The sequence below is a fragment of the Gymnoscopelus braueri genome (genome assembly GCF_963280865.1).
Source record: "Gymnoscopelus braueri genome assembly, chromosome: 18".
Lineage (NCBI taxonomy): Eukaryota > Metazoa > Chordata > Actinopteri > Myctophiformes > Myctophidae > Gymnoscopelus > Gymnoscopelus braueri.
Window position 1 is genome coordinate 39,376,134 of NC_137618.1, and position 56,573 is coordinate 39,432,706.

The 56,573-nt window shown below is 43.0% G+C and overlaps 3 protein-coding genes across 5 annotated transcripts; 2 read left to right on the forward strand and 1 right to left on the reverse strand.

Moving 5' to 3' along the window:
• Nucleotides 1–12,041: 12,041 nt before the first annotated feature.
• On the reverse strand, nucleotides 12,042–27,176 carry septin10 (septin 10). Of its 3 annotated transcripts, none has more exons than XR_013934921.1 (11): nucleotides 27,035–27,176; nucleotides 24,934–25,048; nucleotides 24,350–24,545; nucleotides 21,003–21,189; nucleotides 18,037–18,198; nucleotides 17,249–17,345; nucleotides 16,594–16,762; nucleotides 16,361–16,493; nucleotides 14,798–14,976; nucleotides 13,658–14,295; nucleotides 12,042–13,614 (listed from the first exon to the last, which is right to left on the reverse strand). XR_013934921.1 is itself a non-coding variant. In XM_080456498.1 (10 exons), exons 1-10 carry the CDS (start codon nucleotides 27,062–27,064, stop codon nucleotides 14,280–14,282), a joined length of 1,284 nt encoding a protein of 427 aa, XP_080312624.1. In that variant the 5' UTR covers nucleotides 27,065–27,176; the 3' UTR covers nucleotides 12,042–14,279. The 3 variants fall into 3 exon arrangements, 1 of the variants encoding a protein (XP_080312624.1); XR_013934922.1 differs by adding an exon at nucleotides 14,414–14,477 and having other exon boundaries at nucleotides 12,042–14,295; XM_080456498.1 differs by having other exon boundaries at nucleotides 12,042–14,295.
• A 1,599-nt stretch (nucleotides 27,177–28,775) lies between these two features.
• Nucleotides 28,776–33,477, forward strand: sowahca (sosondowah ankyrin repeat domain family Ca; the record flags this gene model as incomplete). Its single annotated transcript, XM_080412430.1, has 3 exons — nucleotides 28,776–29,627; nucleotides 30,185–30,589; nucleotides 32,900–33,477. 3 exons carry the CDS (start codon nucleotides 28,776–28,778, stop codon nucleotides 33,353–33,355), a joined length of 1,713 nt encoding a protein of 570 aa, XP_080268556.1. The 3' UTR covers nucleotides 33,356–33,477.
• A 5,984-nt stretch (nucleotides 33,478–39,461) lies between these two features.
• akap17a (A kinase (PRKA) anchor protein 17A) lies at nucleotides 39,462–55,581 on the forward strand. The gene is made up of 9 exons (XM_080457145.1): nucleotides 39,462–39,583; nucleotides 41,179–41,526; nucleotides 42,589–42,807; nucleotides 43,349–43,561; nucleotides 46,712–46,860; nucleotides 47,674–47,914; nucleotides 50,090–50,374; nucleotides 51,030–51,245; nucleotides 51,386–55,581. The coding sequence occupies exons 2-9, from the start codon at nucleotides 41,200–41,202 to the stop codon at nucleotides 51,836–51,838; spliced, it is 2,103 nt and encodes a 700-aa protein (XP_080313271.1). The 5' UTR covers nucleotides 39,462–39,583; nucleotides 41,179–41,199; the 3' UTR covers nucleotides 51,839–55,581.
• Nucleotides 55,582–56,573: the final 992 nt, after the last annotated feature.

The window sequence follows — 56,573 nt, forward strand, 5'->3', positions numbered from 1 at the left end:
GCAGGCATTGTCCACTCCTTTTGTTTTTGTAATCTTTTTTCTAAGGCCCAAAGCAGGAAGCCATAGGCGACTCCTGCTGCCATCTTTGGCCTTAGATGTGTCGGCCATATGTCCTATGGATACTTGCGTGTTTGAGTGTGAGCGTCTGTATGTGCGTGTGTGTGTGTGTGGGGGGGTGTTCTTGGGGTGGGGTGGGGGGGGGGGGGGGGTTGACCTCTGTATGTAGCTCTACCGAGATGACTTTATGAAAAGAAGAATAGAAATACAATGTTTTTTTTGGCACGGCGTGGATGGATGGATGCCTGTGGTCAGGACCGAGGTGGCTTCTAGTTCGAACGGTACTGGCCCGGAAAAGAGAAACAGAAATTATATATATAATTATATATTGTGCAGAATATTTATAGGCCTTTTGTGCCGTCGGAGTCATTGCTCTGTGCGCTGGGGCGACATCCAGCGCCGTCTCTCTCTCTCTCTCTCTCTCTCTCTCTCTCTCTCTCTCTCTCTCTCTCTCTCTCTCTCTCTCTCTCTCTACCATGTGATCATTATACATCGTCTTGTACTGATGACCCGTGGTTGGTTTGGTTGTTTTGTTGTTTTGTTTCTGTTGTTATTTTTTTCATGTCAAGTGCATTTTTCGCAATAAATGCCTTTTGTTTTAAAAAACAAAGCTTCAACCTGGTCTCTGTGTGTGTGTGTGTGTGTGTGTGTCTCTTGCTGCTATAGAGATGTGAGGAGAAGGGGTGTTTTATTGTCTTCCAGAGAAGCACATTTTATCGGTAGAGTAGATGTTTAATGGCTATGGGGATGTTCGAGGAAAAAAATGCTGATGCTGGCTTCTCTGCTCCCTCTGCACCGTTCCTCTCATTACCACCACCTTTCTCTGTACCTCCCCCTCACTCCTCCGCCCGTTCTCTCATCCTCCCTCCCTCTCAAGCCTAATTTATATCCACTTTGCAGCGTCAATTGGCCGAAAACTACAAAAAATCTTTCTAAGGAGTGCGACACAACACGAGGAGTTGTGAGCTTGTAGATCTGCTGTCTTCGGTGCACGGCAAACTAAGTATAAATACTGCTTGAATCAGGCATTAGCCAACATTATTACAATCGCTGAATTCAGTGGTGTGTAATCCTTGTTAATGACCGATGAGCTCTATAACAGACCGCTGTCTAATCAAAGGCTCAGAGCACCTGCTCATATCAATCTGCGCTGCTTGATTTTATGCTGTATCCAACATGACAGCCATGTAAACAACTAAACATTGCTCTCAAGAATGTTTTTGAAAACATTTGAAGCGAGAAATAGACAATGCAGTAACCAAAAATGTATTCTATTTCATCAACTACACTTCCTTGTTTTCCGAGGCGACCGTGTCTGCCCAGCGCAACACTTATGGAATACTTTCAGTACCCTAAGCAAGGAAATTCTTCGTTTTGTTGCTACTTTTGGTTCAATTTATGTATTTATTAACACATCCACTGCCAAGGGCTAATCTCATAATGTACTCACCAGTGCCAAGGTGTTTTTGTTGTTTTTTTGTTTTTTTCATGTCGCCATAGATCTTGTTAAAATCCTTAAGATTGAGCGCTACACAGTCTGTTTACATCCGCGAGATCTCCCTGTATCTCCCAGTGAAAACCACGTGTCAAACGGGGCATCCATGTTTGAGTTAGAGCGGATTACGTTAAACAGTGAAATGCGAGGAGAAAAAACTACAGGAAGAGAATTGAGTTTCAGTTTCGTCTGTAGAATGGGAGCGGGCGTGATCGTGAAAACCGGATCCCAAATAATTCTATTTCCTGTCATCAAACCGGAAACGGAAGTGGATCAAAAAAATTCCGAAAGTGCACCCGGACCGCGCATGCGCGAAAAGACCGCAGCCCGTAGGGCTACGGTCTCGGCGCTTAACAGTTGGATTTAACGGCCCGTAGGACTACGGTCTTGGCAGTTAATGTGTTAAGCTGTGTAATAAGCGGGATAATTGATGGGTCGCCGGTCATTATTGAGAAATAAATCCCTTCAGGGTGATCAGTGGGTGACTAATCACCCTGTCGAGATTTATTTCTCAATAATGACCAGCGACCCGTCAATTATCCCTTGCTTAGATTTCTGAACTTCCCTGAACTTACCTCCTCACCTCTTTTAACCACTTCAACCCCTTTTTTCATCCTACGCCAAATCCCTTCACCTTCACCAAAAATAGCAGATCTACAGGCTCACAACGCTTTGTGAGCCTGTCGATCGGCAATGTTTGGCGAACGTTTCCCCCAGAATAGTACTTGCTATAGGGTTCAAGTACAGTTAGTTTTTTGAAACTTTGAGCCAAATATCCTTCTCTCCCAACATCCATCTGTCCTTCCCTCCTCCCGCGTCTTGCCTGCCTTTCTCTCCCCGTCTCGGCCTTCCTGTGTTCCAACGGCGGTGCAGGGGTGGACTATAGGCGCGTAATTGGTAAATTCAGAGCGTGCCCCCCCCTACGTTCCCCTAAATGACAACCTCATCTCTCTGGCAGCCGCGGCCTGTCACAGCGGAGGGATCACAGCGCAGCCCTGCCTGCCTGCCTGCCTGTCACCAATAATCACCTCCATTTGCATTTAGAGTGACTGGCGAAAGGTTCGGCAGAGGATGCTCCAGCGCGCGTGTGTTTGTGTGTGTGTGTGTGTTATTTTGTGTGTGTGGGAATGCATAGCTTGCACAGCAGTTATCTCGGATACGAGTGTACACAGGAAAAACTCAGCGTCACTGCACAAATTCTAATCAATATAAGGGCAAGCAGCAATTTAGATATCCCCAGATCCTGCAGTGGTGAGATACGGCCTGTTTCTCCCCAGAAAACCGTGAGAAGTCACTCGTCCATCCCGATGCCACCCACTTGGATGCCACACACACACAACACACAACACACACACACACACACACACACACACACACACACACACACACACACACACACACACACACACACACACACACACACACGCACCACACACACACACACACACACACACACACACACACACACACACACACACACACACACACACACACACACACACACACACACACACACCTACACACACACACGGTTCCTCTGCACTGCTTTTTTTTTTAAATACACACAGATAGCACATTTACTCTTGACCCCTGTTTAATACCCCGACACACACAAATGCTTGTAAAAACGCACACGCACCCTTTCACTATCTCACCTCTTTCCCTGGTGCAGAGGCTCCTCTCGGGGCAGGCTGCCCTGGGCAGCCTTGCAGTGGAAAAGCTCTGGATGGCTCTTAACATTTTAACAGTCAGTAGTATTTTTTTTGGGGGTCCGATGCCAACATTGGACTGTCAGAATCCAGGAGATTTTGGGGTGTGTGCGTGGTTTGGGGAAGTAATTAGTCAACATTTTGCACAGTCCAACGCTCTAGAATGTGTTTTTAGAGGATAATATTAAAAATCACTGAAGTTCAAACCCCCTAGAGTTTCTCTTAGAGGTACAATGTTACCATCATTTGATAGTCAATGAACTGTAGCCTCACCTCATTACTTAAAAGTGAATATCTCTGTATGATTGCATACACGGTTTGGGGGTCCTCCTCCCGATTTCTTTTTAACATAGTAGATGTAATTTCCTGTGTTCTGGTGAATTTTGGGAGTTTGATACCAAATCCAGGCGAAATCCAGGAGAAATGACAATCCAGGAGTCCAGAAGGAGATGTGGTGGATAAATCCAGGAGACTCCTGCAGGATCCAGTAGGGTTGGCAGCCCTGTGACCGATGCCGACCTCAGTTTTGGAGAGTCGTAGACCACCGTTTACCGATGTTTTGAATGATATTTTTTCTCATAAATTTGAAAAACAGATTTGATTAAATGTTCTAAAAAAAAAATGAATTTTCAGAAATTGACGATCTACAACCTCACAACGTGACAATTTTTTTGGCTTCTTCTTTTTTTACTTCTAAAAAGGTACACATCGGCTGCATAACTGTCATCAAAAAAGTCTAATAATGGCCAGAATATAGGCCATTATTTGATCATCAACAGTCAACAATCCTATCGCTGCTGCTGCCCACTGGAGGGAATCGATCAGCATTCAACATCACCTGGACTCACGCCAAGACCTGTGTGCCTTTTTGACAGGCTGCCAGCTCTCTCTCTCTCTCTCTCTCTCTCTCTCTCTCTCTCTCTCTCTCTCTCTCTCTCTCTCTCTCTCAGCCATCCATCCTCAGAGTCAAATGAAGGACACACAGCTTGGTCTCCCTGGGCGGGGTTTTCACTGCAGGAAACAATGCTTCAGAAACACAAGGTGGTCACCAGGTGATCAAATTAAGACGAACCATGGGGAGAGGAGGCATTAGCCACAATTTATCTACAATAAAGATATTTTGGGCAATCTATCACCTATATGTGTGTATATATATATGTTTTACTCTGTTTCAACCTGTCATGGATCAATCTATGGCCTAGTGTTTCAACCTGTCATGGATCTGTCCATGACAGGTCAGTTTGTTTGTTGTGACAGCCCGGTCACGGGGATGTCAGGCCCTGTCACAGCCCTGTCTGAAAGCCCTGTGACAAGGCCAGTAACATGATACCATGTTTTAAAAACCCAGAAGAACCCAGAGAGGCATATTTTGGCTGGCATGTGACTTTTTTTGTAGACTATTATGTTTTATTTCATATACCCCACACGTACATTCTGAATTTAATGCAAACAAAGTAGTTGAACTACTTTTACTATGTAGCTGTAGTTGTACAAACTCTTCCTGGGGTACAAAAATGTACTGTAGTTTGTTCAAACAATTTACAAGCTACGGTTTAAAAGTAGCTTCTCTCCAACACTGATAATAACTATATTGGATTCCACAGATTCTTTTTTCTATTTCCTGAAAAGTAACGGTGTCGGTTTTGTACAGAAGAGGTTTCAGCCCGGCAGCGACAACATCATAAACTATGGTCGTTTTTGATGAATTCGTATTTTCTCTGCTATGGAAATGTCGACTATAATACTTTTCCATTTCTATGATGTGAAGTGTAAGTATAAAAATTCACTTTTTTGTCTGATAAAGCAGAAGGATCTGTGCCAACAGTCAGCAAAAAGTCCAACCGTTGTTGGATGCCTAAATTGTAATCAAACATTTTGACTTTGGCTCCGTGTGTCAAGCATACTAGAGCGTCACACAAAAGTAGCAAAAGTAGCAGATACATCAGGAAACTCCATATTTAGGCCTATAGTTTCAGCCTAAGCTTCCTCTCCAATGAGGGTGTCTGTCCCCTTTTCAATGCTCTAGACCACTGTTTCCCAAACCATTTAGCTCAAGACCCAAAGAAAAAATTGACATAGTGAAAATAGCAGATCTACAAGCTCAACACGTCACTTTGCGCCGCGTTGTGAGCTTGTAGATCTGCTATTTTCACTACTTCTTAAACATTTATTTATTTATTTACGTAAAGCATTTGATTTATTTTCATTTATGCAATACTTTTGAAATATGTTAGAAATAGTTTCAAATTGATGAACAGTTGTTTTTAATAGTCGTTTTTAATTGATGAAAAGTTTTATTATTATTATATTTTTAAATGTAGGAATAAAAAAGGGGGATATTTACTCGCGATGGGATCGAACCCCTAACCTTGTGGTCCAAAGGCAAGTGCTCTACTGACTGTGTTCATGACCTATACCCAGGTCAAACACACTGATAGTTTTATCCCGATTCGTCCTAGGGTGTGGGCATGATTAAAAGACAGACCATAACATATGTCAAAAAGTATGTTGTCAATACATACGTACTTTTAAGATGGAAGTAACAGGGCTTGAACTGCATTCTGAGCGTCTTCAGCCAGGTACCGAACACACTGAGACAGGACTATAGGCCTATTTTGTTTTCCAATGGTGTTTCAAGTTTTCCTTGGGAAATTGGCTCTAAAATGTAGATTAGCCTGGAACATTTAACCTGAGCCCCAAGTGTGAAGTGTTAAATCCTCTGAGCCACTGAGAAAGAAGAGACAACCTATTAAATAGGTTGTCTCTTGGAGAACAAATTTAGTTCTCCAAGAGCTTTTCAGGCTTTCCCCCGGGACACTGGCTATCAAAACATACCTCTAAGTTAGTTATATCAGTGCTTCTACAAATAACCCTGAGGATCTTCGGCCAAGTGCTGAATGCACAGAGCCTCTGAGACCGAGACAACCTCGACTTGTTCTCCAAAAGTTTTTCAATCTTTCCCCGCCTCGGATATTGGCTTTCAAGACTCAGGTTAAGCGTATGGGTTAACAACATATGGCCTTCAGCAAAATTCTGAACCCAGGGAGCCAGTGAGACCAAGGACAACTTCCTCGACTTGTTCTCAAATAGCTTTTCAATCTTGCCTCCGGGAGATTGGCTGTCAAAAAGTATGAGCTCTGGCCGTTTTTTACTCTGTCTTGTGTTGGTCTATGTATGCTTTTCGAAACCACAAGCCGTAAGCCAAAAACCTTGGTGTAGTCATGGACTCTGACCTGAATTTTAACAGCCACTTTAACACAATTACAAAGTCAGTCTACTATCACCGACCGTAAAAATCTGTCACGGATTAAAGGATTTATGTCTCAACAGGATTTAGAAAAACATGTCCATGCATTCATCTTCAGTAGACTTGACTATTGTGTCTTTGTAGTTCTCCCTAAAAAGAATTTTGATCAGACGACTGCAGTTCAAAATGCTGCTGCTTGAGTCCTTACTAATACCAAGAAAGTGGAGCATATCACTGCGGTTTTCAAATCTTTACACTCTACACACAATAATCGATTTCAAAATACTACCGTTGGTTTATAAAGCTTTGGATGGTTTAGGACCAAAATACATTTGTGATCTTGTGTGATATCATGAAACATCCAAGCCTCTCAGGTCATCTGGGACCGGCCTACTTTCTGTCCCTAGAATCAGAGCTAACAGAGAACGGAGAAATAGCGTTCAGTTTTTATACACCACATATCTGGAACAAACTGCCAGAAAATTGCAGGTCTGCTACAACTGTCACTTCTTTTAAATCACAGCTTCTGATACTGCTGCCTTTTATTGAGATTCTAGAATTCTTCTTCTGCACTGTAATTTTACTCTTAGTTTTCTGTTTTATTTTTTTACTTCTTTTGTTTTTACTGTATTCAAATGTCCTTTTATATTGTGTTGCTCTGTGTCCTGTTTCAGATTAGGGACATTCTAAATTTACATTATCTGTCCTGGAACTGTTACAGTGAATACAACAGTGAATTACAAATCGTGAAAAATGGCCTGTCCTCAGCCAAAATGGACCTACAGTACGTATCGTTCAGTAAAGTCAGTCCTGTCATAAGTTAGCTCTGTCTTGTCCTGTCACACAGGATATTATAAAATGGATTGTTTGATAATCTATTGATGAATTAATCTGTTGAACTGTGTAGATAAGGTTTATGTCTATTATGTTTTTGTAAAAATGTAAACATGGTTTATTGTTTTTCACAAGTAAAGTGCCTGGTGTTTTTTTTGTGCTTACCCACTACATATGATTGAAAAGTTGATTATATTTCTTATAGGAATTATATAACCATGTTAGATACAATCAGAAATGTATATTTCTATCACAGAAACTCATACACGATACATGTACACATTTGTGTGTGACAGGGCCTGACATTTAAGGGGGGACGTGTGTAAAATGTGTTGGTTTCATAGATGGCCTCATAATGTATTTTTCATAGTTCAACGTGTCCTCCATATAACTAGAAATTTAAAAAAAAAAAAATTTAGAAGTGGAAATGCACATTTGTGGTAGAATGTCCCCTTAAGAAGATACAGTAGCTGTTTAACTTTTTGTCCCTTACTGAATTCAATTGTCACTTTTATAATGTGTTTCCTTTGCTTAATGTTTTATGTAAAGTAAATTGAATTGCCTTATTGAAATGTGCAATACAAATAAACTTCCCATGCCTTGATGTTGTCTTTCAAAGGCCAACTTTTACATTGGCTTTAGCTGTGGGACTTACATAATAAAATGCCAAATTATGTTCAGAAAATGTTTGACCTCTTGTATTCAACTTATTATTTTTTTAAAGATATTTTGGGGGGCTTTTCTGCCTTTATTTTCAGAGGAAAGTAGGCTGACAGGAAATGGGGAGAAAGATGGGGGGGTGACACCAGTAAAAGTCGTGGAGAACGGGAGTCGGACACGCGACACGTTGCTAAACTGGATTAGTAAACATGCGTTATGCGCCTGGACCACTAGGCCAGCATACAACCCTAAATTTGACTTTTTGAACTAATACTAAACACTGTGGGTTTGTCACAGCAAACCCACACTTTTAACTATTACTTGTCAACTAATATTCTGTATTTAACGGTCATCGTTTCTGTTTTCTTTACCTTCCCTACATTTTCAAAGTATTGTGATTGTTAGATGGAAGTTTACCCCCAGGACATTTTTAACAGAGTGGATGTAATTTCCAGTATTCTGGTGGATTTTGGGAGTTTGACACATTTATCAGGCTTTACTTACATAAGATCCATTAAAAAGTTAAAAGTAGCAATAAAAGAGCCATATTTAATAATAACATTTTGCTGGTGACGTCGTATCGACGTTGTAAAAGACGTGTCTTTTCAACAGATGCACACACAATACAGCGCCCATACGCCGTGTATACGCTGTCCATACGACGTCCGAGTCAGACCTCAGTCAGCAGCTGTTTTGCAAAAAATACCTTGAAACGACGTCGACTCGCGTCTGACTCGGACGTCGTATGGACGGCGTATGCACGGCGTTTGGGCGTTATTGTATGTGTGCCCAGTGGGTAGAGAGACATCTGTTGAAAAGACACGTCTTTGTGCAACTTCAATTATGGATTTTTGATTGCATTTTAAGTTTTAGTTGGCTTTTCCCAACCCCGTAGCCTAAGTGAACGGTGAACACTAGTGATATTGTAAGTTTATTAAGTGGAATTCATAATTGTCAATTATTGTTTCCCCCTTCCTATAAATGTAAGGCAAGTTTTAGATTCATCACGCACAAACCTTACATTTCCCCACCAACACAGAAAGAATGCTATCAGTAATTTATCTACATAATGTATATACACAATCAAAATATGCTATGAATAATTATGTTGTCAGATGTCCCTGCCTGGTTGACAGTCATGAGCTGTGGATATTTGAACTAGGGGGGCTATATTGTCTGACGTCACGTGCACGCGCACGTGCACGCATGTGCACATAGCCAATCAGCTCAGTGCTAGTTGAAATACTGTATTCAACATGTGATTTTTAATGTAATTATATCTTATTATTTAGTTGCATTGTTAATTTGTTGTTTTTATTTTTGTTTCAATTAATTAATTATTTTATTTTCCTTTTAGTTTTATATAAAAGCCCTTTACATAGACTCACCCACACATAAGTACTTAAAATAATCAGACAACTTGTCTTTGTCTTGTCTCAGAGAACTGTTCTAAGCGATCCCCTTCACACTCTGCAGTGCAGAGACTGTTGTCTCTCATTGTGAGAGGAATGTACACATTCAATTCAAGTCCATGGCTTTTTTCGAGTAGCCTAATGTTATGCAAAGCAGCCAGGTAGACGCTATTGAGAACGGCTCGCCGGAGTCGCCGCTGACGGCGCGAACCTTGAGAGGCTATTGTTTAAACTTTAAGGTGTTAAGACCGCAGCTGACGGTGCGTGCTCGCGCGTGCATGTGGAGCTCCCAGCCCCCCAGCCAGCGCCAGAACTAAGGGGTCGCCGACCCCCCATAGTACCCCCTACAGCTCATCCCTGCTGGTTGACATTCTTATTTTTTTAACTCTATGGTTGACAAAATCATTTTAGGCAGCTTTACTTTATGTTCTTTATGGTAGTTATAGTTAATGGTAGTTAATAGCAATCATAGCAAGTGTGTGATGCTATTTTAACACATTTTGCTGGGGACCCCCCCAAGGACCCATGGGGGTCCCCAGACCCCACTTTGAGAACAAATGCTTAACGCTTTTTGAAAGTCCTGGAAAAAAAAACAAGACTCGTGCAACAAAAATCGGCAAGACACATCATCTCCGGTTTACTTCCCGTATCTGCATAGTCTCACGTTTTTAGGAGACCTGAAGCAGGTTGGCGTCCGCCCACTTCACGCAGATAGCTACGCGAGATGCGAGACTATGCAGATACGGGAAGTAAACTGGAGATGGTTTGTCTTGCCAAATTATGTTGTGCGAGCAGGGGCGGACTAACCCTTCGTGGTGCCCGGTGCTTGGACCCGGTTCGGTGCCCGCCGGGACAGTTTTGTCAACGGGGGGGGGGGCCAGGTTGGTGCCCTGTGCACCTCAAGTATCGTTGGATAAGCCACCACTGTGCACGAGTCTTGTTTTTTTTTTGTCGATCTGCTGTTTTTGCTATTTTTGAATGTTTATGCTGTATAGTAACAGATTTGGCCATAATGAGGTTTCCGCCGACAGACAATATATTAATATTTATATTTAACGTGCAAAATTGCTGCTATACGAAAACATATTGTTACTGCACTGTTTCTTATTTTTATTTTCATTTGTAATAAAATGTCACTGACAAGGTATTCTTCATTTTACGTATGGTCCAGTATATTATTAATTCATATCAGTGGGGCAAGGCAGCCTACTGTAAGTCTTAAACAAAATATATAAAACATAACCCTAACCCTCAACAGTGGGATAAAATCAATATGGTAACGTCTTATGCAAATGAGCCATGCGGTCGAATGTAAACAAATGGCTAGTGCAGTCTGGATCTGTCATGACCGTCATGGATGAACTTCAACCTGGTGTTTGCACTTTCTCCATTTTTGACCCGTTCATTCATCTACATAAACGTTCGGATTTCAAATATAAAGTTTTTGACCCTGGCGACTGGCGAGGGTGGGAGTTGAATCTGTTACTTGGCGTTGTAAGGCAGATACTTCAATGTTCTCCAGCTTTAGCTCAGTCGGAAGAGCTCTTGACTTCAGACCATAAGATCTTGGGGTCGAATCCCAGCACAGGAGTCTCGGCATCTGAGCAATCTAACTCCAACGGGTCTATTATCTTTTTTCGCCTTTATCATAAAGGTTGCTGGATAATATATAGAGGATGAAATGCATAATTTGTTAAATAATATAAAGGTAATATCAAATACATTGTAAAAAATGAGAGACATGACGCTTTATTAGCAAGACAGTCTTTTATTATATTATTCCTCATTTTGCTGGTTTCCCCAGAAACCTATTTACTGTTACAGAGTAGAAGTGCGTTAGAATCTCTGCTGATGATGTGGCCATATCTGAATGGTTAAAGAGCCTGCCTGACAAGCCATAAATAACAGGTTCAATCCCAGGCCTCAGCAAAGTGTCCCTGAACAAGACACTTAAAAGAGTTGTTCATCCAATATATACTTATTTTCTATCAATTACACACTCCATGAAGCCTTGAAGCCATGAAGTTTACCTGTAGACTACAGGTAAACACATTTGAACATGAAGTTGATCAAAGTGACAGCTTCTGTAACCTAAACATTGTCTGTGTATAGGAAATAATTGGCAGAATTCAGAACACATGTGCTGCTTTGGTAGAGGTCGGTGCATTACTCATCTACTAGATTCATTTTGTTGTTCTTTTATGTATTACAAAGGGTCTACTAGATGTTTCATCCATACTAACACGTTCAATCAGTGCTGTACAGTGCCCTCTTCTGTTGGAAGGACAACACTGCAACCCAAGGGCAATAGACTCAGGGTTCCGTGCACCATAACAGGATATTGCCTTGAAATGTTTTTTACTCAGATAAACATTACAGGCTGTGATGTATAGTGTAAACATCACACGTTTACCACAGGACCTGCCATTACAAACATGCACCAGACTGAAAGGATCACCTAACGTTTAGCTGCGACATTGAAAGCCCATCTGTTCAGAATAAAATCAAATATAACTTCTGGTTCTGATTCTGTAAATCAATAAACAAATCCTTCCCTTGTTTTCCTAACCACTCAATGGCATTCAGCAGAGCATCCTTTAATGGTAAATAAAGAGACAGGCAGAACATACCGTGTCAAAAATACAAAGGTTTATTTAGATATTTGGAAGGAAAAAAAGGCTCCCACATAACACTGTTTATTCATTAAATATAAGCAGATATAAAACGTGTCATAGAAAAGCATTAGAAATCTAAAAACTAGGTGTTTCCCTGGGAGTAAACTTGTAGTGTTTACGTGTGTTGTTGGTAGTGTCAGTCACACAGGTTAAGGCACATACACATTTTGAAGCACTAGTGTTTTAAATAGGGGGGGCTCTGCATTGGGACCCGAAGTTAGAGTAGGCTGTGAGTGTGTGGAGTGTATGTTGATAAAGCATCGGTTCTAAACATCGGGTTCGGGGACCACCAGGAGGTCCAAATGGACCCTTACGGGTCTGTAACAGAGTAACATTTTTACACAAATTAACAGAGAATTTTGCCACTGTAAAAATACATGGTTGTACAATGGTTGTTCACACACAGACCCGTAAGTGTCAGTGGATTAAAGTCACCCTTTATTGGAAACTTGGATCACAGTATGGCTCTCCTCATCCATACTGTGAATCACACAGGGGATATTACTATAGGGAAGTTTTTGGTATGGATGAAATAGTCCTGAGCAACGAGGCAGGTGGAGACGTCAAGACCTCCGACAGGTCAAGATCTAGCACGGCTCCAACAGCGACACACGCGACTCCAAAAGTGACGATGCGATTTAAAATGCAGTCATAAAAGCATCCTGATCCCACAAGACTGCCTGGCTTCCTTCAATTCATGAGCGCTTTAGTTTGCGGTGGAAAGGTTGAAAAACGAGTAAGCAGGTAAAAACAATACGTCGTCACTGTCGGACAGAAACCTAGTATCTCCGTATTTATTAAATAAATTAATACTATTTATTGGTGATCCTTTAAGCACTTAAAACACTATTTTATAATACTTTGTCGTACGAGTGTCACACGAAAATAACCAATCTATAAATAGATTCTTTATATGATGTTGACATACTCAAAATAGGGACGCCAGGTTGAAAGTCTGTCTGTGGTTGTTATATTTAACCAATGAAAAGTATTAACAGGAGCTTGTGACTAAATACTGTAATTACACTGGATCCATTGGAATTTCCATTTCCTGAAAAGTAAGAGTTTCGAACATACAATGTTTCCGCCCGACAGCAATAACATAAAATATTCTGTACTGTAGTCTTATTGCGCCTCCTGGTAAACATGTAGAGAATAGCAGTGATACGGAGCCGTCTAGGTGACGTGGAATAGACAGGTGTGTCTCGTTAAATAACATAGTAACGGGTATTGGGAACCAATACTGGAGGATCAATGAGAGCAGCCCTTACACAGGGATAGGGATACTGGAGGACTGATCAGCTTCAAACCAGGGATCAATTTACGTACGTTTCTCGTGTTGACGATTAGAGCTAATGATACAATATACCCAATGTCACAGTGAAGCTGAGGTCAAGCGAGGGGGAAACGATTACTGGTCAGAATGTGTTACGTTTAGTGTGGGTAGGTTCCTCCCCATCCTGCTTTACAGTATGGACTTTTCACTGACATTGGTACTGCTGGTACATTTGGTTCACAACATCATCTCTAAGTTAGTGGTTCTCAACCTTTTCTGGATCAGGGCCCACTTGAAAATCTCAAAAAGGCGTTCGCGTTTTTCGACTGCCGTTGTTAAGTGGTCGGATGTTAAACAGTATCACAATGAAAACTCACTATAGGTTTTTAAGTACAAATACTATGACCAAATACCATGACCATTTGTTTGACATAATACCGTATATAGTGTTTTGTATGTAGTGTTTTGTCAATTATTTGGGGGCCCACATGTTGAAAACCACTGATCTTAGTGGAAATGACTTGGCGATGGTGGTGCTTTGCTTATAATTATCCTAAAATTTACACCTGTAAACCTGTACAACATTCATTCATTCATTCATCAAGGTGCCTTTCAGTCTCAGCAACAATAAATGGGAGGTATTACAGGGGGGGAGGGAACAAACAAACAGTTTCATATAAAACATTAATGGATAAATATAAAACATATATCACAAAAAAGGGCTATAAATCCCACAAAGACGATGTTTTAAAAAAAATACAAAGGAAAAAAGGAGACGCCATAAAAACAAAAAAAACAACTTCGAACTTTGGCATGCACGCATGCGTACTGTACACACTACAGGTGTGTGAAACTTCTTCCTGGTTTGGGTTGTCTGAAGACTGACCAGGGGGGCTGCCTGGAGCACAAGACCTTCACAAGAACCCCGAACTGAAAAATGACAAAAACAGAAGACAGAAACGACAAAGAGGTTTAAAACTAGAACACAAAATAATCTAATCCTTATGGCAAACATTAACAAACACTTATTTTACAATTGTAAGCTCACATTTTAGGAGCTTTTTGGGTCGATCTTTGATGTAGGCAAAAAAAGGTCACAGATTTATCTTGACCTTTAAAGAGATATAAAAGGGAATGCAAATTAGGGAAAAAGATTCAGGTTGGGGTTAGGTTTAGGATTAGACATTTAGAAGTGAGGTTTAGGGATTAGAGATAAAGAGTTATGCCTGATTTACACGTAGTTATGCGCTGGTGTCGTGCACCGGAAAATAGCCGATCTACAAGCACACCGTGTCACAGTGCGACGTGTTGTGGGCTTGTAGATTTGCTATTTTTCAGCTTTAGCCTTACGTTTTTTTGTTTTTTTTTAAATGGCATTCATAAAATTGAAGTCCTAGAAATACAAACGTGTGTAAGTGTGTGTGTGTCGTACTTCTTGCGGTCCTTGTCCTTCTTGCCGTTGGCGGTGAGGCTCTGGGCCTGCAGCAGCTGGGCGGCAGCGCGTCTCTTGTTGAAGGAGCTCTGGTCCTCATCCAGCAGCCTCTTCTTCTCCTCCAGGGCCCCCTTCTGCTCTGCATGCAGCCTCTTCAGCTGCTCAAAGCGGTTCTGCAGCTGCACACACACAAAGATTGAAAAGATGTAAGGGCATGATACCACACACACACACAGACATATCTTCACTGTCTGTTACTTTTCAGTAAATGGAAAAAAGAACCAATGTTCCAATGTAGTTATTTTAGCAACGCGTCGCATTGGCTATTTTCACTACTTTTGTTCGACACCCTTGCACGGCTAACTAGGGCATTAATCTAAGAAAAACATACAAAGTTGAAATATGGATATACAGTACAAGGTTTCTGCCTGACAGTGACAATATGCAGCCTGCTTGTCCACAGACGCCAAGCATGTTATTTTGATAGTATGTTTCCTAGACAAATGTTGGGTTTGATGATGTTTTTCCTTGAACAACCCTTACTGGTTAGTCTTGGGAAGGGCTGCGGACAATCGCGTCTCCTCCCATACACATAACCAGTCACTTCTTTACACCTGACAGTGAGGAATTTTACTTCATGCATAACACGTGTGGAGGAGCACTCTCAGTTCCATTTCCTGCCGAACATGCTAATGCATGACAGAGATTGCCCTCCCTGTCCGGCTTGCCATCAGTGAACACAGCCAATTGTGTTTGCTGGGCGTGCCCGGCCAAGCCGGATGCACCAGAGCAGTGGTTCTCAAAATGGGGTCCAGGGACACTCCGGGTTCCTTGACGGGGTTCCAAATGGACCCTTACAAGTCTAACTCTGAGAGTTATGGGGGTCTTTGCAAAAGAAGAGAACCACAGCACCAGAGGATATGAAGCACTATGGTGGTGGGCAGGAACTTTACCCTTGCGCCATCCGTGGGGAGATTTCTTAATGGAGCAGCAATGCTTCCCGCCCCCATTGTCGTACATCCACACACTCAAACCACTTGCCGCTTCCCTGCACATGCTAAAAGGGATTTTTTTCTCACCTTCAGTGCTCCAGGGATACATAAGCAATGGATTTTGAGATAGAGGTATGGACAGAGATTAGCGAGAACAAAACACATTTTGATTAGGATTCTAAGGGAGAGCAGCTGATGACGTTTCAGACTGGCTAAGGGCATTGACGAGAGATATCGAAGGCTTTCAAAGCCTACTTTTCAAAGCAATTGTCAAAAGCTATTGTTCAAGGTTAAGCTAGATCTCAAATGCTGGAAGGACTTGTGTCCATCACTGATAGGACAAAGAATCAATGTAATTCAGATAAAGGACATTCTCCCAAATTTAACTTTGTTTCAATGTCTGCCCTTAACCAACCCTATATACTTAGTTGTTCAAGGGGAAAAAAGTATAAGGTCAACTAAGTATATGTATATCGTAATGTGTATGTACAGTATGTATACATGTACGTACTTATGTATGTATGTACTATGTTATGTATATGCGTATGTATGAATGTGTGAGTCCAAGCACCTCTCTCTCTGCGTCTTTGAGCTCGGCCTCCTTCTCCTTGACTCTCTGGACAAACATCTGTCTCATCTCCTCCTCTCTCCTCTGCAGGTCCCCCAGGAACTCCTGCCGTTTGGCCTCGTATGTCTGCTGCAAGCTGCACACACACACACACACACACACAATTTCAAAGTGAAATATGACAACAGAGGACAGAGCAGCAGGTGTGTGTGGGTTAGTGTGTGAGGGTGTCTAACCTGACAGGTTTGCACTCGGGGCCTGTGTCTTTGAAGCCCATCTCTTCTAGCTTGCATCGGCGGTAGAGCTCATAGTGTCGTGTGTGTGTCTGTTCACGCAGGTCCTCCATGTTGATGCAGATCAGCATCTCCCTCAGCTTCACAAAGTCACAGTGGTTTTCATTCTCCACTGACACACACACACACACACACACACACACACACACACACACACGTTAGCACTTTACACAAATATGTTCAGCATACAAACGGTATCAGTATTTCAAAGACCTAAATGTTTGTTAAAACACTTTTTTTCAAATTATATATATATAGAAAAATTATGTGACGTTGACAAATGGCTCTTATTTGGTGTAATAAAAATCCACTGCATGTGCTTCCCTGCTGTATTGTATGCTATTTGTAAGAGAATAAGAGATTTGTGATAAAGTCTTTATTACTTATAAGCCCAATAAAAAAAAAATAGCATAAATAATTTAATATTTTTGTTATTGAAATATAATTATTTGTTTTGCCAAACATACAGGCATACAGTAGCACAGTGTAATGTGCTCATTAGTACTGTAGCACTGTGCAATGTGTCAGCTGAGTGAGTTCATATCACAAATACACCTTGTCCATACTATCTGAACACTCACACAGTGAGGTGACCTACCTTGCACCACACCCCAGGGGTACTGGCGAGCCTTCACCATCTTGTTGCCCACCATCACCTCCTCCGTGCTGCCCACCACGGCGAACGGCAGGTGGCCCTGTGAACATAATGCGTCACAAATGTCAGGCCAAGTGACTGAAAAGACAGTAGGGTCACCCGTTCAAGGTCGCGAACAGAACTAACTGCTGCAGTTGAGGTCGTTCAAGGTCACTCTAACTGAACAAACTTAAGAGAAAGGCTGAACCTAGCACCTTCGTGTCATTCTGACCTCCAAGTGACACTGTACCGTTACTTTCACTGCAAAGTGTGCGCATCCTTTTATGCTAAGAGTAGTATCTGTGTGTGTGTGTGTGTGTGTGTGTGTGTGTGTGTGTGTGTGTGTGTGTGTGTGTGTGTGTGTGTGTGTGTGTGTGTGTGTGTGTGTGTGTGTGTGTGTGTGTGTGTGTGTGTGTGTGTGTGTGTTCTTCAAAAAAGAGTAGACAATTCTAATCATAGTGGCTTTTGCCAGTTAGGAAAATCAAGCGATTGTAAAGTTCCTTCTGCACACTTCACATCAAACAGCAGGTGCCGTTCAAGCTCTTGTTGACAATTAGAATTTCTATTTTAAAGATAATGGATTTGATTTGATAAGATTTTTGATCATTTTGATCGATGATTGACTCGTTTCTATTGCGATTGATTGTTGCGACACCCTTAATGCTCACGGTAGTGTGGCTGTGAGTCTGCATGTTCTCTTCTACTTATTGCAGTGTGAGAGAGAGAGTGTGAGTGTGTGTGTGTGTCCCTACATTCATGGTGGTGTTGACCTTGGCCACGGTCTCGTCGTCCAGGGGGAACTGGTATATCTGAACACCGTTGCTCACCAGCTCACTCATGATCTTAATCTTGAACTTGTGGAGTTCACTCTTGGTGATGGTGTCTGCCTTGGCAATCACTGGGATAATGTTCACCTTGAGAGAGAGACACAGACAGACACAGAGAGAGAGATAGAGAGAGAGAGAGAGTAAAAGTGTTAATACACATATTTTCTCTCTTGCATTTAGCCACTATTTTCTGGCTACATAAAATGCCAGAAAATAATATACATTTTGGCATTCCTCCCAGGTCAGTAACTCTGGAGTAGTCTTGCGTACCCAGACAAAGCAGAAGATCTCTGCCTGGTGACTGGCTACCCTTAGCTGTATCTCTTTTTTTTCTCTCCTGTATCTGACCTGTGTTTCTTCTGTACTGCCTTTGGCAACTTCCCCATGGGATCAATAAAGGTTTATCCATCTATCTATGTATTTAAATTCAATAGGAGTTACAAAAGCGGCGAGAACAGCCGCTGACAAACCTACGCCTAGTACTTTAGAAACCAACCTGTCCCAATATGTTAAACAAACAATACAAATTGTTTCCACCAAGTTCTAGCCCCTATGTCATTGGTTCTCAAAGTGGGGTCCGGGGACCCCCAGGGGTCCTTGGGGGGTAAAATGTGTTAATACAGCATCACAATCATTCCAACCACTTTAACCATATTTTATACTTTGGCTATTCAAAAATAGCAGATCTAGAAGGTCGTAGCGTGGCACTGAGCTTGTAGATCTGCCATTTTTGAAAGATCGGGAAAAATTTGTGCAAATCAAATCTGAATATGTATATTTTTGTTCAACTCAAATCTTTGCTTCTGGGGGTCCCTGGAACAAAATATTTTGAGATGGGGGTCCACGGCCAAATACATATAATTTTGGGGTCCTTGACATGAAAAAGTTTTAGAACCACTGTGCTGTTACATTTAAATGCCACCAGACGTTTCGGTAGGCAGAGATCTCTGATGGTCTGGCAACTCGAGACCAACTTATTCCATGCATCCTGTGCAGGATGCATGGAATAAAGCAAAATAAAATCCCATGACTGAAACTTTTATGGTTGTGTTCAGGTATTATCATCATTCTAAACCTATGTTGCTGCTGTTCTACATACATACAACCAGTTGAAGAAATCACAGATTGAGACTTTGACCTTTGCTTTTATGAAATGTTATATATTTCATGTTTATGGAAGATGCTTCTGAACATGTACCGGTATTCATTTCTATTGCTAGTTTGACCACTTCAAATACCATGTTTTGGTGCACGTCATAATTTCATAGAAGACATGCTGGCTTCTATGGAATCCAAATGACCGAGATCAGTCGTGGCGACTGAAAACTTTAATCCATGAGGATGTGTTGTTGTTGTCACACGCATGAGCAGCAATGGCTGTGTAATGTAGGAGAGTTGAACACGTAGCACAGAGCTCAGTTGCTATCAAACTATAGTAAATGTTGGTAGGGTTGAATTAACAAGCAAACTGTCCTTCCTCACTCTTTAGAAATCTGTCCTGTGCTGAGCGCATGGAGCTGGGGTGACTGCTGGCCCAACAGTCTATTGAGCTTTTTAGCCTGCATTCCATTCCTCTGCCTGTCTGTCTGCCTGCCTGTCTGTCTGTGTTGCCTTGAACCCGAGACAGGCTTGGGATGGAGCCCTTGTGTCTGCACATGCCTGTAGTGTACCGCACTACCGCATCTACAGCCAGATACACACACGTGCGCGCGCACACGCACTGTTTCTGAAGAAAGAAAAATGTTGCTGGTAAAAGCATACCAATAACTGTCTGAGTGACTGAATGTGTTTTCTGTGTCAGTGATGTGGTTTCAACAAATGTCTCTTTCTCTGCCTCTCTGTACAGTGACAAAGGGAGGGCTAGAGTGAGCGAGCAAGCGAGAGAGAGAGAGAAAAAGAGGAGATTGCAGCATTCCAGCACTCTTTCCACTCCATTGACATGCAAATGGCCGGGTTACGTACACTGTAGAGCTCACACAAACACGGAAAAACACACAAGTCAACACACACTCACACACACACACACAACCAACCAGAGCATGGGAAAGTGTCAGACCACCACCGGAGCAAAGGGGAAGGGCTTTGTTTAGTGGGATCGTTAGCCTTCTCAGCATCCAACCAGACATAATAATAACAGTGAGGAGAAACTCCAAAAACAACCACCACATACTCGGTCATGCCTCGCTCCCTTGCCGCAAGCTTGTAATCACTTTCCAAAGGCTATAAATGCCACTGACATTGTCAGTTGTCGCCAACTGGCAGAACGAATACAAAATAAAAAAGGTCTTGGAGCGTAATGGCAGCTTGTGTGAGTGTCTTGCCATCTCTACACAACATGCAGTCAACAGCCCAGGGCTCTCGAAATTGAGGAGCTCGCATAAAAATTAATTACGAGCTGAAGAGGTATCGGCGATAAGGGTTATTGTTTTTGAACACGTTCCCGCACAGATGCACACAAGCATACACAAACTATCTGCCAATATACACACACATGCTGCATTCAACCCGTGATGAAGACACTGGGAATGGAATGTTTCAACATCAATTGAAAACAAACAAATGAAAAGAAATAGGCCTAACTTCTGGTATGTGATCCTTGGTCCGAGACCGAGACCCTCATTTGAACTGAATTAATTTAATCATAGCTTCTTCAAAACTAAAACACGTGTGAGACAGTGACCGTTTGTGTAAAGAAAGCATACTGATTGAATTATAAAAAAGATCTGCTTCTAGCAGATCAACGCAAAAAGTGTTTAAATAGCCAGTAAGCCTCTGTAGTGTGCATACAGCTAACCCTGCTTGTGTGTAAACAGGAAGTCGGTAGAAAACACACACACAAACACACACACACACACACACACACTCCAGCCTTCCCCCTTGCGTTCTCCCACCTTGCTGTCCAGTTTTTTCATGGTGACAAGGTCCAGGGACTTCAGCGAGTGTCCCGAGGGGGAGATGAAGTAGAGGCAGGCATGGACGCGTGAGTCGTGGTAGTTGTGGAGCGAACGCTTGATCTTCAGTTCCTCCTGGAGGTAGGTCTCGAACTGACGGTCAATGTAGTCCACCACAGGCTGGTAGCTAGGGGAGGGCAGAAACATGGCTAGTTAAAGCAAATGTATACATCGTCGATCGACTGCAGGTACAACCACAGGGCTTGACATAAACTTTTGAAGAAACTGTTCCATTCACTTGTCCGGGCACAAAAGTCACTTGTCCGGACCGCTGGCGTTTTTTTTCAGGAAAAAATCAATGAGAATTGATGGATTGTCATTGATTTTTCTTTTTCAGTTATGACAATTGAGCGACTATCCTTTCTTTACCTTCATGGGAAAAAAAACTACCTTCACACCATTGACTTCACCAGGTATTACACGTGGTTTCGTTTTGGTTGTTCAAATCTCTGCTTTTTTTATTTTGCAATGGAGTGACTTTATTCAAGCGGTTGTTGGAAATATACATCACTTTGATACAGTAAGCTAAGTTTTGTTTGCTACTTTTAACCTGTCTGGTGGTAGTGGGACAAAAATGCATTTCTCCTTCAGCTCACCGTCTTGTGAGCCCTATTAACCCATTGAGACCTGTTGCTACCTATACGTTGTTATACCTTTCAATCCGGGAGCCACCTCTGTGTCTCATTAGCTGTTGCTATACATATAGTAGCATCATTTTGTATTTGTTTTTTTAGTAAGAATTTGAACATTTTCAGAAAACTATGGTTAGGTTTTAGAAGGCGTTTTTAGAATCGGCCTCAGGTCTAAATAGGTTAACGGAATGCATTGATACAAAGACTGAATGCACTACCGCATGAATCACAGGTGAATGGCCCATTCACCTGTGATTCATGCGTATGAGTCAGACATTGAAAGAGCATAAATGTAACAAAAGGACAGCTAATGAGCCCCCCTGGCCCCCACACCGTGGTAGCTGCATACAGCACAAAGCCGCTAGGAGCGTCACATCATTGTGGACAAAAAAAGTTAAACAAAGTCACAAGGGACAAGTAACATTTTTATCGAGTTGTCCTTAAACATTAATTCGATGTCCAGGACAAGCGGACAACCCTTAACACATTTACCGCCGGGCCCGTAGTTCTACGGGCCGTTAAATCCAACGGTTAAGCGCCGAGCCCGTAGTCCTACGGGCTGCGGTCTTTTCGCGCATGCGCGGTCCGGGTGCACTTTCGGAATTTTTTTGATCCACTTCCGTTTCCGGTTTGATGACAGGAAATAGAATTATTTGGGATCCGGTTTTGAAGATCACGCCCGCTCCCATTCTACAGACGAAACTGAAACTCAATTCTCTTCCTGTAGTTTTTTCTCCTCGCATTTCACTGTTTAACGTAATCCGCTCTAACTCAAACATGGATACCCCGTTTGACACGCGATCTTCACTGGGAGATACAGGGAGATCTCGCGGATGTAAACAGACCGTGTAGAGCTCAATCTTAAGGATTTTAACAAGATCTATGGCGACATGAAAAAAACAAAAAAACAACAAAAACACCTTGGCACTGGTGAGTACATTATGAGATTAACCTCTGGCGGTCGATGTGTTAATGTCGACCCCTGATTTACCACCAAAATGTGTTTGCATCCACTTGCATGGAAGGTTTGTGCTCAGTACAGACACACAACTGCTACCTCATATAACGTTTAACTCACTACATTTTCTATCGACATGTAATAAAAATACCTCCAGTCCTCAATATAAGAAAATTGTTTCATTGACCTTCACCACGCACGTACGTCACACACACACACACACACACACACACACACACACACACACACACACACACACACACACACACACACACACACACATCTCCTATCTCCTGGTGGGTTCACTGCTGGACTGGAGTGTTAAGGCCTGAACAGGACGCCGTCTTGTCCCGACTAAATGATTGCGAGATCAGATGGGTGATGTGATGTCTCATGGGTAAAAGTTGCTCCAAATACACTGCACAGACTGCAGCTGATGACCAGCTGATGGCACTGTTCTGCGCCTTCATGAGTAATATCTCTCCTTATCATAATGACTTCATAGTGAGTGCTAACGTTGACGTCAGCAAGGGGGGGGGGGGGGCGTGGCGCGCGACCTGGTAGCCGCATCCATGTTGATGGGCAGAGAGTACATAATGACGCTCTTTAGACTACAGATTGACGGTGGATATCTGTGTTTGTAAACATTAACTAGTTCTTTGCAGACACTGAAAACAGAATGGACAGAGCAAAACTCTGGCTCAACATCCGTACAAGGACAAGCTGAACAATGAGGAAGAGCAGCGTTACTTCAGCAATCTCCACATTGTAGCTCAGGCTGTAGCTGCTCAACATTTACACAGCCTGCCTACTTGTGCCTACCTGACAGACTCACAGAGTTCGAATAACAACTGACTGAAAACGGGGGGCATCGTTACCCTGTCTGGCTTCACGTGTAAATTGTGTTTCCGTGTAGATTGCGTTTCTAGAGAAGCCTTTTCAGGAGAGTCATCACTGATTGTCCAGGTCCAATTCAAAAACATTAGCGTTTTGCATATATATGCAGTTAATTGTAGTCTTTGCACGAAACCTGTTTGTCAAGAACCAGGGTCACTGTGAAGGAGCCATTGTAGATCGGCCATTTTCGGAGAAGAGATGTAACGTAGTGCTACATATGAATGACAATGTTTCAAGATTCAAGACCGTTTATTAGAAAGTTAATAATGTGCCATCCATCTCCACATCTGGAGCTGTGAGCTCCGTGATGTTGCCTCCATGCTGGAAAGCAGAACAATCTAACTCTTTTATCTACCGCATTCCCTAGACGCGACCTGTTCTGGCACTTATAAACTGAGTAAGTCTGCACCATTGTATGTAATAGCACGGAAGAGTCACTGTTTACAAGCTCCGTTATCTGTAATCTTATCAATCTTGCCGTTCTGCTGTCCTTCTACCAGCAGAATAAGTGCATTTTATAAAATAAGTACATTCATGAAGTGCCTGCATGTCTCTCTCACACACAACTTTACATACTGAATCGGGTGATCAGACCCAGCTAATGCCCGACTAGTGACTACCACCAACGTTGTGGGACACACTGCACAACAAAGGACTGATTATTGGGCATATGCGCTTCTCTACGGCCCGATCGGCCGACAACAGCTTGTTGTGTTCAGGCTTTTATACATCTCTCACATACACATGAACACACACACACACACAGACTAAGTCATCCCCCTTAATCCTCCTCCACCCACCTCTCCTGTTTGTTCATCTGGTCCCCAAAGCCCACTGTGTTGACCACGGTGAGGCGCAGCTTGACGTTGGTCTCCTGCAGGTCGTAGGTCTGAGCGTGCACCTTCACCTGGTGCTCAAAGTGGGACGATTCAAAGTTCTCAAAGTTGGTGTTGAACAACGTGTCCATCAGAGTGGATTTGCCGATGCCAGTCTCACCTGGAAGCAATGAGAGAGAGGAGAGAGAGAGAGAGAGAGGAAAAGGAAACAGATTTAGCCATTTAGCTAGTTAAAAGATCAAGCCCTATTTTATACATATTTTCAAAATAGCCGATTGACACTCTCAAATGTAACGTGTTGTGAGCTGAGCTTGTCGATCTGCTATTTTCACTATATTTTAAAATGTTTGGAAATAATGAATGACATGCCCAGAATAAGGACACCAGGACCAGGTTGAAAGTGGTTAACTCAGGGGTTAAAACAAAATGGCACAAAAATAACAAAAGCAGGGCACACCTTAAAGAACACACCTTATGTGTGAGGTCACTGAGGTGTGTATGTATCTTTGGCAGAGTTTTTGTGTCTATGTGTGTTAATTAGCACATACCTATGCAGAGGATGTTGAAGCAGAAACCCTGGCAAGTGGACTTGTTGACCAGCTGGTCTGGGAGGCTGTCGAAGCCCACGTGACCAGACAGGGCCAGTGGACGCACACCGTTATCCTAAAGAACACACGCAGTACAGTAACAAATCATAGGTTACACCATTTTTCAACATGATGATAATACACTGGTTCTCTAAATCAGTAGTTCTCAAACTTTTTCATGCCAAGGACCCTCAAATTTATATGTCTTTGGTCGAAGACCCCCCATCTGAAAAATGTGTTCCTCAGAAGAGAAGAGATTTGTTCAGAAATGTTCAAAAATAGTATATCCAACATATACATGGATAAAGTGACCCTTAGAGGTTCTGAAGTTTACAGTGTAGATTGCGGTCCTGTGATCCCAGACTAAAAATGATAAAAATGGGGTAAATCGTGGCTTAATGTATCAAACTGGGGGGACCTTGAAATTGAAAAAAAAAAGTTGAGAATGAATCACTCATTGATTTCATTGTAAACAATATTAACCAATATGAAACGTTTTTTCATTCATTTTTTGAATTATTTTGGAGTGTGGAAATGCTCGTTGGAAATCACTCAATGGTCCTGCGTACCACCTGTTTCAAAATTGAAAATAATGCAGGAGGCAGCAGGACGTCGTGTTATTGAAAACGAGCGCTTCCAAACTCCAACACTTAGAAAAATGGATCACCTGCACGGAATGTATTGACAGAAAGTAGCTGATAACATGTCTACGGTGGATCATGAAACAAAAACTTTGCAGATAGAAAAGTTCATCATTCAAGCTTTCCGTACAGCTGCAATGTTGGTGAGTTTAATGTCGTTTAATACAATCAGATAGGACTTTTCTGTTTGGATGTATGGGCTGTCAAGGCTTGGTATTGCAACTCTCGATTCCAGATATTAATAAATTTAATCTAAGAGTTGCTTGCGGCAACCTTAAACCTCGATTTTTGGTTATGCTATGAATAGCTGGCAGGATGCAATGCAGAATAGCACTGCACTTTAATACTGTTAGCTGTGTAACTGAATCAATATGAATGATGATGACTCAAACTTCCTCTCCAGCACCACTCATTTTTCTGACATGACAAGATAGTCTGCATTTCCACATAACTGTAATACTTGGGGTTATATAGGAAGACTCTCTCTCACACACACACACACACACACACACACACACACACGAAAAGAGATGATGCCTTGTTTGGCAGGCAGGCATCAGCTGGAGAGAACACTGACTGAGGTTAGCCAAGTTATCTAAACTCTCTAAAACAAACACTTATAATTCAAAAATTCCACTTTTCAAATGCAACCGTACTTAACCACGTAAGCAAGATAAAAACAGGGGGTAAAAGTTGATGTGAAAGTGTGTACTAGTAGTTTCTCGTCTACACTACACATACGTCCAGTGGTGGAAAGTAACTAAGTACATTTACTCAAGTACTGTACTTAAGTACAATTTTGGGGTATTTTTTATTTTACTGGAGTATTCCCAGTTTTCAGTACTTTTACACTACATCTCAGATCCAAATGGTACTTTTTACTCCACAACAATAATTTGAAAAATGTAGTTACTAGTTACTTTGTTGATTTTGATTATTATTACAAAACATACATTAACCACTTCAGCCCCATATACATTTCGGCCATTTGAAAATAGTCGATCTACAAGCTCACAATGCGTCGAGCTTGCAGATCTTCTAATTTCAAAAATATTTGTATACATTTTATACATTTGAAAACTTGTGAAATGGGACGTTATGCATAATGAGTGCTTTTACTTTTGGTATTTTTAGTACATTTTGATACCAATAATTTTGAACTTTCCCCCAGTACATTTTGCACACGGGACTTTTTCTTATTAACAGAAAGAAATACGTAATCTGTATTTCTACATTGCAGTATTGATACTTTTACTTAAGTAAAAAATGTAGAGTAGTACAGTACTTCTTCCACCACTGCTGGTAGCATTAGCTACAACTAGCCCCCTAGCTGTTGGTGCAGGACACTCCCTGTCCCCATTGAACCGTCCGTCTGTCAACAATAAAGTCATTTATCAACCAGAAAGAGGACAAATACTCACCGGCTGTCGCGCTACGTCGGAAGAAGCCATAGTTTTACTTAAAAACAAACAGTATTGGTGGTTAAATGGGGGCCGAAACTACAACAACAACAACCAGGGAGAGAGAACGTACTAAGTTCTTCTTTCAGAACGATTCTTCAACTCAGAGTGGTCTCATCCTGTGTTGCCAGATCTTGTGTGAGAAAAATAAGCAACCATGTCTATGAAAACAAGCCCAAAAGAAGCAACTAGGGCTAGGCCATTTGAGCGCTGTATGGATTCACTGTATCCAGGATAGGTGGGCACTAGGGACATCTGGGCACCTCAATGTAAAATTGGCTATTTTTTCCAAAATGTTGATAAATAAAATAAGTAATGTAAACAAAGTATACAACATGTGAACATGCGCGGTACATCATTATAATAATAATAATAATAACAATAATAATAATAGATTTGTAAAGTATACATGATATGAACATGCACGGTACATCATTATCAGACTTGATTTTATCCTTCATCCTCTTGTTTATGCCCCAAAATTACTGGATATACAGGTTTTGTAGCAATTGTAGAAATACAAGCCCAAAGTCGCTTATAATAAGCGAACATGGCAACCCTGGCCTCATTCAGGCTGACGTAGACAAACTGAGACCACACCAACACGCTCAGGAATTAGGGGACAACTTCAGTTTCCCAAGTGTAGTTTTAAAAGTAAAAAATGCAATAAAACACGAATGAATCTTCTCTTGCAAAAACATTAAAGAAGAGTTCATTGGAAATAGATGTATTTTTTTGAATTATTAAGTAGTTTACGTTATAACTATGTGATTGACTTTATTGACACCTCCCCCTCCGTCATTCTACAATAGTAGAGCTCAGATGGGAACGGCTGCCATGATGGCTCAAGGGGGTATAATAATAATAATAATAATAATAATAATAATAATAATAATAATAATAATAATAATAATAATAATAATAATAAAAGATAACAATAATAATAACAATAACAAAAAAATACAATTAGGCCACATGAGCACTTTAAGCCTGTATACATCAGCTATTTGAAAATAGCCGATCTACAAGCTCACAACAGGTCGCGATGGGATGGCGTTGTGAGCTTGTAGATCTGCTATTTTCAAAGAAAAATCTTGGGAAAAAAGTGAAAATTGTGGAATTGTGGCTCAAAGCAGGGCGACTGGAGAGAATAATAATAATAATAATAATAATAATAATATTAATAACAATAATAACAACAACAACAATAATAATAATAAATACTTCTATTTTAATAATAATAGTAGCAATAATAATAATAGCAATAATAATAATACAAATAATAATAATAACAATAATAATAGCAATAATAATAATGATTATTTTTTTATATCAATTAAATTCAATAAATCGCAGAGCCAAAATGGAGACTCAGGAGCAGCGGTTTCACACTCTATGTTTCACATCCATAAGAGGAAAGGGGCGTGCCGCGTGGTGGATGCTTATTTTAGAGTTGCCATTTTACGCCCCCTGTAGGCTGTCTGCACGCAACACTCACCACTTGTGTTGTTCCCCTCGGAGGAGGAGAGGAGAGGACAGGAGGAGGAGGAGGATGAAGAAGATGCTGTCATCGACCCACACCAAAGGCAAACACTCGGCACGGAACGGAACCTGCACGCCATGACGCGACTACTGTCATTTTGACACGTTGTGTTGGATCGTTGTTTTCTGGATCGTTGTGACGCTCCCCTCATGAATCACGATGGCCTCCGAATGTACGGAGCGAGCCGTGCTGGAGTTCCTGACGGAGCGGGGAGGGAGGTGCAAGCAGATGGAGCTGATCGATCACTTCGAGTCCATCTGGAAGAGCGACTCGTCGATGGAGACGATGGACCGAGAGACGCTGCGGCGCACCGTGGACGGCGTGGCCGTGGTGGCGCTGGAGAACGGCGTGAAATACGTCCGGTTGAAGAGGCAGGTGGAGGAGGACGAGGAGGAGGAGTGCGTGGATTCGGTGATGATGGATGGGGATGGCCGTGGTGATGATGGAGGAGAGGAGGAGGAGGAGGAGGAGGAGTGCAACGGCAACGGCGATCAGCTGTCAGTGACAGCTGATCGTCCCGGAGAAAACGTCAACAACAAGGCATCATCAGACAACTACGTCAATGGGAACCCCGATGGCAAGGACCATCAGACACTCGATGACAAGGACATTGTTGTTGGCCTGGACAATGACGGGCAATCGAACGGCAACGAGCGGCCCCTCATAGAGGAGGAACCCACTATGGTGTCTCCGAATGAAGCGACCACTGGTGGGACCCCTTCCACCGGAGGAGGAGGAGGAGGAGGAGAGGTGAAGCTCAGGAGGAGGAGAGAGTCGGCTCCTGCCATAGGGACAGAGCTTGACCTTCATCACCACCACCACCACGTCCACCACGGTGGTCAGGTGAGAGGGGGCCGCAGGGTGTCCAGAGGGTCCCAGCGGGCCCTGCTGAGCGGCGGGCTGTCCGAGGACAGCGCCTGGGAGGGACTGGACCCCGGCGGGGACAGCAGCAGCACGCCCAAGGGCAGCCGCAGGAACTTCATAGAGCTGATGATGAGCAGCTCCCCTCAGGTCAGATTATACACCATTGGTTCTCAAAGTGGGGTCCGGGGAGTTGAGTCAGGGGTCCTTGGGTGGGTTCCAGGGGGTCCCCAGCAAAATGTGTTAATGTAGCATCACGATAACTGTAACCACTTTAACCTTTTATACTTTGGCTATTCAAAAATAGCAGATCTACAAGCTCATAGCACGGCACCGAGTGCCGTGCTATGAGCTTGTAGATCTGCTATTTTTGAAAAATCGTGAAAGTTTGTGCAAACCTTCTTTGAATACATATTTTTTAAAAGCGAACTTTTGTAACTCAAATCTTTACTTCTGGGGGTCCCTGGAACAACATATTTTGAGATGGGGGTCCGCGGCCAAATACATATCATTTTGGGGGCATGACATGAAAAAGTTTGAGAACCACTGAGATACACAATGTGACTCTCTGACGCTTTACCCGTCTCTCTCTCTCCTTTCTCTCTCTCTCTCTCCCTCTCTACTTTCTCCCTCTCAAAAATCTAATATAACATTACATATAGTCTATTAATCTACGGTAGAACTGAGTGTGTCGTGTCCCCCTATAGGTGCGGAGGTCTCTGATAAACCGCGGTGGCTCGCGGCTGCGCGACTCGGTGAGGAGCGGCGACAGCGACTCGGCCTCGCTCCTCTCCTCGTCGGCCACGGACGAGGACATCGCCTCGGTCACCCTGGACCCCCTGGAGCACGAGTGGATGCTGTGCGCCTCGGACGGCCTGTGGGACAGCCTGCAGCCGCTGCTGGCCGTGGAGCCCGGCCTGGTGGCCAAGAGGGACTTCGTGACAGGCTTCTCCTGCCTCCACTGGGCGGCCAAGCAGGGCAAGGCCGAGCTGCTGTCCCAACTGCTGGCCTTCGCCAGGGACAGCGCCCACCACGTGCACGTGGACGTGAACGTCAGGTCCGGCGCCGGCTACACGCCCCTACACCTGGCGGCCATGCACGGACACACACAGGTCAGTGGCAGAGGTGGGCTGCCGGTGGAGACTAGCTCTGAGGGTGCAAATGCATGCCCGTGAGAGAGCCGTCAGCCGTTTTTGAATAGCCAATGTATAAAATATGGTTAAAGTGGTTAAAATGAATGTGACGCTATTTTAACACATTTTGCTGGGGACCCCCTGGTACCCCCCCCCTGATACCCCCCCCCCCCCCAAGGACCCCTGAGGACCCCACTTTGAGAACCAATGACCTAGAACAATGATTGTGTCATTGCCCTCTACCTGGCTGCTTTGCATAACATTAGGCTACTCAAGAAAAGCCATGGAATTGAGTGCGTTACATTCCTCTCACAATGAGAGACAATTGGTCTGTGCGAAAGGGGATTGATTTAATCATCACCCCAATCCGTACAAAGTTACTGGTTAAACAGGTATCAGCCTCGATGTTCATCAACCTATAGATGACTGGGACCCTACAGATTATGTGATAACTTGGCTGAGATCCCATCGCTTAGCTTGAGGACCCAAGAACGAGAGCTGCACCAGACACTCACGAGGTTATCCCTGTCATTCGAGTAAAGACAAGTTGTCTGATTATTTTAAAGTAGCCTACTTATGTGTGGGTGAGTCTATGTAAAGGGCTTTCATATCAAACTAAAAGGAAAATGATTGTTACAAAAATAAAAACAACAAATTAACAATGCAACTAAATAATAAGAAATATAATTACATAAAAAGAAACTGGTTTTCCATCACATATGTTGCATACAGTATTTCATCTAGCACTGCAGCTGAGCAGCTATGTGCACGTGCGTGCGGGTGCATGTGCTCGTGCACGTGACGTCGTTACAATAGAGCTCCACTAGCTCAAACATCCACAGCACACCCCTGGTCAGTGGGATTGCGGGGTGTGTTGTTCTCCCTGGTCTGCCTGACACCAGACTCTTCGTATGGTCTTCTGATTGGTTAATTTGACCTTAAAGATGCAATGCATTGTGAGCTTGCCTTGTAGATCTGTTATTTTCGGTGCGAGACATGGCGTGCAGTCCTCACCCACCTTTAGGCTATGATTCATGTTTTGAAGTATCCCAATGTCGAGGTCGAGTTTGTCCGAAATGAATCCTCTCTCACATTGACTTCATATCATATAACATATATTTATTCTATATTTACGTTGTGCCGACCCGTTGCAGCTCGGCACAGTTTTGGGATAATGTTGCAAGTGGTTGCAAGTTGCAAATCATTGGTGTGGACTGGGCTTCTCATAGTTTACACTATACATTTCAAAGGATCGCAATGGAACTAAGCTTTTAGCTTTCTTGCGTTTTTTACTTTTACAGTGTTTTTTCTATTATGCCATTGTCAATAAAGATGCCTAATCTAATCTAATGCACTCACCGGGTTACTTTTGTCATGACAGTTTGCCTGTAGTGCCCAGGTACTGCAGACAAAAATGAGCTTGTTGCAATGTTTCTCGTAAAGATAAAAATGCTGTTGCCTTTAGAATTCTTCTTCTTGCGTATGTCATCAGATCCTCAGCTCCGTTGCAGCAAGCCAGTCCAGCGTTTCGTCATCCAGGTTCATCAGGCCTAGGTCGCCATGTGGTGGGCGGTGTTTCGGGCAGCTGGTCATGATGTGTTCCACAGTCTGTAGGGGGTCTCCACATTCACAGTGGGCACTGTCCGAGAGGCCCCACCGTTGCATTGCCTTTAGAATTAACCTTGCGTCACCAGACTTTCCACCTCGAAGGAACCTGGTATTCGTTCCAAACTGGAACGTGTGATCCGGTCTAGATCACGCCTACTGGTTCCGGTTGCTGGTTCCGTTTTTTTCGGCACCGCTTTGTTTTGGTTCCCCCTGTTAGTTTCCCCAATCCCCATTTAAATGCTAAATCGAGTATAACTACTAGTTTAATCTCGCCAGTCGCTACGAGTTGGAATAAAAGATGGATATACCGAACAAACTATTCCTATAAACTAAACTACGCCGCATCAAGGGTTTTATTGGGTAGGCCCTAAAATTATGATGCCCTTGATCGCGGGGAATTATTTTGGGTGATACCGGCACACCTTGGTTCCGGACGCCTGATGACGCAAAGTTTTTTCCACTCCCGACCGGATCAGAAACCCGAAAATGGTATTGATCCCAGGCTACTTTAGAATAGAGGGATTCTCCCGTGAAATGTTGACTAAAACTGTGTGTGTGTGTGTGTGTGTGTGTGTGTGTGTGTGTGTGTGTGTGTGTGTGTGTGTGTGTGTGTGTGTGTGTGTGTGTGTGTGTGTGTGTGTGTGTGTGTGTGTGTGTGTGTGTGTGTGTGGTGAATGACAGGTGGTGCGCGTGCTGCTGTCAGACTGGGAGGCGGACCCCGAGGTCAGGGACTACAGCGGGAAGCGTGCCATCCAGTACCTCCCCGCGCCGCTCGTGGCCAACCTGCAGGAGGAGGGCGTGGTCACGTCGCCGGGGTCGGAGTCCGACACGGAGAACGCCGAGCTGGGCAGCGGGGGCTGGGGGGGTTGGAGCTGGCGGAGAGTGCTCCGGCTCCTGAACCCGCCCGCCGAGGAGGCGGCGGGGGGAGACGGGGCCAGCGGGGCGGCAAAGGCCAAGGGGGGCAGCATACAGAGGAAGTCGTCCCTGAGCCGGCTGAACGCGCGGCTGCACCGCGGGCGCCACCGTGCCCAGATCATCCACAGCACCTCCTTCAGGGAGTCCTGGGAGGTGGACAGGGGAGACGACCTGCCCGCCAGCCCCATGCGGCCCAGGCCTCTCTCCAACCTGTTTGGCTGATGCTCCAGTTCAGATGTGAAGTAAACGTAGCTATTATTCAGAGGATTGGTTTAACACCCATTCAATCCGGGAACGCATCTCTGTAATTTTAGATGTCTTTGGCTATTCAAAAATAGCAGATATACAAGCTCATAGTGCGGCACCGAGTGCCGCAAATCTTTGAATATATATATTTTTTAAAGCGAACATTTGTAACTCAAATCTTTGCTTCTGGGGGTCCCTGGAACAAAATATTTGACAAATGTTTGCTTTAAAAAATATATATTTAAAGATTTGCACAAATTGTCAAAAAAAATAAAACAATTGCCAAAGAAATCAAAAAATTACACAGATTCTTTCCCAGTCTAAATGGGTTAAGACATAATACTCTTCCTTATCAGTGGGACTCTCTAATCAAGGGTTTTTAGTTTCCTACTCAACAGCTTTTTAATATCCTATCTATGCGAGTTTTTGGTTTCAGGGCTAGGGGTCTGTGAAACCAGCGGATAGCAAGGAAATGACTTGCTCTCTGGCTTTCACACCTCAATGGAAACGGTTCTAACCCACGGAAATGTAGAAGCAGGCCGGGGTCACATGCACTTTTCACTTTGGTTTTGACTCACGGAAGAAGGAGTGGAACACAGCTGTGAAAACAGTGTTTCAGATTCACAGTGTTTTCCAAAACCATTTTTCCTATTTGCAGTGAAGAACCTTTATATATACATCTCATTTTATAGATTTTAGTCTCCATTTTGAAGGAAGATTTTTCTTAATTAATTAATATAATGTCAATGAAACTTTTTATTTTATTTAAAACAGTAGTTGCTAGTACAGTAATTGAACATTTCTAACCATAACATTATTTCAATTTTTTATGACCTTTGAATATGCACTTGTCACTTTGAATGTATTAGTTGAGAATGGAATGGAACTTGGTCTAAAGTAAACCATGACAGCTAACTATGTGGTTATGATCCCCTGACTCTCATAATCATCACGTTCCCGTAACTGAACGGGTTTGTGTTTGTATTCCACAAGGAGGAATGGGGAGATTAACTGTCCATTTACTTAAATGATTTATATGTAAAATACCAACATTAGAATATTGTTGTTTACTTAAACCCTTCATATTTCAAGGCATGTTGATCGTGTATTGAGGTTTTCCACTGAAGGGGTGTAAAGGGGGTTGGGGTGGAGTTAATGGGTGTAGTTAGCCGTGTGGAAAAGCCTGGTGACGCGAGGTTAAGTTAGCCTGTCAAGTTACACAGATGGGGGATTACTGCCAGCCAGGCAGTCATAGCCTTTTAGCTGAATATATTTCTAAAGATGCTGGATGAATTACATAATCTCACTGTTTGACAGATGGGAAGCACAGGGTGGTCTGTTATACCGTGTTGCTTAGATTTCTCACAATGACCGTAGCATACCTCAGAAACTCTGGCCCACTGGCTGTCTGTTACACAATCATTTTGTTCAACTGGTTTATTTGTGTTTTTTCCAGTATAATTCCATAGGCTACAGTGCTATGTATAGCCAAGGATTTATTGTGATCTTTAAACCACATTCCCAGTCATGTCAAACCTTTGGGGATTTAACTGAGCTTAATGGCTGAATCTTGTAGATGGATTGATACTGTAACTTCCTGATGCTTCCTAGATTTCCTGAATGTAACATTAGTGTTTGAGACTGTAAATGTCCCACCAAAAAAAAAGAAATACGGCTTGATTTAACTGTATGGTGGACGGACTTCTGATATTGTAAGAAATATTATTGAGAAATAAAGCCTGACGGGGTGATGCAGGACCTTGATGTGAAGTGGAGGGGTCTTGAATCACCCCGAAGGGGTTTAATGACCGCCTTGCTGTTCATTATCCTGTTTATTACACGGCTACTAAATGAGGGAAACCAATAGTTTGACATAAATAACAAAAATATTATAGTTATTTAAAAAGGATTTAACCCCTATATCCTTAGTTAACTGGAGTCCCCCAGGGGTCTATATATTACTGTACACCCCATGCTGTTTTCACTCTACACTAAATATCTTCCCCCCAGAATTGGGACTAGGGTTGAAGTGGTAAATTGTTTGCCACTAAAGAAAGTAGTCCATTAGAGTGTACAGACAGAATGGTCTGTTATTGAGCACAGCTGTCTGCTATTGAGAAATAACGAGCATTCAACCAAGCCGTGTAATAAGCAAATGTATTGTACAGATGTACTTGTCGTCACTTTTTTTCCAGAATGTGAATGCTGTGCACTGCCTGCTTCCTTTTGATGTCTAAATCATATGTCTGTCTTGTCTGTCAAATACTGTGATACTTATATGATGTGAAAGACACTGTTACTGAGCCATGGTCATCTCTTACTGCCTCGTTTTCCTCTCTTATTTGTGTTTGGGAAATAAAGCAATAATTGCTAAAGAAAAAAAAAAAACGCAGACAATCATTCTGTTGAGCTGCACAACCACAACGCAATTACAGTCAGTTGTGTAAAGTAACTGAGTATATTTACTCAAGTACTGTACCTTTTGTACTGTACAATTTTGAGGTGCTTTTACTTTATTGGAGTATTTCCAATTCTACTCCACTACATCTCAGAGGCAAATATTGCACTTGTACTCCACTACAATGATCTGAAAACCTCTGATATAAATTATTACATTATAAAACATACATTAAAACTTTAGCCCTATTTTAAACCTAGGCTATTTAAAAATAGCAACAACCTAGGCTGTTTGAAAATAGCAGATCTGCAATCTCAGATCTACAAAAATAGCAGATCTACAATCTCACAACAGTGCGACGTGTTGTGAGTTTGTAGATCTGCTATTTTCAAACATTTCAGTACTTTTACTTTTTCCACTTTAAGTACATTTTGATACCAATACTTTTGTACTTTTTTTTACTCAAGTCAATTTTGAATTCCGGACTTTTACTTGTAACAGAGTACTTCAACATTGCAGTATCGATACTTTTACTTAAGTAAAACATTTGAGTTCTTTTCCCACCACCGATTACAGTTATGGACGGCAAACAGACTGCGTTGTACAAGAACCATGTTACCATGCTAAACAAAGTCACGCCCACACACAAAAGGCCAAAATGAAGCAGGCTGTTTCATCTGCCTACCGTTCATAATGAGACTGAGCGATTGTGCTTGCCTGCTGGGGCTGAATAATTGATGAAGTGATGACCCCAGTGCCATTGCTGTCATTTAGTAGCCATCACATTCTATACACAGGCTGGCCCGTGAAACACTGCCCCACAATAAACTCTCACTCTGCACCTGTTCTGTGTGTGCATGCACACCAAGCATTAAGCAAACTCAGCGTGTGTGCTTATGTTACTGTTACCAACCTGGCGTGTACCTATTTTTGGGCATGACACTAATAGGTGCATATCCTTCAAAGAAGTTTCTTTTGTTTATGTAGTGAAAATAGACCTACAAGCTCTCAACGCATTACTCTGCTATATTTCTCATGACAAAGCATATAGGGCTTAAAGGAATAGTTCACCCAAAAAACGACTTATTTTCTATCAATTACACACCCCATGAAGCCTTGAATTCATGGAGATTTTTTTGTTTTTGTCGCATTCCTAAGCCAATAATTTGATGACCGGTGGACTCTCCAGTAGGAGACTCAATGAATCATTACTATAGCAGTCAGAAAGCAAGGATAAAATGATAGTTTCACTTTTCAAATATGATTCCCAGTCCATATGCAACTGTCCTCAGTCTCCTCACCCTGCTAACACAGTAGCCTACAGTTGTGTAGTTTTAAATGTTGGGCATTTTAGTTAGGCCTTCTTTCTAAGAACAGGATGTGCAAAATACCACCCAATATAACGGATCAACATAACAGTAGCAAGTACAGTGGTAAGACTGGGAAAACTAAAGGAACTAGAGCAGTCAACCTTTTCATTTCAAGGACCCCCAAATTAATATGTATTTGTCCGCAGAACCCCATATGAAAAAAGAAAATGGTGCCAGGGACCCCATACAAGATTTGTGTTGTTAAAATGTTTCAAAAAATATAAACAAATACAAATAGCTGATGTATACGTTTAAAATGGTTAATCTGGTGATGTTTATGCAATATAACTGATTTTCCCGGGGACCCCCCTGGAACCCCACTGGAACCCCCTCAAGGACTCATGGGGGTCCGGGGACCCCCATGAGTCTTTGAGGACCACTGAACTAGAGATTGTTCTTCGAGGCAATGGAAACAAGGCCTAGAATCGTGTTTATAACCACACAGCTCCAAATGTCCCGAAGCTCTGCTGAGGCCACTGTCTGTATTTGTTATGTCATTGAACCAGAACCACACAAACTAACTAAGCGATCAGAATTCATTTCCACAGGCTTGCACGGATGAACGCCAAAGTGTTTGTGTCACAAAACATTTAGCATTCATGGATTCATTGTATTTGTTTATTGCTCTGTAAGCCCAAAGAGATTTATTGAGGTCATTATAGGAGGATGAGATACTGAAGATGTAGTTTTACTACAATAGTCAATTTGCCTCGGGCGGTGTATCTGTCAGCAGTGGTCAGGCTAGCTGACCTACATACAAAGTCATGGTGGGCATCATGCCTATTATGTAAATTCCTCTCATCTTTTAAGGGAAACTGTGCCAAAATAAAATGAGCCTCAGGGTTCCAGTGCTGGACCCGGTTTATCTATTCATGTGTAGTGGTGGAATACCTAACTAAGTACATTTACTCAAGTTCTGCACTTAAGTACAATTTTGAGGTACTTTTACTTTACTGTAGTATTTCCTATTTTCAATACTTATACTTATACGCCACTACATCTCAGAGGCAAATATTGTACTTTTACTCCACTACAATTATTTGAAAACATTAGTTACTAGTTACTTCATAGATTTGAATTAGTATTACAAACCATACATTAAAGGTTTAATGACATTCACTTTTACACCACATTCAAAGTCTTTGTCCTGGTCCTTCAAAAGTGTACAAAAAGTTTTAAGTGAAAATTCCATTCCAGTGATCAATGGCAGGTGTTTTTCTCTCACATTTCTAAAGCCTTTTCAACTGCAATGAAAAAAGAAATCTTTGCCTGCGGGTGTCGCTGGTGAGGGATTTTGCCTGTCAATCATCGCCTCTGTTCCGCCCCCCCCCCCAAAGGAAAGGATAGGGGAGGGGAGGGGCGAGGAGGAGAGTGGGCGGGATTAATCGACAGTGACCTCACTGTCGAAGGGCCAAGCTCAGATTACTTTTCAGCCTAATTATTCAGAAAACCCCAGACCACAGAAAATCCACTGAATGTTCTAAGTTCAGGTTTTTTGGGTGTAATTGAGGTCATAAAACCCCTAATAAAACATTGAAAATAAAAAAGTGAAAATGAATGTCATGATACCTTTAACCACTTCAGCCCTATTCCAACTTTGGCTGTTTGAAAATAGCCGATCTACAAGCTCTTGTTGCTCTCTAGTTGCGTTGTGAGCTTGTAGATCTGCTATTTTTTTTAAATAAATTGTATACATATGATACCTTGTGAAATGGGACATTCTGCATAATGAGTACTTTTACTTTTGGTAAGTATGGTAGGTAAAGAATATTTTGATGCCATTACTTTTGTACTTTTACTCAAGTAAATTTTGATTACCGGACTTTTACTTGTAACAGAGTGTTTCTACATTGCAGTATTGATACTTTTACTTAAGTAAAAAAAAAAAAGAGTACTTTTTCCACCACTGTTCATGTCTTATCCTCCCTCTCTTCTCTTTCTAAATTGTGCAGCACACTATAACAGTGGTGATAAGCCCACGGACCCCCATTTGATATATTTTGTATCTCTGGGACAGGACACCAAACTGCACTGTAAAATCCTCAGTGTTAATTGGATTGAAAGCACAGGAAGGTACAGTTCAATACAAGGTCTGCTATGAGGACCTCTATGGAACTAATAGACCTCTATGGGTCCTTTTGGACCCCTGGTGGTCCCTGGCTGGACCCCCAAGTCTAACCAGTGAATTATGCTGGGCTTTGTCTTGCTTCACATAATACCACTTAGTTCCACACGGGGTCGCTACTCACCACGTTGTGACTAACAACGCGCTTCGTTTTCTGCAAGTCGTTGGCTTGTCATTCTTAAGTTCGAAGTTCACCGCATCCGGAAGCGAAGAACTACAGTTTCTTTCTGCTTCTGTTCATCCAGCAGTCAGTGGTTCAAACCATTACGGAATGACTTAGTCCTCTATTTCTATCGGCTAACTAACGTTAGGTAAGTGAAATGTATAATAACATTATGTTAAAGTTATATAACCTCATGCGATAGACACAGGCGTAGTGAATCAGCTACCGTTAGGTAACACACGACAACAAGGCAGTTAGCTAGCATTAGCCGCCGCTAGTGTAATTAGCTGCATTGTGTTGGCAGAGCATTTGGCACGAGCTAACATGCTAACTGTGTTAGCTCAGCTGTGGATGTGTTTTGTTTTGGTGGTCAGTGTTTGTTGTTGTCATGGTTCCTTGTGTTGTTAGGGTTAGGGTCTCTAGCCGCTGGCCTCTGTCTGACAACAACTCTATGAGCTGATTGAACCTCTTTGAACCTCTGGTGCCCTGGGTTTGGGTTAGGTACATTCATTATAGGTTGAAAATTGTCAAAGTTACCAAACAAACAGCGAAAATAGCCGATCTGCAAGCTCACAACGCGTTGCTATTGATTGATTGAATACTATATTAACAGTTAGCAAACAGTACAGTGGTACTATTATACAATGGTGCTAAAAGGATGACACAAAAAGCCATAGAGGTTTCCATTGTGGTCCTGTATTCTCGTTTATTTTCACTTTTCATTCGATGAATTGAGTACAAAGGACCCCAATGGAACCCAATGGAGCCATAGGCTTTCTTGGTTTTAAAATAATTTTAGACCGTGTATTGAATTGTACTTTCCTGTGCTTTTTTTTTTTGCAAACTGCTAATAAAGTATTCAATCAATCACACAAACCAACGTTTTATTTGGAAAGATAAGAAATCCTGAAAAAAAGGACTGGAAAACTAAAAGAAAGATGGAGAGAAAATAACACCCGATTTATACCAACTCGTGCAATGGTGTCGCTCGCTGAAAATAGCAGATCTACACGCCCACAACACCAGTTGCAGATTGAGGGGAAAAGAAAAGAGAGAATATGAACGCATTAACATCGTGCTATTTAGTGTTAAAAGTTATTTAGTAACACAGTGGAGACGCTAGTAGTCAAATGAAGTAACAGTTTGTGATCCATCTTGGGTTCAGCCATTCAAATCCATGGAAATGTGGACCTACTGAATGTTTCTTATGTCTAACCTCATGTACTGTACATACTGTACCTCCTGGTCTATGCTATGTGTATAACAGTATACCTATGTAGATATTTTTGCCTGATTCTATTTATATATTTGTTTTCTTCTTCTCCCTTTTCCCATGCCCCCACCCCTACCTTTTCTATTTTCATTTCTGAAAGTAATAAAAACGATAGAGCTTGCACAAAAACGAATTTCACCCACTTGTTACACCTTTAAACTGAGATGTGACAATAATGTTGATTCTGATGCAGCGTGTTCACCATCTTTGGTAGAGTTGTACCGATACCAGTCTACCAAATGGACCAGTTGTTTCCATTTGTACACTCTCAGAGTTACAGGCCTGTAAGGGTCCATTTGGAACCCAGATGGTCCCTGGACCCCACTTTGAGAACCACTATCCTAAATTTGTTTAAATTACACACTGGTGTTGGTACTCGGCACGCAAGTTATGTGTATCGGTATCGGGAAGGAAAAAAATGTTATCGGTTCATCTCTAATCTGTGTGCTGTTCTCCACCCCCTCCCTCAGCTTGCGTACCTGTCCGGCACAATGTCCACCATAGTCCACGACACCACGGAGGCGCTGTGTCTCTGCGCCGACCACAGCTTGTTCCTGAAGCCCATCGCCAAGATGACGGTCAGCGTGGCACTGCCCCAGCTGAAGACGCCCGGCAAGAGCATCTCCAACTGGGAGGTGATGGAGAGGGTGAAGGCCATGGTGGCTCCGGAGCAGTTCTCCGCCCTGCGCATCTCCAAGAGCACCATGGACTTCATCCGCTTCGAGGGGGAGGTGGAGAACAAGGGAGTGGTCAAGGTGCTGCGGGAACGCCTGGACGGGAAGAGCATCAAACTCAGTGGCTTCACTGACATACTGAAGGTAATGCAGTTGACTTTTGAACCCTAGCCTCCCTATCCTGGGGCTAACGTTTGACAGAAAAATAGCAGATCTACAAGCTCACAGCTAGTTCATTTCAGTGAACAAACTATTTTGTTCACGGCAATGACCCGTTCAAATGATTCGTTCGCGTTCAACGTTCAGTAGCGCTTCCAGTCCCGGCGGAGCGCATGGACTACTATATGCATGCAACTGTGTGCATCTGATCCCACTGACATGACCATCACCATCTGCACAGAAACACAGCACTGTCATTCACCATCTAATTGCACCATCTTCTTTGTAATATAATGTGTAGAAGTAATAAATAACTACATTACAATATATAATGTAAAGTTATTTGTATTAGTCGATAATTATTTCCACAAATGCACTATTTTATACAAAGCAGCCTAAGTCAGTACACTCACATGACTATCGATTTCCAACCATGTCTTTAACTTAATGTTCATGAATAGTAGCTGTAGCATACTATTTATTTGCATATTCAAACTAAAATGTGTTAATTGACCAGTACCTATGTGTCCTTTGTCTAGGACCATGCATTTTTAGTTCTTTTGATACTTAAATGTGGTGCTAACACTATCTGTCTTTTGTCCAGGAACAACAGTAGGCTACCTTTTATTTCAATTCAAATAGCAATACGCATGCATGTCTATTGTATAGTGAAAAACTCTACCGCACAGCTGTCTGTCTGTCGCGGGAGGAATGGCCCACCCGTCCTGTGTGGGTGGGGGGGGGACATGAACGGAATCGTGAACGTAACAGTTTGAGGAAGTGAACAGGTTTGTTCACGGCCAGGAACTAGTTTTTATGAACGAATCGATCATGAACCACTCATCACTACTCAAAGCGCGTCGTGAGCTTGTATATCGGCTATTCTCGTCAAAGATATTTAGTGTAGAGTGAAAACAGGAGGGGACCTAGTACAGAGCCCTTGGGAATACAGTCAAATGAGTATAGGGTTTAAGTGGTTAAATGTCAGTAGGATGGAACTCACAAGGCTTTTCTAATCTCTTTCCCTGTCTCTCCCTGTGTTTACAGGTGCGTGCCGTAGAGAACAAGGTGGACTTCCCTACGCGGCACGACTGGGACTCGTTCTTCCGTGACGCCAAGGACATGAACGAGTCGGTGCCCGGGGAGAGGCCTGACACCATCCACCTGGAGGGCCTGCCCTGCCGCTGGTTCAGTCAGAAGGACAGCCCGCACCCAGACAGACCCAACGAAGAAACACTCTCCAAAGTCTTCCAGAGCTTCGGCCAGGTGGGTGGAATGACTGCGATACGCAGTAAAATCCTCCGTTTAATTCAACTCCGAAGTAGAGTTGTTCCGATAGCGATACCAGTATCGTAAAAGCTGCCGATACTGCCTAAAATGCTGGTGTCGGCGAGTATGCCAGTCTGCCATTCCGATACCACGTACTTTATCACATGATGATATTTCATTTACAGTCATATTTTGGACACTTACGGGTGCATTTGGTTCCATTTTACACTCTCAGAGTTACAGACTCGTAAGGGTCCATTTGGAACCCCCGCAAGGAACCCAGATGGTCCCTGGACCCCACTTTAAGAACCACTAAATTACGCACTCGTATCAGAGTTACCAAGTTATGGGTATCGGTATCGGGAAGGTTAAAATGGTATCGGTACATCTACTCCGAAGAGTGAACAAATGGCTCCATTAGTTCATATGGGTTGTATTGTACTTACGGCGCTGATGAGAATAATCAACAACTGCACTGAAATGAGCATCAGCAGCAGGAGTGTTTTTCTTTTAAGATAATATTTTTGCTGTGTTTTAGGTGCGGAACGTGGACATCCCCATGCTGGACCCTTACCGGGAGGAGATGCTGGACAAGAACTTCAACACGTTCAGCTTCGGGGGCCACCTGAACTTTGAGGCCTACGTCCAGTACCAGGAATACCAAGGCTTCATCAAGGCCATGGACACGCTGCGCGGCATGAAGCTGATGCTGAAAGGAGAAGACGGCAAGGCTGTCGCCTGTAACATCAAGGTAGGGCTGCAACTATGCATTATACTCTTATTGATTATTCTATAGATTACTTTCTTGACTAACTGAATTAACTGAGCGTTGCAACGTGTTGTGAGCATGTAGAGCGGCTATCTTTTTCCAAAGAGATTAGGTGTAGAGGGGGAAAAAAGGAGGAGGGGACGAAGTATAGACGCCTGGGGGACCCCTGTCAGCGAATTATATAGGTTTTAAGTGGTTAAGGGTGTGTGTAGTGATCTCTGCTTTGCCTCAGCAGTGGCTTGCTCTGAGTGAGCGCATTGGGGAGCTGTTGGGGGTTAGTTGTCTTGCTCAGGGACACCTAACCTGGCGACACGTAGCCTGGATCAACCGGGGACCAATTCCCAGACCAGCTCTACCTCATAAGCCACTTCTGCCGCCCCAAAGCTGTTGTAACTGATTATTTAATTATAGAACCAGTTCTCAAGTATGTGGATTTCTCTCACATTAGCTCTGCAAAAGGTTATGAACCGGCACTTTGATGTCACTTTAACATGTTCGTTAACCCAACACACACACACACACACACACACGTGAATACATAGGACCACGATGGAAACAAGTCACCAGGACCTTTTTGTGTTATCCTTGTAGCCCAAATGTATGACTGTACCTCGTGCTGTTTGCATTTCTGTCTAACGAAGTATTCAATGAATCAAAAACACCACACACACACTTAGAAGTCCACAATGGAAAGAAGCTCTAAGCTCTCGAGCTTTATTGCGTTTTATCCCTTTGACAAATATATGTTTATGCGTTTCGTCAATACAGATGTCAGTAACATGTCAAACACAATATTGGCTGATTCATGGCTGTGCAGCACTAGCGCTGTCAGAATAAGGGATATAGTCAGTAAATAAACTAATCATGGAGAAAGCAAGGAGTACATCAGTATTTTTTTTTAAATTCTACAACCTGACGTGACAAAGTCCTGCAATGCGAGCGAGGCCCAGTGTGAGAGCTTTGCAGAGTTTCTCAAACTTTGTAATTTCACGGACCCCCAGTTTGATATGCCCCCTCCAACCGCTCTAGATACGTGGGATCACCGGTGCAGGTCCCCCAGCAGCAACGTTTCACCCTAATGCTATTGTGCTATTCCTATTGTTGTTATTAATGTAGCTAATTGTTGTGTATGTGCGGGCTGTTTTACATCGACTCCTATGATAAGTGACGGGAGCGTAACAGATTCACAACGGTTGCTAAGGTAGCATTGGGCAGTCGCTGTTGGAGACTTGGTGAAGTGCGATTATACAGTACTCTCTCAGCGTGTGATACCGATAGTCGTGCGTGGCTTAATAATGAGATTGTCTTGTTCAGCATAACACGGCGGCTTTAAGGCCTTTTAGTGAAATGAGAATCAGGACGCTCCCTTAATCCCCAGACTGAAGCCTCATTGTGAAGTGTAAAACCGAAGCGTGGGGAGACGGGCCGAGAGAACACACCCAATTAAAAGGGAGGAGGACAGAATGAATAAAAAAACTGATAAATCAGGCCTGGTTGTTTTATTGTAATGCAAGAAAAGAACGGCATCCCATAATAATCTCTCCCTCAGGACACGGTTTCGCTTAGCCTATATTGCAGGCTTCATGTGCTGGTACATTATGGCCCACATTCAAGCCAGGTGTAATGAGTGGGTACATTTGGTTGAGATTGTGTTTGCCTACCGTCACAGTCTTTTGCTGGTCGACGAGTTGGAGACATTCATCCATTCGCTGTCTTCTGAGTTATAATTTTTTTCTGATGTAGACTTCTTGGCAAAAAAAACTAAACGCCACTTAATTAGATGAGGTCCATCCATCTTAACCCATTCAATCCGGGAACGCATCATTTTAGATTTCTTTGGCTATTCAAAAATAGCAGATATACAAGCTCTGCTATTTTTGAAAAATCGTGACAATTTGTGTAAATCTTTGAATATATATATTTTTAAAGCGAACATTTGTAAAATATGTTGTTCCAGTGACCCCCAGAAGCAAAGATTTGAGTTACAAATGTTGGCTTTAAGAATCAAGCGATCAAAGATTTGCAAACATTTTCACGATTTTTCAAAAATAGCAAATCTACAACCTCATAGCACGGCACTCGGTGCTGCGCTATGAGCTTGTATATCTGCTATTTTTGAATAGCCAAAGAAATCTAAAATGACAGAGATGCGTTCCCGGATTGAATGGGTTAAGAGCTACCTAGGCGTGTTGGACAATTCTTTGACAATTCCTAGTTGTCTCTGTTAATAAGTGTATAATTAATTTGCTGTTATATAATGTATTTAGTGTTGCTGAAGTGTCGGCGATGGGGGATATTATAGCATGCCTCAAGCACTTTCATCATGCTGAAATCCTGCATCCTCACCAATTGCATTTGGCTGCATGTATTTAGCTATAAACCCCCCAATGCTTTTATTACAGGGTTTGCCCTGTCTGAATCTGCATGGAGATGCTGTTAAAAGGCTTTGCTACCGAGCTCTCTCTCCTGGTGCTGTCAACGCACACACTGGGGTGATGATGTCTTCATAAATGGGTCATCATGTTGGAAGTATTGCTGCTGGCATAAGCTATACGTAGGGCTGTCACGATTACAAATTTAAGTAACACAAATAATTGCGACTAGGCGATTATGTAATAATTGTGACAGGCTTAGCCATACCTTTTTCCGTTATTGTCGTAGGTAAATGCTGAATCCTTAATGCTGCCATACAGCAGACCAAACCAAACAATAGATACATGCCCCGAACCATGACTAGTGAACCGAATATTTTGAATTGTAGCTATTTCAAAAATGAATAAAAGGTATATATATTTTCCAATACTGATTTTACTGTCGACACGGAAAACCAAGCGTGTTGTTTTGTTCACTGTTTCTCAACTTCAGGTCCGGGGACCACCAGGGGTCCAAATCAATGGACCCTTAGGGTCCATAACCACAAGGATCCATTTAGTTCCATTTGTACACTCTCAGAGTTAATGTAGCACACAGGATTTTAAAATATGTTGATTGGGGTCCCATGATTTCAGAGAATGGTATCAAATGGTGGTCTGGGGCCCACTGCATATAAAAAGGGGGGTCCTTGAAATGAAAAAGGTTGGCAATCACTAGTTTTGTCAATAGATTTAAACATCCCTACTGTGTGTGTCCCAGGTGGCCTTTGACACCAGTAAGCACCTGAGTGAGATCACTGTGAAGAGGAGGCAGCAGGAGAGGCTGAAACTCCAGGAACTGGAGAGACAGCGGGAGGAGCAGAAGAGACGGGAGAAGGAGGAGGAGGAGAGACGCAAGGAGGACGAGAGGTACGCAAAGACCTGTGTGATATGGCTTCCCTCAACTAGGGTTAAGTTACATTTCCCTATGCCGTTAATTGGTCTCCTTCATTTGACCCATCCTAACTATTAGGAGCAGTGGGCACTCAGCTACTGAGCAGCACCTGGAGATCAACTCCAGCTCTAAAGACCAGTGTCTGCACTGGAAGGGAGTATATTAGTGGTTTTTAACCACTTAAACCCCAGCATCCTTATTCTGGGGAGACTTGTATATCTGCTATTTTCCTGGGGAGATATTTAACACATTGCCTGCCAAGGATGTATGCTTACGTCCTTTCAAATAAAACTCTTGCCTGCCAAGGACTTAAACATATATTGTTTTGTTAAATTCCACAAGAATTTACTCTAACACAACTTAGAAATTATCCCTTGACGCTGAGAGAAGGAATCGACGGATGTGCCGTCATCCCAAAAAACGTCACCTCCGTCCACTCCTATATTAGGATTTGTAGAAAAACACAGCTAGCTCGGATTTCTATTTTTTTGTGAAAACGAGCCTTATTCAACGGGCAATAGCAACACAATGGCCGATCGCGGTAAAAATGTTCTTGCTCCGGTGGATAGAGGAGACCCTCCCCCACCCCCCAGACACTCTTTGCTTACTTCCGTGTCTATAACGTGGCTTCTGCGGCTCTCCAAAAAACGCTGGCATGGGGATGAAAAACGATGTTTTAATCTCAGGCAGTCAATGTGTTAATGTAGAGCAAAAACAGCCCTGAGGGACTCCGCCCAACAACGTATTGTGAGGTTTTAAGTGGTCAACCTGACGTATGTGACTTTCAGGAAGCAGAAGGAGCAAGAGGAGGAGGAGAAGGAAAGGCGGCGGGAGGAGCGGCTGCGCAAGAAGGAGCAGAAGCAGCGGGAGCGCGAGGAGAGGAGGAACCTGAAGAAGGTGAAGCGGCAGCAGGAGGAGGAGCAGAGGAAGCTGCAGATGAAGATCGCCACGGAGGAGCGCCGGCTGCTGCTGGCCCAGCGCAACCTGGAGTCCATCCGGCTCATCGCCGAGCTGCTGGCCAGAGCCAAGGTGTGTGTGTTAGAGTCAGACCTATACATATCGGCCATTATTTGACTTTTTTGACGACAAAGGTATCAGCATTTATGTAGCCGATGTGTCCTGATTTGTGTCCTACTTTAGGTGTGCTTATTGATTGGCAAAAATGTTCAAATGTTTTAAAAAATGTTCAGAAATTGCCGATGTTCAAGCTCGATGCGTTGTGAGCTTGTAGATTGGCTATTTCCAAATAGGGCTTAAATGGTTAAATATGCCTAGATAGACATGCCTCAAAATAAGGGTGTCGGTTTGAGAGTGGTTAAAGTGTATGTTTTTTTGTGTGGTTGATGTTTTGTGTTTTTTCAGCGTAACCATGAAAAGCCTGGTGGTTTCTTGCGCTCCGCACATCTCTAAAGCATTTTTTTTGCACACCAGCAAACACTCTGTTAGTGTGCCCTGAGTCAAACCACTTTTCCGTGAGTGCTCATCTGAAAAACTGATTTTGGTTGTAAAAAAAACCCCAACACATTATTGCTTTAGACATATGCTGAGTGCCAAGAAACCACCAAGCTTTTCATGGGTAAGCTTCAAAAACACATTAGCACAGTGGTTCTCAAAGTAGTGTCCAGATACCCGCAGAGTCCTTGACAGAAGTCCAGGGAGGGTTTGGAAACCAAATAATGGACCCTTACAGGTCTGTAAGTCTGAAAGTGTACAATTATTATAATTTTTTAATATGGAGGAGTTGTGGGGGTCTGCATACTAAAGTGGAGGTCCTTGAAATTAAGAAGGTAGAACCCCTGGAATAGAGTACTGTTCTGTAAACCAGACAAAGTTATAGTCAAAACCTTGTACTGTAGAATCGCACTTCATTGGAGACTTGATGAAGACTTCATCAAGTCTCCAATAGCGATTGTCCAATGCTACCTTAGCAACCGTTGCAATTCTGTCACGCTCCTGTCACATGTCATCAGTGGTGGACAAAAGTACTCACATTCTTTACTTGAGTAAAAGTATCAATACAGTAATGTAGAAATACTCTGTTACAAGTAACAGTCCGGAATTCAAAATTTACTTGAGTAAAAATACAAAAGTATTGGTATCAAACTGTACTTAAAGTATCAAAAGTAGAAGGACTCATTATGCAGTTAATGTTTTCAAATGTATAAAAATCTCCGGAGGCACGGTGGCGCAGTCGGTAGCGCTGTCGCCTCACAGCTAGAAGGTCCTGGGTTCGATTCCCGCCGGGGGACGCTGTCGGCGCTGGGGGCGTGTCTTCTCCTCCGCGTCATCAGCGCCCATACCCTAGGTGGGGTTGGCGAAAGGGCCTACTCTGTGTGGAGTTCTCTCACAAAAACCTCACAAAAACATGTAGTAATCCTGGTCACTATACTGCCTCCCCCATGACAGCCGGGGCGCCTGATGGAGGGGAAGGGAACTGGTTGGAATAACGTGTTCCTTCCACGCGCTACGTCCAACCAGGGAAACTCCCCCCTGTCAGGTGACAAGAAGGTCAGTTGGCTCTCATGCCTGAAGGAAGCATGAGCTCGGCCCTGGCCTCCCTACTGTGGGGGACTGGTGTAGTGCTGGTGTAGCGCCCAGGATCACTTAGGAAATTGGCACCGGGTGAAAAAAATGGGTTACAAAAATCGTGGGATAAAATTTTTTAGAAGTTAAATGTATAAAAATCTTTTGAAAATAGCAGATTGTCGCATCGCGAGCTTGTAGATCTGCTATTTTCAAATGCCCGGAATGTATATAGGGCTGAAGTGGGTAATAATAATCAAAATCTACAAAGTAACTAGTAACTTCAGTTTTCAAATAATTGTAGTGGAGTAAAAATACAATATTTGACTCTGAGATGTAGTGGAGTAGAAGTAAAAGTGCTGAAAATTGGAAATACTCCAGTAAAGTAAAAATACCAAAAAATTATACTTAAGTAAATGTACTTAGTTACTTAACACCACTGCATATCATAGGAGTCAATGTAAAACAGCCCACACTTACACAATAATGAGCAACATTAATAACAACAATAGGAATAGCACAATAACACTAGGGTGAAACGTTGCTGCTGGGCGACCTGCAACAGTGACACCACATATCCAGAGCGGTTGGAGGGGGCATATCAAACTGGGGGTCCGTGAAATTAAAAAGTTTGAGAAACTCTGCATTAACAATCAACTGTTTTTTTCCCCTTCTCCGCAGGCTCTGAAGCAGCAGCAGCAGGAGAAGGAGCGGGTGGAGCGCGAGGAGCGCGAGCGACAGGAGCAGGCCCGCCAGCAGGAGGAGCTGGCCCGCCTGCAGCAGCTGGAAGCGTGCCGGCGCCGGCAGGAGGAGGAGCTGCGGCGCGTGGAGACGGAGAAGGAGCGCGCCCTGGAGCTGCAGCGCAAAGAGAAGGAGCTCCGCGAGAAACTCCTGGGGAACCTCCTGAAGAAGGGCAGCGGAGACGGAGGAGCCGCCGCCGAGGAGGACGAAGCCCTGCACAGAGAGGTAGAGGCCCGGTACCAGTGTTGCCAGACTTTTGCGAGAGAAATAAGCAACCAGGTCTATGAAAACAAGCCCTAAAGAAGCAACTATTGGCCACATGAGCACTTTAAGCCTATTTTCAGCGGCTTAGCGTTGTAAGCTTGTAGATCGGTTATTTTCAAACATGCGAAACAACAAACATCTCATACAGGGGTCCCTCGCACAAAATATTTTTTGATGATGGGGGTCGGGTGGGGGGGGGGGCGGGGGGGGAGACAAGCCCAAAGAAGCAACTACACTTTACGAACAAGCCCAAAACAATGCAACCCGCAAGTACCAATAATTTACAACCAACTTAACAGACAAATAAGCCCAAAGACACTTAGAATAAGCAGACATGGCAACACTGCCTGGTACCATTATTACATCATCAACTGAGCCCCAATTATTTGAGTGAAATCGTTGGAATAATTTCCCTTCATCTGTATAAAAATAACAGAAAGATTTCCATCATTATTCATCGTTGTCCACACTATTTAATCACGCTAGGTCCCTGGTTTGGGCAATTGGGGTAAAAATAAATAAATATATATATATATTTATTAAACACAGTTAAATCATGAATCGCAATTATTTGTATGACAATGAATGGTCCACTAAAATGTCATTGTGTTGCCAGGCCTACAGAGAAGAGGCGTCCTCTGGTCTGGGGAGTGACGTGATCCTGGGTCTCCTCCTGGCCCCCGGAGCCAAGACGGAGGAGGACAAGGACGGCGGGCAGCCGCCCAAGTCCAGCGTGCGCTCCAAGGTGTCCGAGAGGAAGAAGAAAGTGTCCTCCGGAGCGAGGGAGGAGAGGAGAGGCGGCGGGGAGGACCGGAAGAGGAGGGACCGGGAGGTAGGGGTGCAACAGTTAATTTAACTAACTGATTAAAATTATTATAAAAAAATTATAATTGATTTTACTATAAATAAATTCAATTTGACTTTTTTCTTTCAAAAAAAATAACGAAAATAATCTAATAATTTCTTTCGCAGCCCTACAAGGAGGAGAGGAGAGACGGCCGGGAGCGCAGCAGCAGGGAGCGAGCGAGGGAGAGGCGGTCCTACAGCCAGGAGAGGAGGAGGAGAAAGGACTCCCACAGCAGGAGGCGGAGCCACAGCCGGCGCAGCCACCACGGCGGTGGCGGCGGCGGCGGCGGCGGCGGCAGCAGCAGGAGGCGGAGTCGCAGTCGTCGCCGCAGCAGCAGAAGCACGAGCTCCAGCCGCGACAGGAGCAGGAGCAGCAGGGGGAGGAGCTACAGCAGGGGGAGGAGCCACAGGCACAGCAGCAGCCGCCGCCACCGCTACGGCAGCAGAAGCAGCTCGGCGAGCAGTTCTAAGAGCAGGGACAGGCGGAGCCAGAGCAGGGACCGGCGGAGCCGGAGCCGCGGAGAGCGAAGGAGCAGGCGTCACAGCCGCAGCTACAGCAGGGACAGGAGACGACGCTAATGTCTGAAATATGTTGTGTTTATTGCTGGAGAGATGGCGGGGCGGGGTCTAGCTTTGAACCAGAAAAAGCCTGTCCACTTGGAAGACCACATAATTAGCTTACACAACAAAATAAGTTTAATTTGGAAATATTTCTATAAGTTTCATTTCATTGAGAGCGACCCTCCACGGATCCACCACTGCATAGTGGAGAAGGGCATGCAGACAGAAAGACACACGGACAGTCACACAGAGATGGACGGGTGGACAAAGAAGTGCAGAAAGAACTCTCATTAGGTGCTTTCACACTCAGTCCAGGGCTTTGTCCCTTCTCAGCCCTGGGCTAAGTGAGAATTTTCTCCATGGGCTAAAAGATGGATGTTCACGGGTCACACTGGTACCATCTGACCTATCCTGAAGAGTTTAGCCCTGGGGTCACTGGCCATCATTTCTATCATGAATGTCCATCATGTGGAATGTATGCATTTCATATCCCATTGACTGTACAAAAAGTTTCCATACTCGAGACAATGTTTGAGAGAAGATATTTGTGTTTGTTTTTATTTAGTTGTGTAACTCTGGAGCAGGACTCGCCCCAGAAATAGGTGAAAACGCAGTGCCTAAATGGCTAGTGTGAACAGGGCGGTGGGTGCTGCTTAACCACTCGAACCCCAGCATCCCTATTTTGGGGGGAAAAGTCGCCTGATCTAGCCGATCTACAAGCTCGCAACGCGTCACTATGCGAGCTTGTAGATCAGCTATTTTCGGAGAAGAGATTTGGTGTAAAAGGAAACAAGCAGACCAAGTACAGAGTACTAAAGTATAGAGGGTTTAACTGGATGCTAAACTGTGGCATTGACATTAACCAGTCACCAGCCTACTCTAGAGCTTGTACTAAACTAGCACAACCATGTGGGGATTGGGGAACATAGGTTAACTCAGCCCCATTCTATCCTCAGCATGGGGCTGAGCTCAGACATGTGAAAAAGCACCTATTAACCACTTAAACCCTATAATTATTTGGCCGGATTCCCAAGGGTTCTAATACTAGGCCCCCATCTTCCCCGAAAATAGCCTTTTGGCCCCAGAATAGGGATGCTAGGGTTCAAATGGTTAAAGTTCAAAACGATTGCATTCATCACATAAGAATTTTACCTCAAATTTTCCCCTGTTCCTGTTTTGGAGGCAGCCAGTCTTGTGAATGTCTCACAGCTGTGGTCCTGAAGTTCACTTCTTCTTTTAATGCCCGTCAGACTAGGTTTGGGAACCAGAGGAACCGGATCCAGCATCGAGGAACCAGAATCGGTTCCATCACATTTGGAAACGTTTCCGGAACCGGGTTTTTAATCACACTGTCAGAGCTGCTGTACAATTGCAATACCAGTGGGGTTTTATTTATTTCAAGGACCACCATAACTCTTAGTGTACAAATGGAACCAAATGGCCCCCTAAGGGTCCATTTGGTTCCATTTTACACTCTCAGAGTTACAGACCTGTAAGGGTCCATTTGGAAACCCCTATAAGAATCGTTAAAGAACCGGTATCGTTAAAATCCTAAAGGATCCCAACCCTACGTCAGACAGGTTTCAGAGAGGACCGGTGCAGAGCGCAATGTAGGAATGCAGTAATGAGTTTTCAGTCAGTGTCAGTTGGCTGGACCGTACAGTACTAGTATCCTGATCATAGGATACTGCAAAGTGCGCAGCCATTACTTACATGTGGTAGGAAAGAAGTCAGACCAGCAGCCACAAGCTCAGTTCTTTGGCACTGACTTTGCTGGTTCAGGCATGATTTTGTCGATGCTTCACACAGTAAAGACTGACGACTCAGACTGAATGAAAGACTGATTCACTACAGCTTAGGTCAGTGGTTCTCAAACGTTTCCATGTGAAGGACCCCCAAATCGATATGTATTTGACCACGGACCCCCATCTGAAAAGATATTGTGCCAGCCGGGAAATTCTGAGAATATTTGGTCATAAGATAATTCAAAATGATTCAAATATTTTCCCCATTGTTAAAGATGTAGCTTAAGTATAAAACCGGGTTAATGGTTAAAATGCAATGACACTTGGTGTATAGTTACCTTGCCATCATGTAAGTCAATGAGGAAACTATTTTTGGAATATCAATTTCTAATCAACGGAGCAACTATTAGAAGATATCGCATCCATATTTGCAGTTACATGATGGCAAGGTGATTACACATCCTAAACCTCTATCAAAGTATCATTGCACCTTAAACTGTTACTCAGTCATTTTGCTGTGAACCCCCCAAGCACCCCTAGGGGTCCCTGGACCCCACTTTGAGAACCACTGAGCTAGAGCCGGGATTGTGTACGCTGCAGAACGTCTCTACTTGAAAAGAAAACAGACTGCTGTTAGAATGAGAAATCTGTGAAGATTGAATGCTGACTATAACCATAATTATAATACTTTATATACGGCTTTAACCTGTTCCTTTTTTTTGCAGAGGGACACAGGAATGACTGATTCCATTTACAGTACAGTAGCTGCCTCAAATATTTTTCTTGACCTCCTTGTTGTAAATTGTGCAGAAATATGATGCTGAGAACCGTGCAGCAGTGGACTCACCACAGACTCCTCGGTCAACTTGTTTGAGTTTGTTGTCGGAACTTATGACCCCGTTTGAGGGAAAACCCCTGGCACAGAAGTTGAGTGGGTTGCCTTGTGCTGAATAATACATTGATATGGACGCAGTCGGGGCAGCAAACCTTGGAATGCCCAAAACCGTTACCTTTGAGGAAATGGAAATAAGAACCTGTGTTCCAATGGATCCATTGTATTTAGTCACAAGCTCTTGTTAATACTTTTCATTGGTTAAATATTTATAAAACCCACAGACAGACTGACCACGATCAACCTGTCAATCCTATCATGGGCATGTCATTATAGAGACATTTTTTATTTTATTTTTAAATGGTGAAAATGGCAGATCTGCAGACTCGCAACGTGTCCCAACATGACACAATGTGAGCTTGTGGATCAGCTATTTTTTTATAACTGCATTGATTTATAAAAACAAAAAGATGGAATATGGACATACGAGGGTTCTGCCCGACAGCAACGATAGTCAAACTCTGAACGTCAGTCACTAGTATTCTTATTTAAAATCACTTGTATTTGATAATTAGTTAATTTTTGGCCCTAACCCTAATCTTGGGCTAGAATCCCAGGTAATGGATTAAGACAAGTCCAGAAATTCCTTTTAACAGGAAATAATTAGCTTGATTTTAGTCTTGGATAAAGCAGTGGTTCTCAAGTGGTTTCCCCTTAAGGACCCTCAAGGGTCCTTAAGGGATTTCCAGACGAGAGTCCCCAGTTAAATGAATGATTGTTGGGAACCAAATGGACCCTTATAAGTGTGTAACTCTGAGAATGTACAAATGGACCATTTTAAGGGTCCATTTGGTTCCATTTGTACACTCAAGAGTTATGGGGGTCTGTATACCAAACTGGGGGGATAAAGTACTGTTCTGGAAACCAGACCAGCTTCTAGTCAAAACCTTGTAGAATTGTACACATAATTTAGTGACTGATTCTTTGCCTTATTGATGATACAGTTGGTCAAAGAGTGAGTTGTTCCTATAATTTCTGTGTGCAGGGACACATTTCAACGCTGAATTGCCATTGTAAAGTCTGTCTGAGCAATGCTAGGACACAGTCCCCCTTGACTAGCGCATGTCTTGCACACAGTTGGCCCATGTTTATTTGTTAAATAAAATGAAAAACTGAAAACGGTACTGGATTTGTTTCTTTTGTAGTGGCCCTACTGGTTAAATACATTTTGTCCTAAGGTTCATTGAGCAGTTTTGTAAATGGTTAAAAAAATTGTATGAAACCAACATTCATTCATTTTTGTGAAAAGCAATTCTTATACTCTAGAATAGGCTAAACCTCTGGTAAACAATAGAACTTGAACGTGTGAATCTTAACTGCACATTTTGCATTAGTTGCTAATTAATTAAAAGCTTTAAAGGGAAACTTTGCCGATTTTGCACCCAGATTCTATTTTAATTACGTTTAGGAGTAAAGAAACACGATCCTATTTTTTTTGAGTGGTGCCAACCACTCACAAGGACTGACTTTGTTAATGTGCATCCATGAAACTTCATTACACATGTGTCTCCTCTTGACGAACAACTTTGTCTGTGTGTCCTATGGCATTGGTTCTCAAAGTGGGGTCTGGGGACCCCCAGGGGTCCTTGAGGGAGTTCCAGGGGTCCCCAGCTAAATGATGGATAGGAACTAAGTGGACCCTTATGGGTCTAACTCAGAGTGTACAAATGGAACCAAATGGACCCGTTATTTGTACATTCTCAGAGTTAAATTAACATTGATTGTACAATATAAATTTGGGGTCCCAGAGATAGAAATGTCATTAAATGGGGGTCCGTAGCCTAATGCATGTCAAACTGGGGGCCCTTGAAATTAAAATGGTTTGAGAATCATTGCTAGAGCGATAAGAATCTTCTCTTATGGGGGTCCCTGGCATATCTTTTCAAATGGGTGTCCGCGGGCTAATAAGTGTCAATTTGGGGGTCCTTGACATGAAAAAGTTTGAGAACCACTGAGCTATGGAAGCAGCAAATCAACACTGGGGCTGAACCGTCCCACAGTGATCCACCTGGTCGATCTCCCTACATGGTCTCTCCTATATCCACACTCTGCCCCTGTGCGTCTCTGTGCTAATGAAGTCCACAGAGAAGTAATTAGGAGTCAGCCTGATTAGCCA

Excerpts from the sequence above, each read along its gene's own strand:
- septin10 (XM_080456498.1), bottom strand. The coding sequence starts at position 27,064 with ATGGCTTCTTCCGACGTAGCGCGACAGCCG. Across the intron at positions 24,546-24,933 it reads CTTCAACATCCTCTGCATAG|GTGAGACTGGCATCGGCAAA; the intron begins GTATGTGCTAAT and ends CATTGCTTCCAG. Across the intron at positions 16,763-17,248 it reads CCCCTGGGGTGTGGTGCAAG|TGGAGAATGAAAACCACTGT; the intron begins GTAGGTCACCTC and ends TGTGTGTGTCAG.
- akap17a (XM_080457145.1), top strand. The coding sequence starts at position 41,200 with ATGTCCACCATAGTCCACGACACCACGGAGGCGCTGTGTCTCTGCGCC. Across the intron at positions 46,861-47,673 it reads AGACGCAAGGAGGACGAGAG|GAAGCAGAAGGAGCAAGAGG; the intron begins GTACGCAAAGAC and ends TGTGACTTTCAG. Across the intron at positions 51,246-51,385 it reads GGAAGAGGAGGGACCGGGAG|CCCTACAAGGAGGAGAGGAG; the intron begins GTAGGGGTGCAA and ends TTTCTTTCGCAG.